Source organism: Tympanuchus pallidicinctus, unplaced genomic scaffold (assembly GCF_026119805.1).
Source record: "Tympanuchus pallidicinctus isolate F22 unplaced genomic scaffold, pur_lepc_1.0 scaffold5, whole genome shotgun sequence".
Classification (NCBI taxonomy): domain Eukaryota; kingdom Metazoa; phylum Chordata; class Aves; order Galliformes; family Phasianidae; genus Tympanuchus; species Tympanuchus pallidicinctus.
The window spans coordinates 72,864,890-72,936,978 of NW_026294769.1; the positions used below are offsets into that span (position 1 = coordinate 72,864,890).

The following is a 72,089-nucleotide window of genomic DNA, read 5'->3' on the forward strand; positions in this document are numbered from 1 at the left end:
ATAGAAGACAATCTTGACATACACATGATACCCACACACGATGATGATTATGACAACATTTTTTTCACCTCTAGAAATACATGTCCTTAATCAGGCTTGTGTAAGTATAGCATCAAGGCAAGCACTATCATGCCAAGAACCATGTATCAATAGAAAAAGAAGTGGGATGATGACAACATGATTTCAAGACTTATTTTCACTGCAGTCTACGTATGATATGAACACAGAGGAAGCAGTTAGTCTGCATTTAAATAGTTAATTACAGATATTAATGTCTACTCAGCTGCATTAGAAAAATAAATGTAATGGCTTTTCCTGCCAGGAGGGTGCTTCACATAATGGATTGCTTTGCTGATGTGACTAAATACCTTTCTGATATTGATCCAGACAGAGGAGGAGAGAAAACCTAAGAAAACTCTTGAAGGTAATATAAAGCAGCCAGGGAGACAGATCAGGGTTGTGGCAGCAAGAACAGAATTTATGCATTCAGAATTGATGCAAAAAGCACATCTGAAATTGCCAAGTCTTTCCAGGAAGAGCCGACAGGCAGACAGAAGAACTGTTTCTTCATCTTGTATGTGTCCTCAGCTCCACGTGTCCTGGAACAGATAGTTGATTCCTCACATGCTGTGACCAAGGGAAGGTCTCCTCTTTTATTCAGATCTTTGGAGTATATTTTAGTAATCCCTCACCTGGAAATGCTTGCTGTTAGGGGGTGCTAACCCTCTGGAACATGTCTGCAGAAAAGGAAACTCCAGTCTGGATACAGCCACCCTTGCTCATTATATCCCCACCTGCATCCCAGGTAAGTTTGCTCTTGGGCCTGTTGACATGTTGACATGTGGTGGACTTCATTCAGTTATGCTGGCTTCTGCAGTGCAGTAGATTTTCAGGTTTTTGCATCTCCAAAATATGTGAGTGCATTTTTATACTCTAAAACTCTTTGGTCTTATTAACTTGGTCTTCATTTATTCCAAGGAAGCTTATGGCTACTTGATAAGAAGTCTACCCTGTGGTCATGTAAGGCTGTTGTAGACTTCAACAATCTTTATTATTTCAGCACATATTTAATATCCCTAAAAACTCCGTGGCCAGTGAATAAAATAATTACAAGAGAGCTGGAGTGGGAAACACTTAGATCCAGTTCTGGGAACACTGCTTTTTTGTTTGTTTGTTTGTTTTGTTGGTTTTTTGTTGTTTGTTTGTTTGTTTTGATTATTGTGTTTTTTGTTGTGTTTTGTTTTGTTTTGTTTTGCTTATTAGTTTGTTTTTGGGACACAAATTGTCTTGTATTGACATGTTTTCTGGTCCTGACTGTGCCACTGCTTAAGGATGTACTCTGGTGGCAGTCAGTTTACATCTTCCTGCTGCAATCTCGCTCCCTCCACCATCTTCTTACAATTTAGATTGCAAATCCGTCAATATGGAAACGTTCTGTGAAATAGGAACTTTGCTCAGCATTGGATATTCTGAAAACAAGCTTGCTGCTCAACTCCTTATAATTTCATTCTGGTGTAGTGTTCTACAGGTATGGAGCTTCATGTTTCTTGCTATGCCCTTAGAACAAATCTTTCACTGAATGGTGGAAATAAGGAGGCACTGGTTTCAATGACCTACTTGGAAAAAAGAAGGTGGGAGCTCCTGTTTGCATTTGTTTATGCCCACCATTAGGCTACAAGCTCTGAATTTTTTGTGAGTTTATAACATCTCTTTCCTGTGTAGACTGCAGATATAGACTTCGGGATATGATTTAGTGGGTATTATTGGTGGTAAGTGGATGACTGGACTAGATGATCTTGGAGGTCTTTTCCAACCTTAATGATTCTATGATTCTATGGTTACCAAGCATTTGATTCATCATGAATTCAGATTGAAGAGACTTATTTTCATTAAACTTTAAAGGCTTTCATATCTTCAAGTTTTCTGCCTATATAATGAAGCAGATTGATACTGTCAAAGCAAGGGAAAAACAGATCAGCAGAGAACACACAGCATGAAAGCATTAGCTTTGCTTCCTTGTGAAGTCATAAAAATACCTGCCAATCCTGCTCAGAGACATTGAATTCTTGGCCTATGCCCATCCCATTCCTCTTATCTTTTGTACTTTTCTGGATTTAAAACAATATGGCTTAATAATCATGTACTGAAGAGGTCTGGAAAAGTCCAGTACCCTGGGCACAAGGAGTTAACATGTTTAATAATCCACTCAGGTTGATAACTTCAGTATTTCAGATGTATGGTAGAAGGTGCCTACTTCCCAGTTGGAGAATACATTAGCTGTTACCATGGCTTGAGATCAAACAGACTTAAAACAATGCAAATGCAGTGTACAGAAAGTAATACTTTCCTATTTAGATTGTTTCACTCCCAATACATAAAGGTCTTGGATGCTGTGGGAATATTTGCTGAGATTCTTTTGAGGACCAATTTGCAAGTCAGTGGGGATGCTGGTGATGAACTCCTGTATCTTTTTCCTTTCTGACACCTAGAGCACAGGTCTGTCTAGTATAATGTAATTTTAGTGTCAAGAATTTGCAATGAATCAAGAGGTTGGAATAGATTCTTAATTACTAAAATGTAAAGACTGAGTTATCTGACCATAATATTATGAAAAAACAAAGACTAAGATAGAGATACACAAAGAAAGATGTGGAGAATAAATAGATGAACATGCACAAATGTATATTTTTATATAGATCAGAGCACAACATTTTAGGACAGCAGGAATGTGATTGTGGAGTGTGAGGACTCTGTTACATTTAAAGTCATTATGATAATGTATCTTTTATTCACATAAAGATTCAGTAATCTGATCATCTTCTATTGAAAACATTGATTTTTAGCTGGATTTATACTTTACTGTACAGAGGATTTAGGGAAAATGTTGGCTAAAATTAATATGAAAATAAAATATCAAATATCCCTGTTTATTGTAGGTGCTAATTGATATTTGATTCACCACCTGACTTAGTTTTTTGGTTTTGTTTTTTTTTTTTTTTTTTTTTTGTAATACTACAACCAACACGTCTCCAGTAGGAATAAGCAGGGTAGAATTCTTTGGAGATAGCTGAGCTGTGAATGTCAGGTGAGGCTGGCTTTGATGTTCTACTTTTTTACCTGAGTTCACTACCATGTTCCACTGAATAAAATTTAAATATTTTTCTACTGAATTCAAGTAAGGTATGGAGGTTTCTGAGCTTAGTTGTACATCCTGTCCCAAAGCAGTGAGGGTGGATGGTTGTTGCATGTTGACTCACCAGCCACTCAAGACATATGTAAGGACAGTGTTTCTTTCAAGTGTGATCATGATGGCAGGATAGGATTATAGGGAAAAAGATCAAGAAAAAATTGTATATACATGAATAACTTATATATGTTTCTTCTGTGATTTATTATTTCTGTATTTCACATAGCTAAAAACAGATGTCAGTGGTCATCCACAGTGGCCTCAGTTTGTACCACCTGTGGAGCAGCTAAGAAGGAGCAATTAACTTGTATAATTCCTCAGATATACTTAGAAAAATGCCTTCATGGGATCCAAATGACCCTCTTATCACCATCATTAATAATGTTTATAGTATTGTTCTATATTCATCTTTTTATGTTTGAGACCCAATTATTCTGTGCAATATTTCATCGCACAAAGCAGAGAGAAACTTTAATCCAGGCACCTCTTGAAATCAGTGGCTCTTTTCACATATTGCGTACTCAGGGGCACTTCTTCTTACTTCCCTTTACAACTCTGTTACCAACCTCTTTTGCAAATGTAATTGTTGAGTGACTACTCAAGGGGATTAAATCTTGTGTATACCTTAAATCCTCTTCTGGCATACTGCACAGAGACCTACAGTCCACAGAGATGATTTTGGAATGACAGAAATATTTTTATCTTATGAAGAATAGCTTTGTATTTCCATTGATCAAAAAACGTTTATGGGCAGAGTTATTAAAATAAATTTAAAAGTCTGTATTCCAAGCCTACTATTCAGTTTTTTGAAGTCTGAATTATCTTCCCATGAAATTTAGATAGAGAATCTAAGTCTCTTTTGTTCCCATTCAAACACTGGAACATCGGAGATATTATTTCCATTCATGCTCCCAAGTGAATAATCCACTCTAAAGCAACGTGTTTGCTCTAAACCTGAAATCAAAGAAAGGAACTGTCTTTTTATAAGACAACTCCAGCTGTGTAATGTAGCAGCCAAATATCATTAGATGTGCTCTGTTTGCCCATCCCATTAATTACAGATGACAGAGAAGAACGTTATGTCCTTAGCTAATGGTTAGGACCTAATATTGGACTGAGATTTACACCCCAGTGGCACTCTGCTTGAGAGCTTTTGCAGTACAACTTTTCTCAGCCTTAAGTGGAATGCATCACTACAGAGATACCTTACTTGGCTATACAAGTAGACAGTATGATTGTACAGATAGGACAGAGCTGAACTAACTAAACAGAGGATTCTGTTATAATTTGAGGCACTTAGGTGTATCCATTTCGGCCTTTGACTTTACACGTTGGATATCCTTGGCTATTCAACACATGGGCCACAGGACCTGTGGGAAACCTATACCACTGTGGACTGAAAGGTAGAAGTGGGAATGATTCCCTTAAAACATTTATAGTGACACCACTAGATACTTTTGTAGGCCACTGAACTTTATCCATGAAGACTGTGTAGGTCACTGTTTCTGTATCTGGATCCAAAGCTAAAATTCTCCAGTGTGTGACAGCTGACTTTTGCTCAGTTTTATAAAAAAATATTTCTCCAGCTTGTGATTTGAACATCTTGGTAGGAGAAATGTGTATCCTTGTTTTCTGGCACACACAGATAGTCAGATAAATCCCAGGCATAATGTCACCAGCATAAATTTTTGTTTTTTGGCTTTTTTTCCCCCAGTTTTTAGGATACTAGGGCAATAAGGTGAACGAGACTGAACATGTTCAACCTATACTATAACAATATCATAGACACATGGAATCATTAAGGTTGGAAAAGACCATCTAGTCTCAACACCAATCCATCACCAATCCATGTGCACTAACCTTGCCCCTCAGAGCCACATCTACCTTTTTTTGAACATCTCCAGGGATGGTGACACCACCACCTCCCTGGGCATCATGTTCTAATGCATTACCACTCTTTCTGAGAAGAAATTTTCCCTAATATCCATTATGTTGTGGCCCTTTGATACTTGACAAGAGTACAGGTCAACAGGTGATTCTTCAACTGAAGCTGAAGAGCGTTGAGAGAAACAGATGCTCACTTAGAGAGCAACAGATTATGAAGCTATAGGATTTGCCTACAAAAATTTTTTGGAATACAAGTGAAATCCTAATGTATCAGTAGTTCATGTACTGAGATGATTAGCATGGCATAAAATTTGAACTTCAACAGAACAAAACATAACTTTGCATGAATCACAGAAATTTGCAATCGCTTACAAGGAAAACACATCTCAAGCTGCATTACAAAAATATCATTTGCAATAAGAAGTACCTGATGATTCTGGCTACTGGTTATTCTAGATGCACTGCTGTATACCAATCTACCTTATTTGTCTAAACTGAATAAATATTATTCTCTGAATCTCCTGACATTTTTATTGTGTACTCAGTGTTGTGCTAACAAATACTTATTTTATTCATTTTTACCCCCCAACATAGAAATATCAGTATATGGCAATTAGCTTCTTAGATGAGGGGTGCATATGTATTTTTTCTCTTTTTCTGCTGTAGAAAGATTTTTCTTGTTTTCCTTGCATGAAGGTTGCAGTTATAACTTAGCTCTTTTATGCCAGTTCTGGCACTTCTAATGTGTGTCCCCTGGATTTATGCGGATCTAAATGAACAACTGCACTGAAGCATCTCATAAGTGCTCATATTTTCATTTCAGATTTACTACTAGTAATTACATGCTGTGCATATAGCAGAGGATCTAAAATCAATTGTGCACTTTACATTTTACTGGGTCCTTATTAATTTCAATATCTATCTCAATTTAATTGGTAATCCATGCATAAATAAATGTAGCTTTTTTCAAGATGCACTGACAATCCATTAATGACATTTATGAATACTTTTTAAATGACTGGTGATGCTGTGATCTGAAAGAAATAAGGAAATATGGAATGATTGATGAGGCACTCCATCTTCTCCTTGGAGAACTGACCTGTTACCTAAATTTGTTACTTCCACTTTTTTGCATTACAAGACCCAGAGCAAAACATTCTTGAAATGTACAAATGATGTCACAACTTATAAAACAGTGCTATCATAGTAAGAGCACAGCCTTCTTTGACAGCTAATCCTCTCCTTTATTTTTCCCTTACCATGGTTGAAGACTTTTATTTGTGAGGTTGATGCAACCCCAGGTTGATGATTGCTCAAGGTCCTGCGTCATGAGTATGATGTTTTTTACTGCATGACCAGATTGTCTCCATGGCAGTGGCTGAGGGATGTCTGGGGAATATCAGACAGACAATCATATGCATTGTGCTTGATTTGTAAGGTGTTCAAAGCTTGGACTGACTTTCCTCTGAATCTGTGCAAAGCTTAATATGATGCTAATATCAGCTGTTAGCAGTAGATAGGAACAATTCTCATTTCATTGCTTCACTGCTGTTTTGGAAAATTATGGATTTGTCTAAGCAAAGGTTTGGTTTATTTGATTCTAAAAGCACAAAGTCTCTCTAAAAGACATTTAGTCTTTTATGCCTCAATTAAAATAGAAACATGACTTCTCAGGCAGCAAGCACTGAAAGTTGTGGGTATCTGTTGACTTCAATGATTCCTTCAAGAGGTGTTTGCATGCCATTTTGGGCACTATTTTTCCAGAGAACTCCTCAACTGGGGCCATGGACAGGATATGACTCTTCTTGTGAAGGACATTTCCAAATTCCTTCTCCTTTGCTCAGCTTCAGGCTACTCCAACATGCATGAAATACAAGCAGCGTCCAGACATAAGGTGTATGGTGTATGGGAGAGTTGTGGATCATGAGAACCACACAGTGCTTGCCATGCCTAAGACCAATTGCTTCTTCCCTTCAATAGTGTAGATGCACATTTTTCAAATGAGAAAGAGTGTAAGGATGCACATTCATGTAATAGAGACACATATGGGTGAGGGTAAAGAGGTTCTCTGCAGAAAGCCGTACTGCTTTTCTGTAGTACTCAAAGAACATCTCATAACCTGTCCAAAACACTGCACATTTCTTATGCAGTCAACACCAAAGCCTGGACCAGCTTGCCTTTCTTAACTTCAGTAGTGCCTTGTGACTGATTCAATAAAATGAAAGAAACTGAGTTTGGAATATGGTATTTCCATTGCATTTATCTAGATCAAGAAGTCACCTTGCATTTCATGATTTAATATTCTTCCTACAGGACTGATTTCATCTGAATAGGGCACAATCATAGAATCATAGAATCATTTGAGTTGGAAGAGACCCTTAAAAGTCATGTAGGCCATCTCTCCTGCAGTGGACAGGGACACATACAGCTCAGTGAGGTTGCTCAGAACCTGGTCCAAACAGTGTATTAGTTTCCTAAGCACCTTAGAGGACCTAGGAGCAAGGGATTTGGCTCATGTAATTTAATGTCCATACAATGTAAAGTTGCATGCTTTCTTGGACCAGTAAGGGACTCTATTATTAATTTAGCCTATTTTAGACATCCACTTGTGATGAAAGCATTTCTCATTATGCCCCTTCATGTGCTGGACAAGCAGAAAGATCACTATATTTTTTTCTTCCCATGTTAGTAATTAATAGATAAATTGAATAAGTTAATAGTACTGGTATTTTTAGTTAAGCCATCACAAATGGCTTTAACTCTTCCCTCTTTGCTCTCTTTACCTTCACACAAATTGAATTACATGAACTTTACTTTTTTTTCCAAAATGATCATTGCTCAAGTTTTCAAACACTGTCACACGGACTAAGGAATAGAACCTGACTGGGGTGGATGGAAATTCAAGCTTTCAGGTGCTAGAGTGGTTATTTTCAGCCAATAGTTTATAATTCAGAATTCTTTCCTCTTGTGTGCTTACATTTCCAATTTTTCAGGCATTAGAACTCACTTGCCTTAGGAACTGCAGAAAACTTGCCACATGCATTTTGAGACTGCTCTCTACAGAAAATTGAGAAACGGCTGGCAATGCAGGCAAGTTCATCTGAGGAATTATTAACTCACATTTCAATTAGTCACTCATTAACAAGCTGTCCTTTCCTCTCAGCACAATTAACAGAAATCATTAGTTTCTATCAGCTGTGACCATATTTCCCAGCATATGTGGAAGATACACAGTTAAAAGGAAACTCAGCAATATGGAAATCAGTTTTGTGACTGATTAAGTGAAGATATTTTTTCCTGGAACATGTGAAAAAGACAACATCTCATCACCAAATATTGTATTTCTACTGATGGCAAGTAAAAAATTGGGAGAAACACGCATCCCATGTAGGTCTCAACCCATGTCTGCAAATTTCTCCTTCACTTTTTTTTATCCAATCCCTCTTCTGAGTCCTTACAATGTCAAGAGTAGGAAATTTTCATGCAGGTGGCTGAAAGGAAGAAACTCAAAGCATTTCAAACAGCAGGGATGAACCAAATGCTTTCTCTTCGTAATAGGCATGGGAAAAGCCCATGTGGACAGTTGCATTCCAAAAGTTATCACTGCCTGCTTTACAGGGAGTGAGCTGCAATTTTGACAATGTCAGCTTGAAAATTTTTGTGTTGAAAGTCCAAGAATCCAACTTGGAGCTTATTATAGGCAATGAATGCGTGGTATTTTAGGCATTGCAATATCTTTAGATTTAACCTGAAGGGTTTTGGGTTTTTTTTGTTTGTTTGTTTTTGAGAGGAGAAATAAACTCTCAAATCTATATGAGATTTTAGACAACATGTTAACTTTGCTTCCACATGGCTGTCTATGTGGGTCCCGAGCCTTGAACTGAGGCATCTCAATATACCATCACAGAAAACATAATCGAGAATGGTTTCTTGATTCAAGAATGAGAACTCCACCACTTCCCTGGGCAGCTTTTTCCAGTGCCTCAATACCTTCACTGAAGTTTTTCCCAACAGTACACGAATCAATATATACACATATTTTTTTGCTCAGTCTTCAAAAGTGAATGACACCATTTTAATGTTGCCACTGCTGCCAACTGGAGCTGTCACTGATACGAAACTGCCTCCCAGTCATGGCAGGCAGAGTGACATCCTATCTGAAAACAGAGCAAAATTAGATCTTTTCTTGAATATAATGTGTTTCAACTCTGTAAAGCATGTTTCTCTCTCTATCTTGGAATATCCTCCTGGTAGATATGAAAACAGACAGTAGCTTCTTTCCCCTTTGGAGGTGTGATGAATGGCACATCAGTAAATCTAGGCCAAAGATTAGCACTCAAGGGTCAGAAAGCAGAATACATGATATCTTCTCCCCAGTGGTCACCAGAAGTACAACAGACACAAAATTAATCAAAGTCATGGAGTGAGGGACTTTGAATAAAGTCTCATTACTCTGGGAGGTTGCACTGGGGTGCTTTCCATTTTGCAAGCTTCTGGAGCTGTGCAACTACATGATAACAATGCCAGTGCTGGTAAATGTTATGAGGGTAATTTAGCAGTCTTGAAGTTGAAGTTGTACAATTTCTGTTGGTGGATGCATTTTTACCATTTAGGACTTGCCATTAGATTTTAGAGAATCATAAAATATCCTGAGTTGGAAGGGACACACAAGGATCAAGTCCAACTAGAGAAGTTTTGACCCTTCCTACTTCCCTCCTGGGGCATAGCCTCAGGCCTTGGCAAAAAGATTCAGTTTTGCTTGCTCTGCTGATTGACTTTGAGCTGTTTCTGATGATTACTGTGAGTAGAAGATTTTGGAGAGAAATTAAGCTTGGCTATGGTACCAGCTAGCCAAATATTCATCAAAGTGAAGTGGCAAGTAGTGATTAAAGCTTACAGGAGTAGGATAGAGAAGGAAAAGTTGCTTGGCAGTTTCTGTAGCAGGTCAACGCTGCAGGACTAAACAAATCTTTTAGAATATGCTGACTTACTTTACAGACTCTTTTAGTTGCTCTCATCTCTGTCATTTCAAAGAGATTCATGGATTTGTCCTCACAACCTTACAGTGAATGTTGTGGTGTACTTTGCTATCTCTATTTAGCAGATGCATCAAGAGAGGCATTTTGTGATGGACAGATTTACCCAAGGTCACAAAATCCATTGATGCCAAGATAGAACCTAATCTTTCTTCATCCCTTTGAAATCTTTTCCTTACAACAACTTCTGTAGCATCAGTTCTCAAGGCTGTAAGGCTTAATGTATTTAAGCCCTGAACTGAAATGCACTGAAATGAAGAAAAGAATTGTGGATAATAGCTGACGTCTCTCAATGAAACTTGCATGTCTGAAGACAAAGAGTTAATGCAAAATTCAGGTGCTCATATTTTTTTTTTCAAGTAAAGTTAATTGTTTAACAAATATTCATAAAACTATGTTCTCATCATAGACATAGGTTTCCAAATTTAGAATTCAAGATTACTTTCTGGGACAGACTGTAGGAATATTATGAGAAAAATCTTTCCATTTGTAAAGCGGAGGCTGACACATATGTGAGCAGGATGACATGACCTGGTGGGCAGGGAGATCTCTTCCATTTGGAATGTTTCCTGTTTCTGTGCATACTTCTGTGCATTTCAGTGATTTGCAGGATAATCAAAAGCAGTACTGGCATCACAGTTTCTTCTACATTCTTAAAACAGATATGATACTGTGAGTGTTGTAAAAGGTGAATATACACTACTGCCTAATTTTTCATAAGACATATAAAATTTCAGGACAAAAAAAAAAAGCACTTACATCCAAGAAAGAAATATCAAGTAGTTTAGTTATTTCTTTCCTTAAAATATCTTTTATGAACAATGATAATTAGTACTTAAAATTATTATTCAGTATGAAGGAGAGAAAGGGAGATATCCTGCTCTTTGTTCTGTTGGGTGATATGGAAACCCAGGTCAGCAAGACTGAGTTCTGTTTTATACATCTTTTGACTCAACCATTTTAGGCATCATTTTCCCCTGTGTGAAATCAGAAAGAAAAATAGAACTGTTCCTCCTTAATATATTTTGTCTATAATCTCTTCTGAGCAATTGCTTATTCTTGCTATAGATGCAGATGGTAAATAGGAAAAAGGTGGATTTTATTCTCTAAACAAAGACATTTGCAACCAACAAATTTACCTTAGTCTGTTATATAATTTTTTTGATTATACAATTAAAATGTAAATCTGTGGGAGGAAAAGTCTGTGGTGGGTGAATCAGCTTGTAGCTGACCTTTGTGGACATATACCACAGCCCACCCCAGACTTAGAGAACCATAGGATCAAGGATTTGAATTGCAAGAGACTGTCAAAGGTCACCTAGTCCAGCTCCCCTGCAGTGGACAGGGATGCCTACAGCTACATCAGGCTGCTCAGGGACTCATACAGCCTGCCCTTGAATGTCTCCAGGGATAGAGTATCCACCACTACCCTGGGCAATCTATGCCAGTGCCTCACCACTCTTATTGTAAAAAACTCCTTCCTTCTATCCAATAAGAATCAGCTTTCTTCCAGTACCAGCTGTAAATGTAGAGTGGTTATGCTCTGGACTGATTTTCAATGAATTAAAAGTTTAGCCACTCCTCTAACAATCAGGAGCTACAGAGCAAGAGCATGTCATAACTGCCCAGAAAATCCAGACCAATTGCATTTTGTGACCGTAACACTTTTTCATCACGCACAAAAAAGTATTTGTGCACAGAATTTCAGTTCTTATGGGCCAGTATCTTCCAGAGTTGCAACAATTTTTGCAATGAGAGATGCTGAGTACAGTGGCTTCCTGGTGAGATGCCATTTGTCTCTTGCCTTGCAGTGACTTATGCAGAGGTTTGCACTCATCAGTCCTGTTTTATTTCACATCTGTCTCAGGATGGAGGAAGGAAGAATCCCTCTGACAGTTGATTTTGGATTGCTTCCATAGCTGAAACTGACATCCACTTTCTGGGTTGATTTATACAGTAGCTTGGTGGCAGCTTGTTTATAATGCAATGTAGGCTCAAATGATTTTGCTTGCATCTTAAAGTGAGCATTCATCCATCAACATACTAATTCAATTTCCTGGCCCCTACAAGTGCATTTAGAAGGCATCTTTTCTTTTAAGTTTCTCTGCCCTGTTCACACACATTAGTTAGAATATGATGCCAGATTTTCAGTTGGCATCTTTGAAGGAGTTTGTTGCAGTCGCATAGACAAGGACCTCGGTTTCTGAGTTATTCTTGTATTACTTATCACTTGCCAGGGAAATCACACAAATCATGCTTTCAAAAATGTTTTAGAGCATCAAGGGCCTCGTCTTGGTACTGATTACTCAGAAGTGCTCCTGATGAGAGTCAGGTAACTACCCAGAAACACAGACTGATAGAGGAAGGAGCTGGCTGTCAGCAGTATGAAAATTTCTGCAAAACTCACTGACAGTTAAGATGAAATATTTGTGTCCACACTACATCTGTATGCATCTTCCCAAGCTTTTCTTTCATTCTTTCTTATTTCAAAGAAAGATAACAACTGAATCAATACATCTGTGCATCAAGACTGTAGGGATATTTAGACTTCAGCTAATTCAGTGTGTAGATGTTTTGCAGAGATTACTGCTGAATGGAGTTCTCATTTGCCATTGCTTAAGTGTCAGCCTTACAAATTCAGAACTTTCAAGTAATCTACAAGCGTTTTCAAACTGAATCATTTCTAGGAGGGCATTGTCATATCAGAGCATCATTCTAGCACTGAATGACTTGAGTCTGAAGAAAATGAGCAGAAGAGATGGAAAACAAAATGTAAATTCTCACAGTGAGAGAGTTCTGTTTATCTTCTTGTAAGTGGCTGCCATCTACCAAGAGCTGCTGGTTGGCACAAAGCATTATGTGAGAACTGCATTTTTCATTCAAAGTTCTCATAGCATTTTGGTGATGCACTTGACTCGTGAAAGTTCATTTCAACCCAGATGGAATTAAAAGATTCGATCAAAATAGTAATAAAAATTAAATGTTTTCACTTGCCAGCAGCCAGACCTGCACATGGCTTCAAGAATGACAAGAATTGTTGAGATGGAAGTGACTCTTAAATATCATCTAGTCCAAACCCTCTGCAATGAATGCCTGGCCTTGAATGTCTCCAGGGACAGGCCATCCACCACCACTCTGGGCAACCTGTGCCAGTGCTTCACCACTCTTACTGTAAAAATCTTCCTTATATCCAATCTGAACTTTCTCTATCCCTATCACAACAGAACCAGCTAAAGAGTCTGTCCCCTTCTTTCTTCCTCCTTTAGATACTGAAAAGCTGCCCTCAGGTCTCCCCGAAGCATTCTCTTCTCCAGGCTGAACAGCCTCAGCTCTCACAACCTGTCCTCATAGGGGAGATTTTCCATCACTTGTATCATTTTTGAGGCCCTTCTCTGGCAGCTTTACGATGGATCCATATCTCTCCCATATGTACTGTCTCAGATGATCAACTAGAAGTTGCCCATTAAGTCTTACAAAATGTAGTTTAAGCAATTATTGTTGACTAGATAAATATTACTAGCCAGTGTAAAGACTGGATGTCTTTACTGAAATAAACTTAATTCTGGTGGAGTTTATAGACCCATTAATATTTTTCTCACTTCAATATTTTTAACTCTCACTGTATTAGCCCCTTGAATATTTCTTTATTCTCCAAGGAAGATAATCCCTGGCTACAAGCTCCCAAAGATTTTTTATGGTGAGCAAGCGATAAGATTAGATGCAATGGCCTGAAGTCAGTAGAGATTTAGATTAGACATTAGGAAAATTTTCTTCTCAGAAAGAGGGTAAGATACTGGAACAGGCTGCCAGGGAGATGGTGGAATCACCATCCCTGGAGGTGTTCAAGAAATGTAGAAATGGGGCACTGAGGGACATAGTTAAGTGGGTATGGTGGTGATGGGATGGGATTGGACTTGATCTTAGAGGTCTTTTCCAACCTTAAGGATTCTATGATTGTATAAACATGAGACTGGAAAAAAGACAGAAAAAAAAAAAAGGAGAAATGCTTCACCACCAATGCATCAAGACAGTCAGGAAAAGAAAAAAATTAAGAATACAGATTTAGATGTTTAGAGTTTGAAGTCATGACCATGTATAGAATCACAGAAAGCCCTCTAACTGCTTTGAAATAGCATTCTCAGAATTGTAGTGAAAGTTAAATCTCTCCTCTTTTCTCCCTTGTGGATGTCTGAAAGGACCATTTCAGCAGCAGATACCTTATCGGGCTCCATAACTGCTCCTGTCTCTGGTCTCTCTGCAGACATAGCTGAGAGAAAGCTGTGCTCAGCTCTGTCCTACAACAGAAAGGATAATTGTCATTGTGGATGATACCTACAATGAGACATGTACAATTATCCCTACCTTCATATCTATTCTTGTCCACAAATAACTTGTGTTAACTTTGCTTGAAAAATCATTTGTAACTATTCTTCCCCTGGCTGAGGATGTATAATTGTTAATCAATCTTCATTTTTATATGGTGATTTGTATTTGCTTTCTAGCTAATAATTTAAATGGATATTGTGTTGTTTTGTAATTATTAATAATGATATTGTTATTTGAGCATGATTTTTGTGATTAGAGGTAAATGCAATTTCCTAATGGAAAATTATTAAGCTAAAAATACCAGCTTCATCAATTCTATAATTTATGGGGGCATCTTTGCAATGAATTCAGAAAGTGATGCTTCAAATTAAAATAAAGGATTTCAAGATGCATAAACCTCCTCATATTGTCATAAAGTCACGATAAATAATTAAGTGAGCTGTTTTAAGGATGCATTACTACTCATTCTTTGGATCACTGATGTAAAGAGTCATTTTCATTACTGTACAAGATATGTTTCTTCAAGAGAATACCTGTAAGTAAATAGCAAAAAAAATGGCTCCAAACAGCTCTTGCACCACCTTCTCTCCATTTATTTACCATACCATGGACCACTTCTAAAGTTCTCTGCATCATGCAGTGACATCTGGTGTCAGGACCACATACTGCAAATAAACATATAATTAAAATCTTTGCCTAGGACATCAGACAAAGATGAGAAAAATATTCCAACTTGTACTCAGCTATGCCATGAAAATAACCAACTACAAATGGTTCAGTGCTTTAAATTAATGTTAACTCCTATTATTCAAGGCTTTGCAGAGAGTATCTCCTAACCATTGTGGAGACTACTTTACTATCTACGACTAATGAAACTCTCAGGGTTTCCTTTGTCACCCATTACTGGGGCCAAATTTCAGAAGCCTTGGAAATCCCACTCAAGGGCATGAAGTTAAATGGCATTTTTAAGATCTCTTCTGTGCTGTAGCAGAAAATGTCTGAAGAGTGAAAGAGAGATGGAAGATACATTTCTCTATATGATTTAAATGTTTAGAAGCTATCAAAGAAAAACTGGCTCTTCTTAGTATTATTGAATAGTTCTAGTGCAGTATAAAATAAAGGTTCTGACTTCTTTGGGACTTATTGTGGAAACATCTATGCAAACACACTATGAGCCATCAAACGAGTTTGGAATAGAAATGATAAAAATTACTGGAAAGACAAAGTAAATCAACAGCTGAACATGGTACATAGAATTAATAACATATAATCAAATTATGGCAAGTATATAGGTAGATATGCAAATTTGTTTTATCAAAAAATGTCTTCACTTATGGGAAAGAAGTGAAGTTTATATGATGAAAACTGGCTATCAGATATGAGAAGTTCTTTGCTAGACCAGATTTACAAAGTGTTTTGTAACTCTCAGACTTTGAATTCAAGCCCAGAAATCTGTATGATCATTTTAATATTGTATTTCTTCTCCTCTCCTTCTGTTTCCACATGTGCTTAATATAAAAAAAAAAAAAAGACAAGCAGCAAGTTTAATATTTCTTCCACTGCCATTATAAAGAGTTTTGATTAAATGTGTCAATTAGTCATTTGCTTCATCAACAAGCACTTGTCACCAGAGACATTCACTGAACTAGACCAAACACAATGAGGACACTAACTGTCTGGAGAGTCTTTCAGCCTTGCAGCTGCTTGAAGTTTTTTCAACTCCTGAGCAGGAATCTTAGAGAACATATTAGAGAAACTGATTAATTAAAAAAATAATTCCCAGATACAGTTATAGATACTCATGCTTGCTGTGTTAATTCTTGTTCAGTCAATAAATCACTGAAATAATGTGATTGTTTTCCTCAGTATGTGTAGAGGTGAATTACTCCTATTGTAACTTTATTGAGGCACGTTTCTGCAAAAATGCAGCATCCTTTATTGAAATAGGAGAAGATGTAATGGGGAGAAGGGGAGGTCAGGTTGGATATTAAGAAAAATTTCTTAGAAAGAAATTCTGCCCAGAGAGGTGGTGGATTCACTGTACCTGGAGATATTCAAGAAACACAGTGATGTGGCACTGAGGGACATGGTTTAGTGGGTATGCTGGTGATGGGCTGATGGCTGGACTAGATCATCTTAGTGGTCTTTCTGACCTTAATCCTTCTGTGATTCCATGAAATCCCAGTAACTGCAGTTCCCAGATACTGGGCTTGCCTAAATGAAATTCTGAATCCCATTTGGACTTGTGAGTGGGGGCAATCGTTGTCCAAGGTTGTAGATTTATATTACTAATAAGCTGCATACTATATTTAACAAATCATGCAATACAACTACTGACAAAATTACTTTCTCAAAAGAGAAGGTGGTCTGGCTTTATTCACTTCCTTTACATTCAGTGTGGCCAGAATTTGTTTGAATACTCAGAACACGTAAGGAGTTATTTATGTGGCACTTTAGACAACTAAATAACTGTCATGTACAATTTACCACCTCCAAAGCCTCCTAGAAAAAAAATGGGAAAATATCATAAATGTCAACTATTTTGCAGAAAAGTAAAGGCTTCTAAGGTAATGCAAGGACCCTAAAGCAATTTACTAATTAGACAGGAGAGAGCAAACATCTACTTTTTCTTGCTAGAATATAAATTCTCCAAAAATACGAAATTTTGCAATGACTGGAATTATTAATGAATGGCTAGATTTCATCTAGATTGGTATAGAAAATAAACGTACAAGGAGCAAAATAGAAAATGCATGTCATTTCTGTGATTCCTTAAAAAACTTCTTTTTTTACCTTTTTTTCATGTTATTTTCATTTAACAATCGTTTATTTTCTTCTAGGAAGAATGAAGAATCATAGAAGAGCTGAAGTTGGAAGGCACCTCAAAGATCCTCCAGTTCCAGCCACCATACCAAGGGCAGAGTTGCCACCCACTAAATCAGGATGCTCAGGGCCCTAACCAACCTGGCCTGGAAGGTTGAAAGGCTGGTCGGTTTTAACTTTGTAAGGCTGGAAATGGTCACATAAGTAGTCTGAAAACAAAATGCTGCATCCCAATTTTGATCAAAAATAATATATTTTTTTAATTAGAGCAGAAAAGCTCATCATCTCATTTAGATTTCATGAAAATGTTTTACAACAAAATGAAGTTTTTCTTATCCCTCAGAATCAGTTCAACCTTGAAATCAGATTTGATTATTTTTCTGCTTTTAGCAACTCTTGTTCTATCAAAGAATCACTGAACAACAGGTTTAATGTTTGCTGCTCACAACTGAAATGACAATGGTTAGTTGTTGTTTTTTTTTAAATAATATTTATCATTTCGCTGTTTCCTAATATTTGTACTGGAAAAAAGTAAACATCTAATCCTTACTTCTTATTTTTTTCCATGTCATTTCTGATTTTGGGGACCTCTGCTTTGTGACCTATGTGTATGCATGGTCTATACCTTGAAAACTGAAGAATTTTAGTCTACTTCACCTGAAGAACTCTTCCTTTCTAAATGCCCTGACTTACCTATTTCTGTATACATACATGCAAGTTGACTGAATGTGAAATTAACATAGAAAGGGAAAACTTTCATTCTGAGTCTGTAGGTTTGCACACATAGTGGCATAGTGGCCATATAATACACAGTTCATCCCATTGGTATTCTTAATGCACTGAAAAAAATCCTTTTAACTATTATCACAAATTGTCAGCAACTGCAGCCTCCTACAGGAACAGCACAAGGTACATTGAAAATACATTAATTACTGAGATATTTAACTGATAATGTTCTTGACAGTTTCTTTTTCTTTTTCTTTTTCTTTTTCTTTTTCTTTTTCTTTTTCTTTTTCTTTTTCTTTTTCTTTTTCTTTTTCTTTTTCTTTTTCTTTTCTTTTTCTTTTTCTTTTTCTTTTTCTTTTTCTTTTTCTTTTTCTTTTTCTTTTTCTTTTTCTTTTTCTTTTTTTTTTGATATGTGAATTACCAGATTTGTGTGGCTGTGGCAGGAAGCTGTACTGATTCTCTCCAGCCTGCTTAATCTACAGTGATTGTGGAGACGAGGTTTTTAATGAGTTTGTTTCTGCACTCTTTTTGTCTCTTCTCCAACATGATAGAGAACTAATCCCATACATCGATGGATGCTGGAACAATGGAGAGAAAGTTGTCCATTTTGACAGACTTTTTCTCAACCACTATTTTTCTGACCCATACTTCAAGCCCATCAACTGCCGACTTCTCAGCACAAAGAATCCAGAAGCAGTGCCATGAGTCCACACACTCAAGCCATGCATAAGAATTTGCAAGAAGAGAGAAAATGTCTACGGATGAATGGTGGATTTATTTGGTCAGCGGTAATAACATTTCAGCATCCAAGCAGAATAGAGATCGATGACAAAGAAAAAACATGTAAAAAACATATAAGAAAGTCTTGCTGATTCTATGGGTTTACCATTGGAGTGTTTTCCTAGTTATAAAATATAGAAGACAGTTATACTTGTAATTTTCTCCTTTCTTGGACTTCAGGATAGCATTAAAACATTTCTGTTGTCCTCATATGATCTTGTTTTCCAGAAGTGTTAATAAAAATAGGTTCAGTGCGGCTCTGGTTTTATATACCCCTTGCCTGCAGATTCCACTGGGAATGGGATAAGGCAATGTTTTTTATAGGCTGCATAGTAGGAGAATAGTGGATGTGGAGCCTCATAGGTGTGGGGAACAGATTCTCAAATTGCACTTTTCTGTACAGAGCTTCAGAAAAATTAAAAAAAAGTCTTTCCAAACTGGAGGAAATTCAGTCAATAATTTTGTTGAGGTTAGGTAACATTTTCAAAAACAGAGAATAATTTTATTTCCATGTTAAGGACAGAAATCTTTGTAGTACTGAAACAAACAACTTTTTTTTTTTTTTCCCCCTGTAGAAATTGACTGAAGAGAAAGAAAAGCTTGAATGAGAAAGAGGGGAAAAAAAAGAAAAGAAAAGAAAAGAAAAGAAAAGAAAAGAAAAGAAAAGAAAAGAAAAGAAAAGAAAAGAAAAGAAAAGAAAAGAAAAGAAAAGAAAAGAAAAGAAAAGAAAAGAAAAGAAAAGAAAAGAAAAGAAAAGAAAAGAAAAGAAAAGAAAAGAAAAGAAAAGAAAAGAAAAGAAAAAGATTGAATGACCTAAAACAGAAAGTTTAGCTGTGGATGAAACAAAAGTTAAAGAAAGACTTGCAAACCTGTCCAGTAGTATTTATTCTCCATGGTAGTCACTGTGGTCTCCTGCTCCAGCTCTCTTTCTACCATGTGTCCATCGCCATATGTTCTTGGCCAGGAACCATGACACAGTTTCCATTGAAGCATGGTAGTGTGAGGGCCCAGATTAGGATGAAGAGGATAGTCTGTTATTCATTAAGACCCAATGTGTGATTTTGAGATACAAAACTCTGGCTCCAGCCCAGCACCAACCTTTCTGCCCAATGTGAGTAAGCGAGCAACTAAAGAATTCAATTTCCCATATCAACATATGATCTGACATTTGGCATCCCACCCACTGGGACTTCAGGAAGCTAAGAGGCATTTTCCATTCTTCATTCTCAATAAAGATATTCCAAAATCCTAGAAAAAACATTACAAAATCAGGGGAAATAGACCATGAAATGCCTAGTTTTAGATATGGAAGTCTGGAACAAGAGTTATAGGTAATACTGAAGACAAGTTGCATGTAACATTTTGGAAGATCAGCCAAATGCATCAGCAGGGAAGCACTTGGAGTGATAATAATTCTGTTTTCCTCCTGTCAATGTGGCTTTGCAAAAATCAACAGAAAGGAGTGTGGACCTGCAAAGGGCGTGTCTCTCCATCTGTAGTCTATAATAAGGGATTGTAGTACATTGGACAAACAGTATGAGCCATATCCAAAAAAGAGAGAGATGCCACAGATCCTTGTTGCTCTCAGGGGCTTTAATTTATTACCTAATTAAACACTTGCTGCCAAATTGTCCATCCTGTCATTTTTAATTCCTGATTTAATATTCCAGATGATAGAACACTTAAGGAGGCTACCTTCTACAAGTGAGGCCTAAATGAATAAAGATGTTAATGTGCATTTCCTAATCAGAGTCAATAGTCTATCAGGAACAATTATTCTGAGGCAGGTCTGTTCTTCTGGCACCATGCGATGTGTGTGAATCTGCCAAGGTCTGTTGACATCTCGTTCCATTGCTGTATAGGCAGAAGGCAAGGATAGCTACTTAAAACTGAGCAAAACCTTTGGGAAAACATCCAGGCAGCAGGGCCAAAACAAACATGTTTCTATTTATCCTAGAACTAGATTTGTTTCATTCAACAAGGCATATTGGGAATGACTGCCAAGGGGTCCTGAGGAATGAGAGACCTTAGGACATAATGTCTTGGACTCCCAAATGATCTCACTGTCTTGGATGTACTTAAATTAAAGTCAGTCCTTTCAGATGGGAACATAGAGCCCCATCTCTGGTAAAGCAGGGCCAAGTATTGAGCTTTGCAGAATTCCAATTCTTTGGGTTTTAAAGAAAGACACAAAATAGTTAGAAATTCAGATGGGCTCTCATGATCTGAGTTGAAGTTTTGATCTAACAAAAATTAGATTTTTTTGGCTGGATTTACTTTTTGTGGACATTTTCCATTCATTCCATAGGAACATTAGTTAAACAGGATCTGATCTGCAACAAGTTGCCTGGAGAGGTGCAGCATCACCCCTGGAGACATTCAAGGTCAGGTTGGACAGAGCTCTGAGCACAGTGATCTAGCTGTAGTTGCCCCTGTTCATTACAGGGGAGTTGAATTAAATGATCTTTAAAGGCCCTTCCAACTCAAACCACTCTATGTTTCTATGATTCTGTGATATGAACCAGTTTTCTCCTGGTTGTATGAAAGTCAGTATTGCTTCTCCCTGAGCCTAAATGGCATTGTACCTTCCTCCCTAGGCATGCCTTCAGTACATCTTATAGGCTGAAAGGAGTGAGGAAGGAGTGTGAAGAAAACGCTGGGAGATCATCAGACAAAAGATCTTGAGCAGTTCAAGATCTACTCTCTCTAAAGGTTGTTGCCTCTTGTACTTCCACAGTGCATCCCCATGAAAAGTCTATCTCAGTTCTCTCTACAGTTGCACTTCAAAGAGTTGAAGACAGCTACTGATTCCCTGTGCTTCACTTATATCCAGACTGGAGAAGTCTAGCTACTCAGGCTTCAACTTGCAAGTCTTGTGCTGTAGCACTTAGACATCATAGTGGGCCTCTCTGATCCCTCTCTGGTTTATCAGTTTCTTTTTATATTGCATAAAGAGCCCAAATCTGGACCAGCTGTAGTGCAATTCCACATGTGTGTACAGAAGGGATAAATCTCCTTCCCAGTGTCTAGCTACACACACACTAATGTCACCTATTATGTGGTAGGCCCAGGGTTGTGCTATATCTAATTATCTGGATTAAAATCAATTTCAGTACCTCTCTACTCTTCTACTATTTAATTATCCTTGGTGTAAGTATATACATCTTTTTCATAATATCTGATAAAAACGTCTTTTTTCAATTTATGACTAATTTTTCTCACTTTCCTAGCATATACTACAGTGAAGAACTTTCTGTGTCTTCTTGGTGACCTCCCCATGTCATGGTTGTTGACAGGCTGCTATTTGGTTCCTTTGAAGCCTTCATTTTCCCAGGCAGAACAAATCCAATTTTCTCTGCTCACAGGTCAAGTGATCACCTTGCCCTTCAAGGGCCTGGAGACATTCTATGAGTCTCTGCTCTGTAAACCTCTCAGGAAATATAGTGAAGCTGATCCTCTTATAGTTCCCTGCATCCTCATTCCTGCCTGTTTTGAAGATGGATGTTTTTATTGTTTTCTCCAGGCACATGCAGAGTTGTGAAAACCTCCTCTTAGTTTCTCCCATCTGAGCAGAGAGGAATATGGCATGGTTATGGCTTTAGACCCAGTTCTTTTTGGATCCAGTAGATCACAACAGCAGGAAAAGTTTGCCATGTTTATGATGTCAACTCCACATTTAGGGGCAGCAGTACTGCAGATAACTACCCACTTATTTTCCAGTCCTGTCTCTCTCTCCTTATTTATTCCTCTCTCCTTCTTTAGCCTTTGTAATTTTATCCCTATAATCTGTGAAATGATATTTTCTGCCTTTGGTTTTTTTTTTTTTTCTTTTTTTTTTTTTTTTTCTTTTTTTTGTTTTTTCTTTTTTTTTGTTTTTTTTTGAAAACATGAAGGCTGGGAATATATGCTGCTCTAATTTTCAACCTCGGATAAATCAAGTAATATCATATGACAGAACTTATATCCTTATTATAAACAATGCCTATTCCTAGTGTCTTCTAGCAATTGCTGCCTGTAAATTTTTTTTTGTAAAAATCTAAGTAATAGCATATACATTTGTGTCTGCACGTGATTATGTGTATGTGCATATAAGTACGTGTTTTTATCATTTTTTTCCTGTAATTTCATTTCTCTAATGATATTTCAAGAATATATTTTCCCGTAGTTATATTATCTTTGTGCCTTATACAACCAAAAAAGCTCTGTTTGTCTTTTTTTCCTGTTTAAAGCTCAGCAACAACAAAGCAAAAAAAAAAAAAAAAAAGCCATTGCCACCCTTCTTTTCCTTACTAATGGCATGCAAGTGCTTTTCAAATAAAGATTTCTTTGGTTGAAAGCTTTGAATATCCCTTTAAAGTGGCAGAACTGTTGCCCTTTTGCTGGAGTAGAGCTCTCCAGCATGTCCTTCTGGTCCAAATTTTTAGCTAAGCATAAGCAGATTCCTGCTTTATCGTGAGCTTATCACTGAATGGGTCTTAAGTCTACCTCATGAGCAGTGGCAAATGGGCTCATTTGAGATGTTGCAGAGAATCTCCCACCTCTCACAGCTCAGAGGCCTCCTGCAGGTACTTCACCGTCTACATCAGCTCTATTCCATTGTTCAGGTGCTTTAAGGTGTCTCAAATGACAATGAGTACATAAAATAGCTTGAATTGGAAGGGACCTCAAGGATCATCAAATTCGAACTCCCCTGCCACAAGCAGGGTAGGTATTGTATCTTTGCCTGAAGCAGACCCTATTCTTTCCAGTTCTATAATGTTTAAACATTAATACACTCGCAGACCCTATATTTAAACACCTCTTTTATGTGTATACATCTCAATATGAATCCCACTTTGAAATTTAGCAAAAACAGAATATGATTACCTCAGTTCCTATGGTATCCCTTTTACATGGTCCTATAAGGTGAGAAGGTGAGACCTCATCCAGCTGGCTATCAAGAGAAACCCACCATACAGTTGAATTTAATGGGGAAATACAAAGGAGAAGATTAAAGAAAACATACCAAGGCGTGGAGCTGTAAAAACCAGAAGAAAGGGTTGTGGAGCTATAAAAACCTGAAGAAAGAGATTCTGTGATTTTGCAGGAATCTCTCCCTTTGAACCAAGTCATCATTCATTGGAGATTCAGAGGCTCGGTAAAGTTGCATGAAGATAGCAACGTCTACTTTCATCCCATGAATCTGAACCAACCTGCTTGCGAACATTTTTTTCAACACTTCTGTGAAGTCTCAGTGTTTCCTTCTCACTTCCATATTATTATTGTTCACAGATGCAACGGACACACTGATCCATCCCCACAGTGCATGTATGGATGCAAGACTTTTGTGCTAGTTCTGAGTTGTACATCCACTTAGCATCCTGCTGAAATTCTAGGCTGACTCTAAAGCTGTTGTTGACCAGCTGGTTAGCATCATCTTTCTACATGCTGTGACCACACTGAACCTGGTTACAAAGTAAGAACATTAGAGCAGCCCCATTTGTATCTGAATAGTTCTGCATAATGCCATGTGCACATACACAAAGATTTGCATGGGATGAAATTTATGTTATGTGTCTACCATGTGTACATCTACATCTGACTGAGTTGCCCAGGCTCCTGTTATAATCAGTTATTATTAATTAATGTTCTGAGTTAGGCTCAACACAGTTTACAAAAAAAAAAAGGTGTCAGTGTGAGGACGGGATGCGTTGTCACCCACTCAGATGAGTCCATCACTTTGCTATCTGACTTCCTCAGATGAGGATTCTAACATTGCAGATCACTGCACTTAATCAGCTCAGTCATGCTTTTCACGACAAAATGCAATTGGGAACTGCTTTAGAAGGCAAGGAAGATATCAACTGACCCAGCACATCCACATTCATTTTCCTGATGCCAAATTAAATCCTCATTCGAGAGGTTTTTTACTTTTTTATACTTCTTATTGCCAACTTGTGCTGGAAGTCCAAGAAGCTTTGTGCCTGCTGAGAAGTCCCTGGAGGAAGCCAAAATCCTTTAAGCACTGAAAAAAACAAAACAAAACAAAACACCTTTCTTCAATTTTGCCAGCTCTGTATGGGATACTGGCTTTATTTCTTCATCTTCCACATGGTAAAGGAATGCCTAAATTGCCACTAGACAGTGAGGTTTCTTGTCATCTATAGTTCAGAGATACGAAATGTACAGAAAATAGATTCACTTAGGTAGTACCAGTATTGAGAACTGCATATTTTTCCATATTTTTATCCAAATGATTATCCAAGAATGGATAAAAAATACATTATATTGCTAAGTTCCTCTCACCACTGAAATGATGCTCTGCAGACTTTAAAGCAACAGGACAGTATGGATTTTAGAAAATAACCAGTGTATGTGAGAATTAAAAAAAACAGTTGCATTATGATTTGTGAGGTGTTCAAAAAGAAACAGAGCTTGGAGAAAGCCTCCAATAAAGAGTCATAGGATCATAAAGATTGGAAAAGAACTCTAAGATCATCCATTCCAACCATCAACCCACCACCACCATGCCCACTAAACCACACACTTCAGTGTTGTGTCTCAGTGTTTCTTGAACACCTCAAGGAATGGTGACCCCATCACTTCCCTAATGCAGTGCAAAGAAAGACAAAAAATCTTTTATGTCTTCTGAAATACAACTGCATAACAGTGGGAAGATTAGAGTTACTAGTTTAATATACATTTGTTTAAATTGTTCAGAAGAAATTTTTTTTTCTGCTAACATTATTTTCACTCAGAGGTGTTAATGGTAATTCACGTAAGTTTTGAGTATTACAATATTATGCTGTGGAAAAGATAATCAGAAATATTAGTGGAATCCAGAAACAGTAATATAAGGAAGGAAAACCTGAGAACACATCCAAATGACACTGGTGAATGAAAGGAAATGCATGGAATTTTGCAGAAAGTGTATAATATGATGTTTTACTGGACTACCTGGCAAATTAACTCTTTTCTTCCTTTCCCTTTTCCTATTCCTTTTCTTCCTTTCCCTTTTCCTTTCCCTTTTCCTTTCCCTTTTCCTTTCCCTTTTCCTTTTTCTCCTTCTCCTTTTTCTCCTTCTCCTTCTCTTTCTTTTCTTGTTTGTTTATTTCATAGGGAATATCAGAGTGCAGGAAACATCAGACTCAAGGCAAAACTAGTTTTGTACTTCACCCTGTATCTCACATTAGCAAGAACTGGACATTTCAGAGGAAAATATAAGATGCAAGAATCATAGATGCACACTTTGTCCTAGTATATCTCGTTATGCTTTGGCATAGGCCAAAGGATAAAAGAGGAAAGGGAAAATAATCCATTAAGATGTGGTTGAGTAAATCGTTTCATGTGCACTTAAATACTGATGCCTTGAATAAGCAGGAGGAGAATAACTGAAGGCTATGAATGTACAGTGGGTTTGGTTCTGGATTTCTTAACTTCAATAAAATCTCATTGAGATCTCCTTTCACACCACTGTTCTTTGTGGACGAGCCTTGAGAAGTTTTACAGGAAGGACCTGGCTCAGGAAAAATTCTTCCTTAATCAGCTGTGGGAAAAAAGAAAAAAAACAACAAACAGTTTTGTGGCGAAGTTACACCACACCTAGTGGATGACTGTGAAATGCCAACTTTATGTGAAACATAATTATGTGCCACATGTGAGAAAGCACCATCAGCAACATTGATGAAGTGCAAGCAGTCATTTGAATTTAGTCTGTCACTTCTTGATGAACATGACAGCTCTATGATTATTAAGATAATGGCTGAAATCCATTGTACCATGAAAATGCCACCTCATTACACTCCACCAACTTCAATTTTGTGCCTTGTTTTCAAAGGCACTGTGTATCAGGGTGCATCTCTGCTGTGAAGAGCTGTGCCATTACCTCCTGGGTAACAAGGAGAAGAAAATGAATAGAGGCTGACATATGAAGTGCCATTATAGGAAAATGGCTGATTATTAGCTTGTGCTTGCTAGTGGATTTACAGAGCTTAGATCTGTACAAAAAACTCAGAAACCCAGTGAGTGGCTCAAATTTCAGATGCAAGTTGGAAGCCCATCAGTACCCACATAATTGTTATTGGAGTTCCCATGGGTCTCCAGGCTTGGACTTCCTTTGCAATGACTTGGTTGATCTGGAAGCAGCTAGCTGGCTTTGATTTCTATGACTCTGGTTCAGTTCTTAACTTTGTAAAATAAACATTTTTTTTGTTGAAAAGAAATTCTCTGTTTCGGTCATATGCTTTTTGGGAAAAAGTATTTCTCAGTGCATATCTGTACAGCACCTAGCATAGCAGGCATTGATCTTGGATGGCATTTTGGTTTAATACAGTAATTAATGAAACAGTAGCGATATTTCCTTTGTGCTAAACTGCGTGAGCAGATTTCCATGGCAACAGCCTGTGCACAAGCTTCTTGCCTATAGCAAGTGTGAAGTTATTTGAATCATTTTGATTATTTTAAAGAAAGAGGCCTGTTGTAACTTAAATTAACTCAGATTTACTGCAAGACAAAAGTACTTGCAGAGACAGTTCCCTCAGGTCTGTTGATGCACAGAAACTTTATGTCCTGTAATATCTCACTGATGTCTTTAAACCCTCCATGCTACCTCAGAAATATATATAGAGTATATATAGAATCACTGAATCATAGAAAGGCTTAGGTTAGATGGGACCTTAAAGATCATCAAACTCTAACCCCCTGCCTTGGACAGGGATGCCAACTGCTAGATGAAGCTGCACAGTGGCCTTTGAACACCTCCAGGGATGAAGCGACCACAGTTTCTACAGGCAGGCTGTGCACATGCCTCACTGTAGATTTTATCTACATTTTCTCCTCCTGTCTCTAGCCATTTTCTGTCAACGGAAACCACTTCCATTTTACCCTAGGATAGCAGTCTGCACCAGATCTTCATCTCAGTCTGCACCAGATCTTTGTCTTTATAGTCCTGAAAGGGAACATGTTCTTGTCTGACTTCAGCTGCTGTAATGAACGAGCAGAAATTCCCTTGGCTGACTAAAGGCCAAACAAACAGCAGGAGAAACTCCCCTTTGCTTCATCATCCCTTTCCTGCCCCATGAACCAGGGTCTCCACTGGAGACAGAATCCTGATAACCCCAGTTTAGTGGGGCAAAACCTGGCACTGAAGTTGTAGGCTCAAAGCCTATTGGTCTATGAAGACTCAGCAAAATATTGAACTGGAGAGGTCACAGAGGGTTGATCAGTTACAAATGATGATTTGCAAGGTTCAATACATTCAGCAGCCAAAAACCATAGAATCAGAATCATAGAATCACATATAAAAGTATTTTCAAACCTGATAAACAAAGAATACAAGAGATTTTTAATAACATAATAAAATATTGAACCTATTATTTTGACTGTGTGAAGGGAGGATAAAACTAGCCAAAGAATTTGGTAGTTACAGTTGAAATTATCAGACCAATTATCCAAAGGGTACTCTATCCTCTGACCTGGAAGTCTGAAATGGGGAACAGAACGAATATCCCATGATTCGGGTGGAAACAGATAGAGACCTGCTACTCCATCTGGACTGCCACAAACCCATGGGGCCAGGTGGAATTCACCTGGGGATGCTGAAGGATCTGGAAGAGGTGACAGCCAAGTCACTTTCTACCATCTATCAGCATTCCTGGTCAACTGGAGAGTTCTTTGGGAATAGGTAGCGAAACACTTCCAGAGAAGGTTTGGGTCGGGGAAAAATATTCTGAATTCAATATTTTTATAACTTATTTATTGTGTCAGTGAGGACAGTCATAGCCATACAGAGGCAAAGGACCATACAGACTCTGGACAAAAAAGAAAAGTATAGAAAGCAGAACTTTCAGCTGTTTTCTTTCTGATGCATGAAAGGATCTCAAAAGATCATGAGACAGACCGTACCAGTAACGACTTGAAATTCCTTCCAGAGGGAAATTCAAAAATACATCATAGTGATTTTATCTTTAAAGGGCTTCAGTGTCTATTTTTTAAATTAAAAATGTGAAAATGTGTTCTTCCACTAATTTTTTTTTTATTGTGTTTACCCACTGTCCTGGAAGTGCTTGGTTATTTATACATGGCCTGCATGGACTTGATTTTTAGGGCAAATCTATACTGCTGGATTGTCAAATATATTGAACTGATTGGGAGCTCCACAGTATTTATGATCAGGACCTGGTCTGAATTTGAGTATCACACCTGGGTTATCCATTATTATCATCTAGCATCTGAAATGAAAACATGGATTTAATATTGTGGCAATTTGGTGAAAGGAAGCTCTCAGCCTCTCCATAAAGACATCTTTACCTAAGTAATGAATTTAAAACCAGAGTTAGTAGAGATCAGAATAAGACTTATGACAATATCAGGTGATTTGTAATCTGTGAATTGTGGAGATCTTACACTACCTGTATTGCACTATTTTAGTTCAGATAACTTCTGGAGATGAAGTGGTGGATCAGGAGTGGAGATCTAAGCTATAATAAAGGGCTCATTTTTCACCCACCCTCTGTCTGGAGATGTGGCGTGCCAAATTTAGGACACAGGGAGGTTCACATATCAGCATTCCTGGAGAAAAGGGGAAGTTATGTTATTAAAAATCTCCTGTATTCTTTGTTTATCAGGTTTGAAAATACTTTTATATGTGAGACTTCAAACCACTCTTTGTGCTAAACACACATAGGGAAATCTCATGGTGCCAGACACATTATTTCAGTAAAATAAATATTGCTGCCTTTAATATTTAAAGATATTTTTGAAACAGCCACAGAGGATGAAAAAAATACGAGCCAGCAAAAACGTTTCTTGACTCAGAGACTTACAGAGGCATATTTCAATTCTTCTGCTTTAATTTCTCAAGGCCTTAAGGAATTCCAAGATCTCTGAAATGGCATGCTGGGAAGAAAAACAGAGTTGTTACCCCCAGGGCTACTTTGGCTCTTTATTATTCACCAGCACGGGATTTTTTCTTAGTACAGGCTGAGAAGCTGCATTGTGTACTCCTTAATGCTGTTGGACTAGCAAATATGTCACATCTGCTATATTGCAAATAACAATATCAGATCTTGGGGCTGATCAGGCCACATGGGATTTCCTTAATCCCATCTATACCACCTGAATAGAGTTCACCATTTTTTGAAGCTAATAGGAACTTTGCTGTTGGCTTAATTGGGATGAGAACTGTAGTGAAAAATGTGAAATTTGTCCTTCATCAACTGATTTTAGAAGTTCCTTTTCAACTCAGTGCCAGAGCTTTGTGATTGATTCTGACCAACCTGTCCCTCTGTGATGCTCAGGACACAGCCAGGTTACCATGTAGTAGACTGGACACTTGTACTCCAAACACCCACCCCTCGAGGTGGGTTCCCTGGGACTGTTAAACAGTATTAGATCCTTTCTGTGCACAATGTTCACAGTACAGCCAGGGAATTTAAGGCTGAATCACAGCACCCAGAGTTCTAATGCCTTTACTTCATCAGTGTGTTCTCCAAGTATATTTCATTGTAATGATAATTATTTCTATTCCCCAGATCTGGTACAACAAAGAACCACTTTGTAACACGCTCTTCCATTAAACTGGGAAACTTCCACTCTCTTCAACAGAGGAAAGGTTTTCTAAAAAGCTCTTTTGAGGACCGTCTCTCTATTTAATTGCACTCTCACAGTTTTACACTAGAAGCAGGCAAATTAAGTAGTGCAGGACTATCTTTATGGCTATCTTGATGGACCAATAACCAATCTCTTATGGGAATTTCTCAGCGAGTTTCATCACATGGGGCCTACAGCACCAACACACACTGAAGGTAAAGTTTTGCAATCTTTCTTCACTGTATGTCAAGAAGTCTGAACTCTTTTTCTCTGGTCTAAAAGAGTATTCGATGAAAAATGAACAGATGAATATTTGTTGTTGTTTCTGTGACAAATAATACGTCACTATGCTTAATTGGTATGCAAATCATATCAGTTTTCAAAGACCATTATTTGAAAAGACATTTTATCAAAAATATGCTGCCAAGTTCAATGCCTATCAAGGAATGTTTCATAAAGATGAGATGGCAGAACTTAAAAAAGTCTGTAATCTCAACAAGCTCAAACAGACTCAGTCATAACAACTAGTTTGGTAGCAAACCTGATTCCAACTGGTTTACTGGTGGCAAGTTTATTAAGCAAGGTATAGATAGCATGGCTCATATAATTTGTCCAGATAAAAAAAATCATTTTTTTCTAAAATCAGTTTGTCTCACCAGACTACAGCCAGGCAAACTGAAGAAATAAAAAAAACCTATTCAAAGAAATTTAGAGAGTAAAGCTGCTTGTTTCAAATTTTATGCGTTTGAGATAGACGAAGGCACTGATGCTACAGATAAGGCTCAACTTGCCATTTTTTTTAAAGGTATGTATAGCAAATACAATGTCTGAAGAAATGGCTTATTTGGTGCCATTAAAAGACACAATTAATCTCTTTATTTGTATGAAGCAGTAAAAATTACATTAATGTGATTTTCTTTAATCTTCGTCAGCATATCTGGTATAGCTAGCCATGGTGCATTGGTGGCAGCTGGTGAAAAAGAGGGACTTATAAAATTAATAGAAGACAATTTAATTGCTGCCAACAACTCATGTTTAATGAAATAACGCTGCATTGTACATCAAGACTATTTATGTGCTAAAGCTTTAAAAATAGATAATGCTGTGCAATTCATCATTTAAGCTGTGAATTTCATGAAGTTCAAGGGATTGAATCATAAACAATTCCAGGAATTCCTTAGAAGTATGGGTACTGATTACAGGAACATTGTTTACTTTTCTAGAATAAGGTGCCTAAGTCAGAGTAAAGAGATTTTATGATTCGCAAAATGAGATCAAGTCATTTATGGAATCAAAAGGAAAATTTGTTTCAGAACATGAAGATTAAAAATGGCTCACAGATTTAACATTTTTGATGGATTTGACTGCTCATTTAAATGAGTTAAGCATATGTCTTCAAGGTGAAAATCTATCTGTGCTATGTTTCAAACCATAACAGTGTTTGAAATGAAATTTAAATTATGGCAAGTTCAAGGTATGGTGTATATGAGGGCTACTCCAAAAGTAATTCCTCCTATTTTATTATGTTGTCCCACAACATCAGAGGAAAATGGTAGTGGTATGACATTAGAAACTGAACCTTCTCATCAATATTCCATTAAATTTTGTTATTGTGTGACAGATGGCAGCAGACAGGCAGTCTGACAGAACAGTGTCTGATGCAGAAGTGCATACGAAGCAGAGGTATGGAATTCCTCCGTGCACCCTGTGACATTCAGACAGTCCTTCCTTCTTTATAAGAAGGTCCAACAGCACATTACTCCTCATTAATTCCACCTCTTTCACCAGAAATTGATCTTCCATGCACTGCAAAAACCTCTTTGACTGTATGTCTGGCACCGTTGTTTTCCCAGCAAATTGAATCATAGAATCATGGAATCACAGAGTCATAAAATGGCTTGGGTTGGAAGAGACCACAAGGATCATCACACTCCAGTTCTCCTGCCACAGGAAGGGCCACCAACCTCCAGATCTGGTACTAGAGCTGGTTGCCCAGTGCCCCACCCAACCTGATCTTGAACACCTCCAGGGATGGAACATCCACAGCCTCTCTGAGCAATATCAGAATGATTGAAATCCCCCCTGAGAAATGATGCTTGTGATCTTGATGCTATTTCCAGCTGTCTGTGAAAGGCCTCATCAGTTGCTACCTCCCGATGAGGTGGCTGGTAGCAAACATTCATAATGATGTCACCCATATTATCCTGCCCTTTAATTCTCACCCACTCCTTCATCACTCATCTCCAGGTGGTGCTCATACATTCCAATTCTCTCTAAAACAAAGAGCAACTCCACTGCTTTCCCTTGCTGGCCTGCCTTTCCTGAAATGTACATACCCATCCACGACAGCATTCCAGTCAAGCAGGGTGCTGACACAGTTTCTTCTTAGAAGCCTTGGTCATGGTTGTTGTGGGTGCATATAGCTGTAGAAGCTTCATGTCTACTGTTGGTACTGAAGCTGGAGCATAAGAACTGAAGCAAAGTCTCTACTCGAAGGGAAACTATTGTTTAGAATGAAGTTGTTTATAAGGATTGCTGTTACTGTCTCTGCCATGTACAATAATACGATGTTGAGGGGTCCTAGCATTGCTGATGATGTGACAGTAGACCCGGGATGTTAGGAGACAGAGACTTCCAGGCTGTATCTATTGTGCAGCCAAGCACTGCCATGCAGGGTGCATGCTGAAACATTTCTCCAAGCTTGTTGCTTTGCTGCTTATACAACTGTGTTTCTCTATACCCCCTGTCCTTTGATCCTGTTACCATAAATTGATGCCAGAGAGGGGCTCAGCTGGTTATTAGGAACCTACTTTCCAGCTTTGTTTCTCCAGTCATTGCCTTTCCTGCTAAGCATTCTCGTCATGAAATGATGCAAATGAAATTCCTCAGCCTTCTCCTCACTGGCCTCTTGGTGGTAGTCTTAACACAGCATACTCACTGGCCGTGCTAGCAGACTTTAACCAAAGGCATCAATCCTACCACAGTAAGAGAACTAACGTTTTAAAGTAGATACTAAATATATACAAATTTTATTTACAAAAGCAAGACATTTAAAGGATTTGCCAGAGATACAGAAGCTCTGCATCGCTGATCCATGCTGACCTACTTCAGAGCTTCACCTTTTAAGCAAAGCTCGGTGCAGAGATCTGTCAGATATCCCTAAAGCACAGGTATTTGAATCCAGTGTGTACAAAAAGGCCGCAAAAGCAAAATGTGCAGTGAGGTTATCATTTACATACAGAAAGTTTTCTAGTGCTCAAGAAAAAAAAGATTTTTGGCACAGGGATTTGCTCAAGTGTGTTTACTGACAGGTGGAATTCAATGTCCCCTTTCTAATAAAAGAAGACAGGATACCTAAATGGCCAGTGATAGCATAAAAATGAAGAAGGAGATGCCATGTACAGTCATAGAATCATAGAACTGTAGAACAGTTTGAGTTGGAAGGGACTTTAAAGATCATCTAGTCCAGCTGCCCTGCAATGAACAGAGACATCTATAGCTTGATCAAGCTGCTCAGACCCATACAGCCTGACCTTGAGTGTCTCCAGGGATGACACGTCCACCACCTCTTCAGGCAACTTGTGCCAGTGCCTCACCATCCTTATTGTAAGAAATCTCTTCTTTATATCCAATCGAAATCTCCCCTCTTTTAGTCTGAGCTATTCATGACGAGATTTGTTAGCACTTTCCTGCAATAATCAATGTCATATGTCAAAGTAGAGTTAAAACATATGCAGATACTTACAAAAGTGTTGGTTTATAGAAGCATAGTAGATCAGGATGATAATAAGGACAGTTAGTCAAAGGCAAAACTTGGGATCTAATGACTGTTTGAAAGATTTATTCATACTATGGATCTGCTCTCAGTTCTCTATGGTGGGTGCCTTAGCCACTCAAATTACATAGAACTTCTGTTCTTCTGTTAATTGAATGAAGACTTTTCTAAAGAAAATAATTAATAATACATGGCCAATGTGTATGTAAAGATATTTTTTAAATACTTACTAGATAATGAAGATATCAATTGTGGATTTGTTTAGGCAGGCAGGCAAGAGATGGTCATTAGGCAGAAGGGGTTTCACTAGCAATCTCCTTCATGAACTACTTCTTAAATTACCAGGAGCAGACTTCAGGTCATGGTAAGAAACCTGAACAACATTCTTGCTGATAGAAGACAAAATGAATCTAAAACTCATAGGCTGAAGAACGGCACTGCTCCTTTCAAATCAGCCTGAGCAGGTATGGAGCTGGATGACCTGAAAGCAGGGTTATTTTGGCAATCGATATGTTCCCAGTGTAGCAGATCTTTTGGCAGACACATCTCTCCCATATTCCAGCAGGTTCCTTATTGCAGATAACACCAGATGAGGGTCAACAGCTTTTGTACCAGCAACATGCATCCTGAGCTGTCAGATTCATCTAGATTTAGTAAAGATGCAACTCAGGTTTCCCATTTTAAGGTCTTGCGAAATCATCTCACAGAAGGTAGCTTTTCACATTTACCCTATGAAAAGTAATAAAAAGAAAGACAAGGTGGAGATAATAGAGAAAGGAAGAAATTCAGACAAGACAGAGATACTCAAATGAGACAGACTTCACAGTTACAGAATAAAAAACAAACCGCATTACTAATATGTAACGGACTTATCTGCATCCTCTTTTCTTGTCCTACTAACCCTGTCAGCAATGGTTTAAAGGAAGATTAGTGGTTCTCATATCCTTTCCTCTTCTCTGAGACCACTAAAATAGAAAGCTTCCAACACCTGCTGCAAGCATATTAATAATCAGATGAAAAATTGATGCCTACACAGCTTCAGAACTAAGTCTACCCATCAGCCATTGTCAATTAATAAGAAAGAAGAATGCCTGAAAGAGGGAAACGGGCCTAAATATCTGTCCCAGGAGACTGCTTTAGGGAGCAGAATTTCTTGTAGGGTTTTGGGGATCTGTAGTGAAGCGCAAATTGTTTCTCACTGGAAGAGCTATGAAATGCACAATGGGGCACAAAATCCCATTCTGCCTGTCACGCTGCAGGACACTTTGGCCAAATGTTATTCTAAGTCTCTTCCTCAGTTTCCATCACTGTAAATGTCTTGGGTAGAACCTCGTACTCTGTAAATGGCTGGTAGGACAGAAAGAAAGTGCACACTTTGACTGAGGTTTTGCCTCCATTACTTATTATAATCTGAAAAATCAGTTTTTTTGCTGGTCACCTTTAACATCTCATCCCTTCTGAGCTAAGACTTTAAACCTACAGCATTTTTCCTTAGCACCTGCCAACAAAGGGGATGGACTGAAGCTCTGTCCCCCAATTCTGTGCTGCTGTTGCCTCCTTGAACACAGCACTGCTCCAAACACCATCTCCTGTTGTTGGCTCTTCCATCTTCCCTTGGAGATGAGAAGAACCATGATGAAAGCACAGTTAAAGCCGTCAGTTTTAGCGCATTGTATCCCAAGAACCTTTTCTTATCTGCTGCTTGCAGTCTGTTTCTGCTGCCTTGGCACACCTCAGGCTGCCCTCATATGAACAATGTGAGCAAGACCTATTGGAGCCAAGGAATTATTTTTACTCCATCTTACTCTGGGGAAAAGCTCTTATTATCTGGTGATTGTCCCTGCCCTTCTCCTATGTTTATGCAGCATGGAAACAGCTCTGAGCAGAGCTTGAAATCAAAGCCTCCATGCTGCCCCTCAACCATATTAGCTTTTCCTTTGCAAGGAGAGAGAACAGCAATTCCCTATGGCCTCACCAGGGGCAGAGAAATGCCTCATGTAGAACTGGATGATGAACAATGTGGGAGCAGCATGACACCTGGCAACTCTGTGAGCACCCAATTGAGCCATTGTAGAAATGAAAAGTTGATCATACTTTTTCCTTTTCTTCTGCTGGAACCTTGGAGTTCCAGCAAACTGGTGTTATTACGTACTCTGGATGATTTATGGTGGCAGAAATGAAGCAAACTGCCCCTTTAGGGTTACAATTGCTAGGCTTGCTTAACTACCTGCTATCCCTCACTTAGTGGCAGCAGCAATACAAACAAATCCCTGCAATTATAATAGATGGGGCAGCTCACCTTCTTCACGGGTTGCAATGGAGAACTGGTAGCAGGTTCTGAGCTGCCCTGTTATCTCTTCTGTTTCTCTTCTGTGCCATAGAAACTCTTTCTGTTCTACAAAAACAAAACAAAACAAAACAAAAAAAGGGAAAAGTAAAGAGAAAGAGAGAAAGAAAAAGGAGAAAGAAAGAAGAAAAAGTGAAAGAAAACAGAAAAAAGAACAAGAAAAAGGAGAGAGAGATAGTATCGCACATACTTGACATGGTTGCTTTGGAAATGCTTTCAGAGTATGAGATGCGGCTGTGTATTATTTCAAGCCTCACTGTGGTTAGGGATTTTGTTTGTTTGTTTGCTTGCTCTGTATCAGTCTTTGGCTGCAAAAGCAGAAATTTCACACGAAAACCCATTCTGAGAAAAGTATAATCTCCCATTTAACTCCTCTTGGCTGCAAACAGTAGTCTTGGAATTGTATATCTGCACTGGACTCTCTTCAAGTATTGGCCATTTAGATAAATGAAAAGCTAGCTGAAGCCAGTACAGCCTTGCCAGCAAGGTAGGGCACACAAACAGTGCAACACTTTTATTTTATTACTACCCTTCCTCATTTTTCATGTTTTCTTTAGATTTCTGATTTGAGGATTTGTCTGGACTCTCTGATATACATTAGAGTTTGAATTCACAATCCACCTTTTCTTACAATGCAATAATTATTAAGGGTTTTGTTTGTTTGTTTGTTTGTTTTGCTTTATCTACTTGCTTATTTTCATGAAACTTGCAATACAATCCATTTGAATCCTCCATCCCTCTTTTAAACTTGGTTTAGATTTATCATTAGGAAAAAAAAAAAAAAAAAAAAAAAGACAAAGATATGCACTATAAGTGGAGGAATTATGTTTGTATCCTAAGGGGAATAAATGATTTCTTTATTTAGTTTTAGGAAGGGAAAAAAGGGAAGATGTCCCTTCTAGAAAAAGGAAATTTGATCCAGAGCACAGTAGTCTAGGAAAGTAAAGCCAAAGCCTTGTCCTAATTCACAAAGCCATGCTTCCTTAAATAGCTGCTATGCTGTGTGAGTGGCAGGAATGTGTGTTGTGTGCTGGAAGTGGCAGCCAAGGAAAACAGAACAGGATGACTTAAAATGAAGTTGACTTACCTACTTCTGTGGCCTTGTGAGTATCTCTTCAGGGGCACTCATAACTTCTTGAAGATCTGTATTACTAGGTTTTCTATCCAAATTTATCCAGTAAGGACATGAATCTGTTCCTAGAAATGCTCCAGGAAGGATGCTGAAGCACATGCATTATGCTTGCTGTTTCATATTCTTATAGCTAAGATGATATACCAGGCATTACCTGATTACTGAACTACAGAACCATAGAATCATTTCAGCTGGGAGGGACCCTTAAAGGCCATTTAGACCAACTCCCCTGCAATGGGTAGGGACACTTACAGCTACGTTATGTGCTCAGAGCCCTGTCCTGAATGTCTCCAGGGACAGGGCACCCACCACCTCTCAGCAATCTATCATACTCTGTGTTCAGTCTGTGTCCAAATCTGTGTAATTTAGTCATAAAAACATCTGCTAATCTCATGATCAGAGCCCTTCCTTGTTGAAATCTGTTTTACTTGGTCTTGTTTTCTAAATAAAATACTTAATAATAACTGCTGTTTAAATATAATGACTGCAGACAAAGGGATTAGTCAGATTCAACTGTGACCCTTTCCATCGTTAATCTTCCTGTACTACTTACTATGGAGCAGATTGATAAGAAAGGTGTAATTTAGTTACGAATTTGTACTACATTTAACTTCTAATAATAAAATGCCTTTTTGTGAGCAGCTTGATAAAATTAATAAAGATGTGGTTCTGGACATCTAAAGATTTTGCAGTACTTGATGTTCTGAAATTTGCACGAAAGCCTTCTGGGAGCAGATCAGTGTAAATGAAATTCCTGGCCATGGATGGCTATCTCGGAGCAGAGGGGTAAGTGTGCAAGTGGGATTCTACAGTGTTATTTTCTATATTCACAAAAGAAGGCAATGTTGGCTCCTTAGAGCGTCCACATATGTGCAGGTGGGAGAGAGTTATGAAAAGAATTAAGGCTGATAAAGACCAAATGAATCATTCTGTGTTCAACAAGAAGATTTGGGAAAAGAGAATTGAACTTTGCAAGACCTTCTTTCTGAAGTTATCTTAGATTTGCACAAATGGATTTTTATATGTAGTTATCCACATTTTAACAATGTAAAATTCCTTTCCCAAACTCTACCAAATCTAACAAAAAAGACGTCTAGGAGAAAACTCTTTTAATACCTATCTGGGATGAAATTGACTGAACACTGCATCATTCTATACTTGTACAATACTTAAAGAAAAATTTTTCTTTTATTTAGGATTCAATTTGTGAAAGAATCATAAGGTGTCAAAAAGGGATATAATTATATATCAAGACATTTTACAAGCATACTTTAGGAAAAACATCAATAGAAATATTATCATTTTCTATTAAACCATACTGATTGGATGCAAGAAAGCATGTATGCATACAATACTAGCAATGAATCAGTTTGTATTGAAAAGTACTGTATTGAAAGTGTTTATAAAGATTATTATCCAAATATTATCTATCTCAAGATTTCTTGAATTTGCTTGTACACACTTGTACACCATTTTATATGTGCATGAGTATTCCTGAAAGAAATTCAGCAGCTTCTAAAACAGGTGTTTCTGGACTTGCCTATGAGCTGCCCACTGGAAAAGCAAAAGAGAAACTTTCTCATCTTTAACAAAAAAAGTAAAATTAAATAAAGTATTCAGCATTACTCCTGATTAGTGATCAACAAAGTAATGTCAGGGAGGATAAATCTTAATTTGTGTTTGGTCTACAGCACTCACTGTGTATATACATATACCTTCTACCATCTAATTATAACCCATTAAATCAATTAAATCGCCTTCTCCGGTATTTGCGAGTCAGGAAAGAAACCAAATGATCTACAAGGGAACCACTGAGCATATCAATCAGCCTTTGCCTGGGAGACTTCACAGGAGGGAGGGAGGCCCCTCTCCTATTTGAGACCTGCATAGTGGCTTCCTTTTCACATTAATTCCTCCACTGCTGTGTCTCCAGAGGAAGACACTAGGATTGCAGAATCATAGAAATGCTTGAGCTGAGCCTTAAAGGCCATTTAGTCCAACTCTTCTGCAATGAACAAGGAGGAACATGTACTGCTAGACCAGAATGTTCTGTTCCCCTATCCAGTCTGACCTCCAGTGTCTCCGAAGACAGGGAATCCACCACCTCTATGGGCAACATGTTCCAGTGCTTCAATGACAGAGCCTTCCAAACCCTTCAGAATGAAAATATCTAAAGAAAGACTGTGCCTAAGCTTCATGCTTTTCAGAGCTTGGCTTCTCAGCTTGTCCACTCGGCTCCAATATCAGCACATTCGGCAAATCTGTGTTGAGTAACACCAGCCCAAGACCTGGAGACAAAAACAACATCCTTTTCCTGACTGGCATTTCAAGACCAATGGTGCTGAATGTTGTTCAATTTTAGCATGTTTTATCAAGAGTGAGGAAGAGTTGACCTTCCTCCTCTCATTCACGTTTTGGTGCTGTTAACTCCTTTTGCTCTGCAAACAGCCTCTGGTTTCCAAACATACTCACTACTAGATATGTCTGAATGGTTCCTTGTACACCCTGTGACACTTTATCCATCTTGACTTTGATTGCGGTCAGGACTCTTTCTCCTAGGTAGAGGTCTCCTGGATGAGACGGAAAAGCATTTTACTTCTCAGTACTGTCATTGTCAGCTGCTGCTGGATCATGGAACAGTGAAGAGGATCTGAGTTTTTTGATCTCTTATGTGTCAACACCTCTGTGTAGTTACAGGATGCTGTAGATCACCTAGGATAGGAATTTCACTGCAAAGCCATGAAGAAAAAAATAGAATAAACTCATTCAAGGATTGCTAGATTTTACTATGGAATAACCTTCCTTCCAGAGATATCTGGAAAGGTAATATGCCTAAAGAGGTAAAGGTTTTCAGCTGTGCCAGAGGATGTTCAGGTTGGGAATTAGGAAAAATGTTTTCTCCAAAAGAGTGGTAATGCATTGGAACAGGCTGCTCATGGAGGTGGTGGACTCATTGTCCCTGGAGGTATTAAAGAAATGTGTAGATGTGGCACTGAAGGACTTGGTTTAGTAGGCGCAGTGGGAATGAGTTGATGGTTAGATTAGATGATCTTAGAGGTGTTTCCCAACCTTAATTATTCTATGATTATATGGTTCTGTTAATTTTTCTCACTGACTATGGTGGGAGCTGAGGATAACTTTTCAGGGAAGTGCAGGGTTAGATATGTGCCAAGAATATTTTTTAAAGACTAATATCCCTTAATTGGGGAGTCTGGTACTTGGGGTGATGCTTAGATGCTGTCTTCTAAAGATACCACCGGTCCCTGATTTTCACAAAAATCACTGATTTTTGGATAATCCTATGTGGAGTCAGGAGCTGGACTCAATGCTCCTTATGGATTCCTTCCAACTTGGGATATTCTATGATTATATAGCTTCCTCCTTCAAGGCTTAGTACTCTTAGTACTTAGTACTCTTTAGTTATATTTTCTTTGGAACTAAAAAATGTCCCCTAGTAAAATGTAAGTTTTAGAAGTCTTCTATTCCAGTCTGGCATGGCCACTGTAATGCTCAGTCATGGTGCAGAGCCAGCCACATGGAGGGGGGAAAAAATAAAAAGGAAAACCTTGCTCTTGGCAACACTGCAAAACCTACAAGGACAGGATTAGATCTGTGCTAAATAATTCAGGCCTGGTTCCAGCTGTCTGTCATACGTGCTTCTTTAGCACAGTGGCTGTTCTTAGCTATTCTTGAAATACCGCTTTGAGGAAGGATTCTGGTTGTGATTAAGATTTATACTGTAAGCTAAGAACAGAACTTCCATGACTTTTTTTTTTTGCTGCTTGCATTCAAAGCATTACCAGTCTGCTCATACCATTATAGCCTTTTGCTTGTTTTTGGAAGGATTTCTTCATTCACTGATGAATCTCTCTTTTTATAATAGATATTAGTGATGTTAGTGATGTCTGATTTCTGGGCTTCCTAATTTTGTTTTCCAGAATACTGGATTGCCACGCAAAATGGCTACAGTAAGTTGTCCACATGACCTGCATATAGACAAACTACCTTTCGGGGCAAGCAAGGAAAGATCATGTAATTTAAAGGAAAATATGAAATTGTATAAAATCAAACAGGTTCAACAGTCTCCTGCTAGATATTCACATGCAGTTTGCACCAGTGAATTGTCCATCACTGAGAACTGGTAGGAAGTGACATGTGAGAGTGCCATTCATGGACTATTTTCTTTTTATAGCCTAAATCAATAAGTTGATTGAGCTGAGCTAGATTGATTCTTTTGAGTTTTATTTACAATTATCTTTTCATGCTTAATACAGTAGTGCTCTACAGCTGAACATACTACAGCAATTCTTTATGAGGCCATATATATCTTCAGCTCAACCTGCTGAATTCAAAGTGTCTGTAGTACCAAAAATGTTCCTTAGCCTTTTGCTAAGGGGGGGGCCTTGGCAAGGATTTGTGAGATGCCACAAAGAGTTTCTAGGCAACGATGAAGAGAAATACATGTTTCCTCATCTGTTGATAGTTGTGCACAAGTGCAGGCAGTACAAGGGTCATTTTTGGAAGGGACTTACATTTGATTGTTGGGTGAATGTAAGAAAAATATGCTAAGACCAAACTTGGTCTTTTGTGAACATCTTTCTCAGCAGATATAGCCTTCTTTTTATGAATTGCCTTAATCATAGAATTAAAGAATCATAGAATTATTATAAAATTATAGAATCATAGAATCATAAGGGTTGGGAAGGACCATTGAGATCATCTAGTCCAACTGTCAAAGCACAATCTCTTGTCACCATGGGAGAAGATATCCAGGACTTTTCTGGGAAGAGGTTGTTAATCCTTCCATGGCAAATCTCTCTCTTACTAAAATGATCCTAGTACAACCTTTATTAATTACAATGCTAGACTAGCAATATGAAAAAAAGTAGATAAGTAGATTACCATTTCTGTTCAGTGTGTATAAATATGGTTATAAGCATACAACTCAGCTCCACAGATTTATGCTTCACACAGTGGGACACTTGTCCATGCTTCCTAGATACATGAAGAAGATGATAAGGTAAGTTATTTATATACATACTTTCATATACCTGCTATCCAGAAGCCTCAGGCTTCACTTTAAATTTAAACCAGTTTATTCACACGTATTATAAAAATAATGAATTAACAGGATATCACATATCAGACCAAGAAAGCTTCTATTCCACAGAGATTGAAATTCTACTGTAATGAATGTTTCTAATTAGACTAAAGTTGATATGAAGCATCTTGCCAAATATAACTAGTATGAAAAAAACAGCCAAGAAGAGGTTCAAGAAACCTACATGCTGCTTATTTCTATTGCCATTTTAAATCTCATGTGTCTCAGAGAAGGTGAAATGATTCTTAATTTCCATAGAGTGGATATAGAGGTGAGTCTAAAATTCAGATAAATCAAAAAGATTTCAGCACGCAGTCCGTTCAAACAAACACAGATATGAGCCACATTGGTTAATGACTCTTGATTAGGGTAAGGTCAATTTCAATGACCATTCAGACCTTTGAATTTCTTTCTGCAAAGGGGAACTGGAAGATTATCAACCTTAGTCATGCTCTTGATGAACACAGTGAAAAAAAAAATTGTAAAGCAGCACTTTTTTTTTATTTTCTAGAAAATTAAGTATGTTTCCCAGTAGCGTATCGATTGTATTAAATTTTCTGGATATTAGTAACATATTGCAATAACGTAAATATGTTTCACTTCGATTTCATCATAGTAAATACTATGCAATAACAGCAAGTAGTAAGTCAGTATCAGGTATGCTGGAAAATGGTGTGCTGGAAAATAAGAATGCCTTTATTTTGTGATCAGTTTCACAATTTGTTTTCATTTTCAATCTGAACAGAATGGCAACTTTTGCTGTTAGAATTTTTCATTACAAGAGACTGATTGATTCTTCAGTTGTTAGAACATTTACCTCTTATTAGGAAGACAGAAGTTCAAATTCCTGCTTTGAATCAAATAAGGCAAGTGTGTGTCGCTTTCTGGTGTATCCTCTATTTTTTAAAATGTTATTGATTTTTTTTTCCCTGCGTTGACATTCATCTCTATTTAAATTCCATCCTATGTGTGAGAAACCTTTATTATGAAAGGTTTAACAGTACGTTGTCATATACAGCCTCATATTTCAGTATTGGCATTTTCTGATTGGGAGAATCTGTTCTGATGGATTGGTATGATAATGTAGACCTCCAGGTCTGTTTCATCAAAATTTAGGAAGAAAAAAAAAAAAAAAGTAAAACATTTTCAACTTTATCCTTATTTTCTTTTTTCCAATACCCACAAAATTACTGCCTTCAGTAAAAATTAATAGAAATATGAGAATTATCTAGGAGGATACCTAGACAACATGGAAACACACATTTTTACTTTGCTCCAGTTCTTAAAAGAAAACAGAGATTTTTATATGAGAACTTGATTCTGGGAACTAAAAGTTTATGAAAATAATAAGCCAAATCCAAATTAAACAGCACCAATAATAGAAGTCTCTCTACTGAATTGGAATAGTTCCTAAAGCTGTATGAATCTTTTCTTATCTACAATGAGTTCCCCAAGTTCTCAAAATGCCCCCAAAGAGGAAATGCTCACTGTCTTCCCTGTTACATTTTATGCAAATTGTCTGAGGATGTACAATTGGAAAGGCTATTTGCAAAATCAATCTCTAAAGCATTGGGGTTTTTTTTTTTCCTTCTTTCCTTCTTTCTGCTTACACAAGTAAGATAGTCTTGTCAATATAGAGAAAGGAAATAAAATGCAAAATTTTTTTTTAGAAAGTTGCATTCAAGTCTTGACTTAGGTTTCTACAACTTGGGCATTTAGTTTGACATGTACTGAAGTCAGATTTTTCTTTGATTGAGAAAGCTCTGAATTAGTTACCTCATTCATGTACAATTCCTTAGAAATGGAGTAGAGTCCCCACCTCAGATCAACTTCCATTTCCTGACAGTTCTCCAAGAAATTCTGGAGGAAACAGTTTGCATTCTAATCTGCCAGCTATCTGATACTTTCAACACCTTGAATAAATTGCCAATTGCTGACTTGTTTATTTTTGTAAATCTGTTGATGCATGCACAATAAATGGAACGGACCATGGGGTCTTATCTGGAGATGGGAAAACAATTGGGTAAATAGAAAATTATGCTTTGCAAGTTTAATAGATCTGGCTCTGTAAATGGATTTTCAAGAGACTGTACTACTTCTTCACAGTTGATTGTCCAACAGTTTCCCTATGATTTTACTTAAAAATGAAGAAGTAATAAAAAACTCTGTACTCTGCGGGTGTGCATAGCTGGCTCTGCCCTTTTCAAAGAGGAGAAAATAAACATTTTCACCCCTGGTTCCTACACTTAGATAAAATCCCCTCCACTTTCCTGCAATTTTCCTATGTGTGGAATCTGCCTCACCTCAGACGGGGTGAAGCAGCTTTTATTTGTCCTTTTCCATTATTGAGGAAATAAACTGTATTCTTTGTATTGTAAGAAGAAGGGAAATTTTGGATGGGCAAGTGCCTACAATGTGTAAACACTTTTAGAAAACAGAAAAAAAAAAAGAAAAAAAGAAAGAAAAAAGAAAAAAACAGTATCACAAAGAAAATCTCAAACAGAACCAAATAATAAGGGAAAATAGCTGAGTGCTGTAGAAGGTTCTGCTTGAAGACCCTTTACAGTCACCACAGCAGAGGGAGCTGAGGTCTCTCCTTCTTGCACTTTTACTGCTTCTCATTGTGCCTCACTGTGCCCATGCAACAGACTTTTTAAAATTTTTTTTAACTTTTGTGATTACAGCAATTCACTTGTCAAAGAATTTAATTTGCTACAGAACTATATAAAAAATCAGAGGAAAGACAGTGACAGTGCATGGATCCCCTTCTCTCTCCTCCTGTTATCTACATGCATTGGAGATCTTCCCTTTTACCATAATATGCACTGCAAGTGTTTGCAACTTCATGATCTTTCTGGCTCTGCACAGACCTGCCTTCTCCAAGAGATCTGATTTTGATAGTTTCCCCTTTTGGAAACCCTTCTTTTCCTGGACGTCTTGATGTCTGAGTGGAGAGAGTCCCTGCTTTACAGCATCTTTCAACAATAAATATGCTGACCCCACTGAAAAAAGAACATATCCTTGTGAAAAGCAACATGAAGAATTGAAGTCAGGGGTCATGTTTGATATGGTCAATAAATCCATCCCTGGCTGACTTTCTTTATTAATTTTCAGGCACTTTTAGTGAAAGACTTATAATCCCTGTAATAAATGTTTCTTGGTTTTCTATGTTCTCAGACCTTAGTTTATGAAGAAGCAGTAGTGAATACAACTGAATTTACCACTGAATTTAATATTTATTTCTTCTTCTGGTAGTATCTCTGTAGGTGGTCATAATGAGAAGGCTGTAACAATGATTCACTGAGATTTGTCATTCCAGCTTTTTGTCACTGATAGCTGTAAATCTCAGACTAATTCCCCCACCAGTAATTTTGTACGAGTGCTATACTATCTCTTTTTCTTTAAACTCTAATACTTATTCTACTTTTTAAAATGCATTTTATCACTATTTATCTTTTCCAAAGTAAATCCATAGCTGAAGTCCTTCCTTGTTCTCTTCTTATCCCCAGTGTCTGGGTTCAGTGTTGAATTTCTTATTTTTTTTCTGATCCCACATTTGATCTGTTTCTTCTATTGTGCTACATCCTTCAGGAGCTCCTGATTCCATTAAAGGTGTCCTTGTTCCCTTTGGCTTCAGAACTCAACACTGTGTACGCTGTTACTGGTGAAAAATGGGAACTCATATCTATTCAGCTACTTCACTGCTATGTGCATGTAGACAAATTGTAAGATAAAATTAAACTGAAACTGTTTAAGCTTTCCCTGTACTCTAGAGAAAATTTTTCATTTTCATTCTTTCACATATCCTGTACCAGATATTCCGACTGTCCTCCTTGACCCTTCTTCTAAAAGTTTCCCTGTGCAGACCCATGAAGTGATGTGTGCCATGCACAGAATCATCATGTATCATGTGTTTAGCATAAGGTGCCATAATTCTCACTTTATATGTTTGCTAATTGCATGAGTACAGATGGCTAAGTATATAAAAAAAGGGACCTTGTTAGTGTTTCCCAAAGGAAACTGCGGAATGAATTCAATATGCATAAACCAGCACAGAATCAACATGAGAGACATTCTTAAATCATTTGTTCATTTTATGGAATACGAAAAGATGTAAATGTTTCATTTTTTAATTCCTTTGAATGGAGCTTCCAGTGTCATCGAGTTTGCATATTTTTTTTCCCCAAATGTCATAGAATCATGGAATCATTGAGGTTGGAAAAGATCTAATCCAACCATCCACTCCCCATCAATACTGCCCACTAAACCATGTCTGTAAGATGTCACTTGCAGATGGAGAAGATCAGGCAGATCCAAATTCTAATGAAAACATGAGCCTGGTTGTGAGTGCACTCACACTCATCACCAACAACAGTCCTCTCCTTGGCTCATAATAAATATCTGGATTACAAAACAATCTGGGAATACATAGCGGAGGACACCACAGCAATCCAGTTGTTTGTACGATTGCCTGATTTCAGAGAAGGGGAGGAATATTTAAAAGGGATTGTGTGAATAGTTGTTCAGTATCAGTACTGCTAATGTTTGGGGTCTGTTTTTTTTTTTGCTTTTTTTTTTTTTTTTCTCCATTATAACATTGTTTTCTGGCTTCATTTTCTGCTCCACCTGAAGAAATTACCTGAAGCTGCCTCTTACCATAGGCTGCATTCTCCTCTTTTCATTTAGAAGAGCTGTTTGAGTTAGTGATTACAAATACTCTTCTTTCAATGTGAAAAGTATTAGGAAAGATCTATTAGTTGGGTATTTCTATGCTGTTTAGCTTTTTTTTTTTTGGACTGAAAACTGTAGATAAACAGTCAAGTGCACCACCTGAACGAGTGTCCCAGGACTTGGGACATAGAATCCTATTGCCCTCATGTAACCACTAAGCCAACAAGAAATAGTGAAATTCATTGAGGTATAGATGGCTTGTCATTTAATCTAAACTCTTCCAGTGGGGTCACAATTGAATGCATTCCAAACTTGTACTGAACATCATTGCTGAATTCCTTTCTTTCCCATTTGGTACTGTAGCTAACTACAACAAAAAACAGCAAAGCTCGGATGGTGATAATCCAGGATGGAAACCAGGACAAAGTGGAGGCAACAAATGGTATATTTTTCATATAAAATCTATGCAGTTCTTAGAGCATCAGCAGTAAGAAATTTGGATGAGATTAAATTTCTGTAGCTGTAGTAACTGTTCTGAAAATGGTCCTCAGAGATCCCTAGCTGGAAAGCACTGGGCCTATTCATTCTATTTTAAATCGATGGGTAGAAATTATTCTGAGTGTAGAAAGAGTGTAAAAATAAAATATTTATAATTTATTCACCTCCTTTTCAAGTGCTTTTGGACATGGTCTGTGATACTACCTTAGACTTTGTAGATTTAAATGAGGATGGTTTGATGCTGGCACAATCACCTTGAAAGACTCTTCAAAATTATTTGCCTCTGTCTTAGAAATCTATCGGAAATGCCAAGAATTAAACTGTAGGATTAGGAAGCCTGCCATTTCTGAGATTTGTGGTCCTAGCAATTGACTTAATGCCTTGGTGGAGAACAAGCTGTGCATGGATACACACATGTGATTTCTCTAATTGTTTGTAAAGGAAAGGATTTCCTCAGTCTTTGCAAAAGCGAGATTAAATATCAAAATGGACCTGAGCCATGCTCAGGAGCACCAGTCACTGGTTACTGAGTGCCTTTAATGCTTGTGGTTCTTTACAAAGAGACTTGCTAAATCTCATACTGCTTTCACATTATATTTAGTGCAAATTTTGGGAACTAATTTCTAGAGGCAATGGAACAGAAAGGTATGGAGTAAAGGGCATAGTAGGCTTCATTTTCAGACACCTTTAATGGAATTCACAGACAGATGCTAGGTATTTAACTGTCTTGCTGACACAGTATTCCATGGCAATATGACTGATGGTTGGACTTGATCTTTGAGGTCTTTTTCAACATTAATGATTCTGTGATTCTGTGAATACTGAAGACTTCTTTTCAGTGTGGCTAGGAAAATACTGGCTAAGTTGAGTTTGGTTCACATATATGAAGTTGGAATTGCCAATAGCATAGCCATGTCATTACAAAGGATGGGAGGAAATACCCTGAACACATCTACTCCCTTTCTGTCTTCTTCATCTCGTGCTCCCTATGACACTAACAGACAAGATTTAGTGGACATGGTGGTGATGGGTTGATGGTTGGATTAAATGATTTTAGTGTTCTTTTCCAACCGTAATGCTTCTGTGATTCTATAGATATGTCATACAAGTCATTGTTATATTAAATTTAGCCAGAGATTGTTGGGAATTAACATTTTTGCCTGAAATTTCTCAGAGAAATTCTTGTGTAGGGCCAACAAATGACAGCGTGTTCATTGAGATTTCAGCAATCTACTGAAAGAATGGGAGGTAGTTGTTTGAAGAATTACTTTGCTCTGTCAAAAAGCTGTATTAAGACTATATCTAAAGCTATGGGATGCACATAACAATGTACCATTCCTCTCTGCCTAGGATTGGTCTACATAAAGAGTCAGAAAAAGCTGGGCAACAAGACAATGCCATGAATATGGGTTTGCCTGCTTAACTTGGCAGGCATTTCAGATGTAGACATCAGCCCATCTCTCATAACAAGGATGGCATGCTTCTCTCTATGAGACTGTCTTACAGGGACATGCCTTTGGCTGGACTGATTTTGCCTTCTGAATTTTATCCAACATAAGAATTTCAACAGATTAAAGTTAGCGTTGCTATACTGCAGTGCTAGTTTACACAGTGGTGTATCCATCCATACATGTTGTCAGGGAGATATTTCTATCCTCAAGGTTATTGTGAGATGGGAATCACTGATTATAAAATTCTTTGAAAGAATGAGGTGGAATAGACAATGCCTGATAATATATTATTTATTATACCTTATATTTATTCTGCTTTGACCTCATACTTTGTGCTTTTTCCAGTGCAAGGAAAAGCTGAAGAACCAGATGAAGAGTGAGCCTGGGGGAGGTGGGGTGAAAAAAATCAGATCACACTGAAGTAAAAGTGGACTTTAATACATGATTTCAGTAAAAACCACAGTAGGAAGTTTTGCTCTGTGATGTATGTGTCCACTGTAGCCAGATCTCCCTGTACATAACTTTAGGTACACCAATCAATTTCCATTAATTTAATCTCTAACAGAAAATTGAACAACAGTAACAACAACAAAAAGAGTCTAAATGAAACAAACTACAAAAGAGGACAGAACAAATGCCTTCTGAACTGAGTGCCACTGAAAGTTTTCCTTTCTTGTCTACACTGTGATATTTTTCTCCATGTTTTCTGCTCCGATTAAAAACACTTTCATCTTGTGATGTTAGCAGTGCGTGGGCCTGTAGAAAAGCATGCACACAAATGAAGACTAAAGCTGCATCTCTGCTCAGCAGCATTGGCAGTTTACCATCAATCTTGTCTTTGTATAACACAGAGAGAGAAACAAGAAAGGATGCACTGTCTCAGCCATTCAGGGCATACCATAGAATCACAGAATGATCTAGGTTGAAAAGAGCCATAATGATCATCTAGTTCCAACCCCCCTGCTATGTGCAGGGTTGCCAACCACTAGACCGGGCTGCCCAGAACCACATCCAGTCTTTCCTTGAAAGAAAGGCAAAGAGATGAAAAAGAAGACAAGTAGAATTTCAGTCCAAAATATGGGAAATAAATATGCTCAAGAAGCTGCAGCTTCACTGCTGAGTTTCCTGATGTCATGTGAAAGTGTCTAAACTGTACCGTATGGCGTGCACTGAAACACTGCAGTATTGCCTGTAGTTTGCCTTATGCATCAGCTCATACATGAGGCAAATGGGAATTGAAGAACAAAACTTTTGCCCTTTTATCTTGTGGGACACTCACCCCATCCCTGGGAATCAGTGAATACACTACAAAAAGGATCAGACTTGTCTGGAAGGCACTCCTAAATGTCTGCTGTTAGAGTGCTCAGCCATAAAGCAGAAACTCAGCTTCTAACGTCTTTCCAGCCTCCCAAGAGAGCACTTGCTCAATGTTGTAATTTAATTGTTTCCCTCTTAGACACAGCTGATTTAAGAAGAGACTAGATTGGCTGGACTAAAATTCTCGAGTTGCCTAGAGCTTCTTTCATGTATGCAGACTTCTTTTCTGTATGCAGACTAACATTCATGATTGCTAAAGGCATAGCTATACATTCAGAAACAGGGAGCTCGACCTGACCTACAAGGCAGGAAGAGGCACAAGAAAACACCTACATGGCACAGTGGATGAACTGCTCATTCACTGTTCCCAGGGCTGCTGAGCTAACAGGAAAAGAGTGCTAATGAGTGCACAGACATGGCGCTTGTGACTGGCAACTGATATTATTTACCAACCCAAAGCTGTGGTAATGAAGACACAGCTCTGGAAGTGACTCATATATGTAATTTGCAGAGATTTAAAGACTTAAAGAAGTTAATATTTTTTTGTTTGGTTGCTTACAAAAGAAAAAAAAAAAGAAAAAAAAGAAATATTTTTATTTAAGTGTATGAAATATTTTAGCAAAGAGAAAGCACTGGGTACAAAAGGGCACTTTAACTTAGTAGGGAAACACATTGCAAGAAGGAGCAGAAGGCTGTGACAGCCAGACTAGCACTAATAGCCAGCATGTTTTAACAGTGGAGGCTATTAGTCACTGCAACAAACAAGGAAGGGAAGCTGCATGTTCCCTATCTCTCAGTAATGTCAAATCTCCTGAACATTTTGCTGGAAAACATGCATTTGTCACGCAGAAGTGTGAACCAGCTAGAGTCAGAGAAAAGAAGTCAGAGCTAAAAAAGATTAAGAGAAGAACAATTTGTACTTCCAGTGGAAAGAATAAGCTGTTCTGCAAAGAAAGACAACAAAGTTGGGGAACTCAATGATCTTAAAGGTCTCTTGCAAAGTAAGCTGAAAGGTCTCTTCCAATAAATCCTATGCATTTATAGTATTATTCTATTTAAATAGAGCATCAATGAACTTCTGGAGTTTTGCTGCCAGTGGAGTTGTGAAGGCTGAACATACCAAAATGTCATGGCCAAAATCATGTATGGGGTTATCTGGGAATAAAGTGAAGAAGCAATAGTGAACTTTGGCTTTGGACTAAAAGAAATAATGTCAACACTAGGGAAGACCCTGCCCATTCAAACTGGTATTATTTGCTGGACTGTATGATCTCTAAAGGTCCCTTTCAACTCAAATGATTCTACAGTTCTATGATTCCATGATGGTGAATTCAGAGAGCTAGTCAGAAGAAGTCAGAAGAAGTGCGGAAAGACAGCCCAGAGCTATGCAAGGGATCATCCTTTTGCTTCAGGTGTCACAACACCTTGCTAACATCACATGCTGAGAAGAAGTTTTTTGCCTTCGTTTCAATCAGGGCAGCCTCCTAACTCCTTGTTTTGATAGATTATAAAAGCTATCTCTACTTGTGAGTACTTAAGGATTCCTTCTGATTTGAGTCTCTGCAGAACTAAGGAATTGAGAGCTTTGCAGTATGCTTGTGTCAGACATGGAGGCATTCAAACTTTCTTTTTCTTTAACTTTTAAAGAAAAAAGCAAAATACCTCTAGAAAAAAAATCATCATAGAAACCAAGGGAGACATATTCATTCATTCAACATATTATATCACAAATACATACATACTCATATCTTCAACATAGAAAAATTATTCCTACAGGTCTTTTCCTCTGTATTTCCTGTGGAATTCTAAGCACAATTTTCTATCAAATTTCTCATAAGCAACCAAAACCATTTCCATTTAGCATCAAAGTGCATCAAGTCTAATGCTCACGGATGTTGTACCAGCACATTGTTTGCTTTCTTCTGCCACAGAGCCATCATGTCACATTTTTCTTCACATTAAATCACTGAGATGAAAAAAGAGTGTTCTTGTGGATTAACACAGGACTTAGCCCTAGGAAATGTTGGTTCTATTCCCATCCTGGTCACATATGCAGCAAACACATCATAAGCCTTTTGATCTATCTGGAATCAAATTTGCTGGCAAAATGGCAAAGAAACCTGCAGGTCTCATTTCTCTATTTGCATTAAGAAGCAATCATGGTATTCTAATCCCTTGGGGAATCTGAAGATAAGTCATTCACCCCAATACTCAGATTACCCTTATGCTTAGTGAGTGTTACATAAGAATCAGGAGAGAAAGACTAATCATACATGAGATAAACAAGTAGCAAATGGATTATAAGAGAGTAATTCCATGTAGAGCATAGTCTAATAAAATTAACATTTGAGTGGTTAGAGATAGAGAGCCTTTGGGGATGAGAGTACTGGAAATGAGGAAATATTGTAGAGATTTCTTGGAGTCGAGAAATAAACCAAAGTGAACTCAATTTTTTTGTTCTTTCTCCATTTTCCTACATACAAGATTTAATAAGTGATTGAATAATAAATGATAGAGGCAGAAAGAAAATTGGTCTACCTCTATGCCAGGCCCCATTAAATATTGGCCATAACAGCATATAAAGCCACAGAGAGTACAGAAAGGTAAAGTAAATGCAAAGCACTGAATGAGAGAAATGACATTTTACCATATGCACCATCACAAGAAGTAGTTTCCTGCCTCCAGAGGTGATGAGAGCAATGATGTTTTGATTTCAGATATTTCTGTCTATACAAGAAGACTTGTGAAGGGAAGGAGAGGTTTCCTGAAGTTGAGAATCAACCACAGTGAAACTGAGGGCAACTTTGTAATGAAGGGATGTGGAGAAGATCTGTGGATGTCAGAAGGAAAAGCTCTCACAAGATTGTGCTGTCAGCAGTATAGCTCTTACTGTTTTTATTTTTATTTTTATTTTCAGTACAATTCACTTGGAGAAAAGCAAGATTCCCAGAATTGTCAAAGTTGGCCATTAAATTGGTTGTGCAAGGACATTTCATGAAGGCCACACATAATTTGTCTCCTCAATTCTCTATAAGCCAAGATGCTGTCCTGAAATGCAGAATTCTCTTCTATCAAAAGTGGGGGATATCATAAAATGGTTCTGTTCCATATTAAAAGTAAAACACCATTTGAGATCCTGGAGGAAAAGGAGAATTCATAAGAAAATGCCAGTTCCTGCCTCTCTATCTTAAAGATAGAGAAGGACAGGTTCTCATTTCAGCCAGTACCATACTGTTAAACCACTAATCAATCTGTGTGTCTCTCTACAATTCCTTTCCAGAAGATAAATCTGTGAAACAAATAAACTTTCCTATTACCATATTTCATTAAAATATAACTTTCTGGAAGAAAAAAAAATCAACTTCAAGAAATCATGTTTCCATCCATCAGAGCAGAATTGACTAGTGATGGAGGTAGAACCTAGAGCAGAGAAGGGAATGTGTCCTGTGCAAAACTGCTATATCCTGCTCTGCTTTTGTATAGTTGGTTGAACTCTTTATCTTGCAGCAGTTATGACTTTAATTCTGTGGAAGACGTTATGAGAACTGGGCTGGCTTCAGGACTCGTGGCATTTCCCCAGCTAAAAGTAGACATCTTCTGGGTTGCTTACTAATGCACTTGCTCGCTCTTTATCGAGTAGAGGTAGAGTCCCAGTATGCCTTGTTCATACAAAGACTCCTTTGCTGTAGGCATTCTTGGTAGTTAGAAGAATAGCTCACTGAGGGATGGGCATCTGCAAATCATCTGTGCCTTTAAGAAGCTCCCTTACTGACTGTGTAACTAAATATCCTAACAGAATACTGCAAGTTCATGCTCCCTCCTGAGACATCTCTGCTTCTGCACAGAAGGAAGAAAATGTGTGAGTTGATGAAAATGTACTAATATATTAATAATGCAGAGAAAGGTAAAACTATTCCTGCTCTACCGTAACAAACTCAAGGAGTCTGGAAGATTAGGATCTGATTTTGTGTATACACCCAGTGATGCATTTATTTTGATCAAAACATTATTGTCACAATGTCCCCTAATAATGTGTTTTCCTGTTAATGAGATCACCTGGGCCAGTGGTTGGAGAGATGACAACTGTGCATTCCTTTTGAGGCTGTTCAGATGTCCCCTGCCTCGTTTGCTGCCTCCAGTCACAAAGTCAAAGTAAATATCCATCAGCCCAGCAACACTTCTATGACTTTCCCCTGAGAATCACACTTTATTTCCATTGGTGAATGAAATCAAATAAGAGAAAAGACAAGCTGGGAAGAGAAGGGAGTAAGAATTCTCCCTCAGCTTTTTCTTTGTGTCACGAGGAACAAAGGAATCATAGAATCATGGAAATATTAAGGTTGGAAAAGGCCATTAACATGCCTTCACCAATTGTCAACCCATCACCATCATGCCCACTAAGCCATGTCCCTCAGTACCACATCTACGTGTTTCTTGAGTGCCTTTGGGATCAACGACTCCACCACCTCCCTGGGCAAGTAGAGTCTTTGACTCAGAGATGCTGGTCACTATTTTGTTTTTTCAAGGGATTATAGGAAGAAAAAAAAGTAATTTCCCACCACTTTACTCCTGTATAGATTACAGGCTGACTGCAGGTGAGAACAATTTAGTCTATAATTTAGAATTTCTCCAAATTATGTCAGCAGCCATTCAAAAACTCAACAGCAACAGCTAAAGAGACGGATGCAGAAAACCAGTGCAACTCTGATTATGATGTTTGCAGCAAGAAAATTACCAAGAGAAGGATGAAGTTAGTGAAAGATTTGACTCTTCAAGCAAAACCCTTGGAAATGCATTCTGCTCTTTAAATGTTCATATTGTTATGCATCAGAACAGCTCCTAGAAGAGTATTAAGCAATATGGTTAAGCATGAATAATACCTGTAATGTTAGTGATCTTCTTCTCCTCCCCCCTCTCCCCTCCCCCTCCCAAGAAATTTTGTATGGGCAGCACAGAATTTCCTCTGAGTTTGATTGATTCAGTGACTTTAAGCTTGTGCCATTAGTGACACTGAGCTTTACAGTGTAGAAATTTCACTAACCCTGAGATAACCCTGCTCAAATATTGCTCAATAAATCTGAAAACCAACAGGGAGGCTGAGGGAGGGGGATGCAGGATAAGTGTTTAATCTCGACAATTTGTTTTCTGGCCCCACGCTTTTTTCTTCTTCTTTGTGTCCAAGGAGGTGTCTACAAATCAAGCTTTGATGATATGTTCATTGGCAATGTGAAGGGAAGAGGGTGAAATTCTGTTGGCTTCTGGAGAAAAAAGTCCTTCAGGGAGGATGAGTCAGCCCTCCAAATGTGCTGTCTGCATATCAAAGCTATCATGGCTTTTGTAGAGAGGTACTCCATCTACAATTGTTGTAGACAGGAGACAGCTAGGAAATTTTGCAACAGGATCAGTTTTCCTAAATTACAAGAGAGACAAAAGAATCCTGAAAATCTCAGTGAGCTTTATTCATAGCCAGAAAAACCTTGTGTGTGAATGAGGGAAGATGTTTAGAGAGGTTATTCTGAATGGTAACTTCCAGTAACACTGTGGATTGTCTCCTTGGATCCCAGTGCAATGGCATTCCACAGAGAAATCCAGAGCAGCAGCTAGGAAAGGAAGCAGTACAATTTCACTTCACTTTTTCTCGTTTTTTATGTTTTCCCTATTTGTTTTCCAGTTTTGCAATCATGTTCCTAGAGCTTTGTTCAGCAGATAAATCTTCTATCTTCTTTCTATTTGTCTGCTGTCAGAAGCAATCTCAAAGGAATCTGACCAGCTCAAATTCCCTCATTTCCTCAGTAGATAAAATAAGAAAACAAACAAACAAACAAATAAAAAAGACAACAACAAAACGAACCTTCAAAAGATGTCTACTTCAGACCTTTCTGGTAGGACATGTTTGAGGGCTGAGAAATTTTGTGGAGAAATGGTTATCGCTGACTATAGACCAATGGCTGTTACAGGCAAGACAACTCTCATTTCCAAGCAGATACATAAACAATCAAAAAAAATTGCCCAGTGTGAAGCATTCTAGTGTGGAAATATTTTTCACCTCAGGAATAGGAAAATCAGAAAATTATTTGTTTGTCTTTCTTGAGCAGAAACAGTATGATGATGCCACAGCCCTGACACCCAGAGTAGCAATATACAGGGATCAATACTGCCTTTTATTTGAAAAATGATTCCACTTCCAAGCTTCCAATATTGGCTGTCAGACGTAACAACGAAGATGTGACCCTGTACCTTATGTTCTCAGAGGCACTGGGAATGAAATAGAGAAATAGGGAAAGGATTACTCCCTGCATCTACAATGCGTTGAGAAAATCATGTCAATGACTTTATCAGTGTGTACGTTCGATAAAAGAACATGCATCTACACATGTGGGAATATAGGAAAGTGTGCAACAACAAGGCTGGACAATTTCATCTGAGTCTTTCATAGTCCCTGAAAGCAGTTTTTTGAAATGACAAGTTATTCTAATTCTCTAGGTAAGGAAGGGAGTCACTGAGATTTCAGGACTGTGGAATGAGAGAAGGGATTTATTTCTCCTTTCATATCCCTTCCTGCACTCACTGCACAGCTTGTGTCTGCCCTTATGGAGTTGAGGATTGTCCCTGAGGACTTTAAGTGATGACTGAGACTGAGTGGATAGCTTGACAGATGCTGGTGGCATGGAGCAATTGTAGTACATAGCCCTGCATGATCTCTTCAGTCAGCCACTCATTTTCCAGGACTGAAGGACCCGTTATGAACTCCATGAATTAAGTGATGCTGCTCTGGTTCACCTCAACAAAGGAAAGGAAGGAGGAGGATGAGAGTCTGTTGACTGGGGAGCCATTTTTTTTGCAAGAGAAGAGAAATTAGGAGATGTTCAGTAATTCAAATAAATGCAGGGCTAATCCTTGAAAACTGGCACAAAGTGAGACATGTATCTAGAGCTCCTGAGATTGAAGTTGTGTTGATAGCTGGTGGCAATTCATTTCACCAAATGTGGTTGAGCACAATGGAGATGGCTCAGTCTGAGCAAACCACACCAAGCAAAAAGCAGGTCACTTCAATAGACTCCACAGAGGTTAGGGAGTGATCTGTCTCATCTAAAATTAGTGGTGTGTCATCCTGTCTACCTTGTCTGTACACTTCTAAAATGCAACAGCTAAAGATATGGAAAACTAATCCTGTCCTTCATCACTCTGCTTTGTCTTGCTATGGTCTTGTATATATTTTCATAATAATATTCCCATGATATTCAGAGTTGTATATCTTCATTTGAAAGCAGCCATTCTGTGACTCAACAACATATTACAATGCAAACAACTAACACCTCAGGCAGCAATTTCTCTTTATGGATTTCACATTCATTTTCTATGGTGACATTGTTGTCAATGTTATTATTACTATCTCATATTTATCTCTGGAAAGACCCCCCAGAGATCCTGAAGAAGCAACTACAGTGATAGAAAAAAACACTAGCCCCACAAGTAAATGAAGCCTCCACAGAGCTCTTGGAAGTCCACAGAACCATTTTACAGCTGTACAAAAAGAAAAATAAGAGGGTGTTGTGTTGCTGCTGATTTGTTGTTGTTTTGTTTTGTTTTGTTTTGTTTTCTGGAAAAGAATAGCTGAACGATAGCAATGAAACATCAAGAGGCACTGAGGTCTGATATCCTGATCATTCTCATGATCTAATTTCTCAGCCATACCAACAAAACAGGTAACTAACAGAGTTTTGAGATTTTGTACTGAGTGCGTTGTTTCCTATAATCACTAAAATATAATTAATTAATAATTAATTTAACATACTCTCCCCCTTGGAAAATAATCTTTGTTCATATTTAATATTGCGTGTAGAAGCAGCTTTCTGGTGTGTACAAACAAAACCCTGCCTTGGAGAACAACTCTTATGAGAAGTGGCTGAAAACAGGGATGGTTCAGTCTGCAGAAGAGGAGGCTCAGTGGAGAACTCCCTTGAAACGAGGTTGTGGCGAAGTTGCGCTCAGTGTCTTCTTCCAGGTAACAGCAATAGCAAGAGAGGTAATGGCCTCAAGATACACCATGGAAGGCTTAGGTTAGATATTAGGAAAAATTTCTTTTCATAAATAGTGATAAAGCATTGGAACTGGCTGCCTAGGGGTGTGGTACCTGAAGGTATTCAAGAGATGTGTAGATGTGTCACTGAGGAACATGGTTTAGTGTGTGTGGTGGGGATGGCCTGATGGTTGGACTCCCATTATGGTCTGCACATGACAACATCATGGCCTTCAAGGTCTTTTCCAACTTTAATGTTTCTATGTTATTGTTTACTCTATGATTCCACGACTCTATGACTAGGTGATTCTATGATTTTATGTCTCTCCTTCTGCAAATAGCTTCATAAGTCCTGAGCTCCTTAAAAGTGCTTGGACCAGAAGGATTTCTCAGAGGAATGAGAACCCCTGACGAGTTGCCCTGTATTGCTGGAAATTTCCAATCTAGAGCCAGAAAGTCTTCAGATAAATATAAGCCCACAACTGTCACACCACATACGAGAACACATGTATAAAAGTGAAAGATTGCACAGATTATTCAGAAATTTGCTTGCAGATATTGACATGGTAACTGGCATTCCAGACAAGCATTTATCAGAAAAAGAGGGCTAATGTTTGCCAGAACGTTTTAGTTTTTGCATGTTGTTCTTTTTTTCCTCTTTTCAGTCGTTTTCCAGCAGGATCAAAATGTCTGGAAAAAAAAAAAGTGTCTCTCAAACTTTGTTTTGCTGTCGATCTTCAACTGTATTACCTGTGTTGAGTACCAAATGTATTATTCCTTTATATTCGTCTCAAATATCTTTTCTGTCATATCCTAATCCACTTCTTACCCAATTACTTCAGATTTTTGTCAATATCTCATTATGACGCAGCTTTCCCTGTGCAACTAAAACCATCTCTGCTCTAGTTCTGTTTCATGCAGAGTGAGGGTTACTCAAGAAAAGGAATGTTTCAGTTCACTGACTGACCTGCAAGGAGGTAAACAATTTTAGTTCAAGTTGACCAGAAGTTATCAATAATTCATCCCTATGTGAATTTCTGTTTATCCTTGTAGTGAGAGCAGGGATGAAAATACAGGATAATTTCCCTGCATTAGACAAGGAATTTTAGACCCTCTGTCCCATTTTTAACAAATTTCATGGCCTCTCACTTTTTGTTTTTGAAGGGAAGTTTCATAGACTCTCACCTTCTGTTTTGAAGGAGACTATTTTCCTTCTGGTTATATGAAATGAGCCCTGCACATGATTATTTCATCCAGCATTTCAGATTAATTTAACACCAAATCACAAATAATTAGACTTCAGCAACCCACTTAATTCTTTCCCAAACAGGTTGATTTAGATAACTACAGATATCAAACTGGTATCTGATCTCATCCAGAAGAGTGACAAAGTTAATTTCCAAAATGCCACCTGAACTGAACTAGTGTTGATTAACCTAATCAGGTTTGTTGGTTTTTTTTTGTTTGTTTTTGTTTTTGTTTTTTTTAATTAGAAAGAATGTTGTTTTAATTAAAATGAATTTCAGTGCTGGAAAAATGAAAATGGACTAATTATAATAAAATAGAAACACAAGGTATTCATATTTCCAATCCATGTAGTTAATTTCCAGAGAACTATTAGGCATATTTGGCTTAAGCTCACTCCTTTATTTGTATTTACTTTGACTTTCCAATGTTAAAGGTTTCATAGTGGATGCAACAGCATCTCAGTAACTCAGAGTCTTGAAGGACAAGTTTGTGAATAAAGAAATGACTCTACTTTTTCCACTTTTTCCCTCAAGTTTTGAAACTGAAGAAACTTAAGTTTATAGTATATCATCCATGTAGAGAAATGCTTGGTGCCATCCAGCCATACAGTCAATCCCCTTCTTCCCTGTTAATCCCCTTTAGATATTGAAAGGCTGCTCTCAGGTCATCTTGGAGCCTTCTCTTCTCCAGACTGAACAGCCCCAGCTCTTTGAGCCTGTCCTCATAGGAGAGGTGTTCCATCCCTTGAATCATATACGTGGCCTTTCTCAAGACACACTCCAACAGGTCCACATCTCTCCTATACTGAGAACATCTGGATGCAGTACTCCAGGTGGGGCTTCACCAGCACAGTGTAGAGAGGCAGGATCACCTCCATTGCCCTGCTGGCCATGCTTCTCTAGATGCAGCCCAGAATGTGGTTAACTTTCTGGGCTCCAAGGGCACATTGCTGGCTCATGTTCAGCTTCCCATCCACCAGCACCCCCAGGTCTTTCTTGGCAGGGTAGTGCTCAGTCCTTACCAGCTTGTATTTGTAATGGGGATTGCCTCTACCCAGGAGCAAGATTTTACATTTGGATTTGTTGAACCTCATGAGGTTCACCTGGGCCCACTGCTCAAAACTGTCTGGATTCCTCTGGATGTCATCCAGTCTGAGGTACATTCACTTGCAAACATTTTAGCAACCTTGACCTTCAACTTAGAACAATGAAACACCATAACTACTTCTGAAAGGATGTATGAAGTTGCTAAGGGTTGCCCTCAAACCTATCACTGAAACTTTGTCCATTTTGTTATTGTTCTAAGGCATTTTCAATAAGAATGACTCTGCAGAAGAGGAAGAAATATTTCAACCTTTTCCTCTACGTACAGAATTTGGTCTTTTCCTTCCTTAGACTGGTAAATAAGAGAGAAAATCTCTAAGCTGAATTACTGTGAGTCAGATCACAACATAAATACAGCTGGAGAGTATACAAACAACTCTGCTCATTCCAGTGGTGCAATTTCCCATTACTTCTAATTAAAGCTTCCTCTTAAGAAATCCTACTATCTGAAGAGCTCCAAGCTTGTGTTCTTATTACTACAAAGGGAACAGTAGCGTGGATGAGGGCTGCCCTGTTCCTACTGAATACATTCAATCAGGCATTTCTATTCCACTGGCAGCTTGATCCAGGATCTTGCCTTGTTCATGTGCACAGTGCTTTCTCAGTTCGTTGTGTGCAGGGTGATTTCCCATATAAGTCAAGATTTGCAGCATTTCATTTCCAAAAAGAATTGAAGGTAGGGAATAAAGTGTGGAGAAGAGAGAGAGATTCCAGCTGTTTGTGCTGATACATCTTTGCTTCATAGCAGGAAATAATCAAACACCTGTCTTAGTTCCTGGTGTTGTACAAAGAAGAGCTCCTCATGAATGACAAATTTCTTCCTCCAGTTCCATTTATCACAATACTGGTCTGTTTATCAGTTTTCAGTTTTCGGCAGCTCACTATAAGAAAGACATTGAGGCCTTGGATCTTGTCCAGAGAAAGGAAACAAAACAGTGAAAGATCTGGAGTGCATCTTCAGAGGAGTGGATGAGGGAGCTATGAATGTTTAGTCTGAGGAAAAAAATTAGATCTAGAAGAGATCTAATCACTTTCTACAACTTCCTGAAAAGAGGTTGTAGCATGGTAGAAATGTGCCTCTTCTCTCAGGTAACAGTGATAGGAGGAGAGGTGTGTCAGGGAGGGTCAGTTTGGACATTAGGAAAAAATTATTCTCAGAAAGAGTGGTGAGGTTTTGGAATATGCTGTCCAGGGAGGTGGTAGATACACCATCCCTTGGAGGTGTTCAAGAAACAAGCAGATGAAGTGCAGAGAGACATGGTTTTGTGGGCATGCTGGTGATGAACTGATGGTTGGACTAGATGATCTTAGTGGTCTTTCCAACCTTTTATGATTCTATGATTCAATGATTCTGTGATACAAGTGTAATAAAGCCGAACATTTTTTTTACTTATTCTCTCTCCCTTTTACACAGACATATCAGACCTATATATGTCATACACTCTACACAATTGCCCCTTTTCCAGTCTACTGGTACCTGCTTTTTTCCCTACCACCTCTGAAAGCATCAGGTATGAGTCTGAGACTCCTGAAAGCAACTACAAATCTTGATGTCTTCTTTGTGATGCATTTCTGAGGACTGGGATTGCACATGTTCACTGCTGCCAAACTCTGCACCAGCTTATTTTCCTCTCTCTATTTGAGTAGGTACCTACCCAAACAAAAGCTGGGCAAAATTACAGTTCTTTCTTTGAGAACAAAAGCAATAATAAGATATATATTTTTTTTGCTTACAAATTTTGCAAACATCCCACTGACTGCAGCGAGAATATTCAGAAATATAAGTGTGAGGTGCCACTTCTCTCTTGCTAGTGCAAAAGCAGATCAAACCTCTGCAAATCAGGAACAAAAAGAGACAGATTTTACAGAGGACTCCATAGCAGGAACTGCAGGAGGGCTTAGCCTGCTGTGCATATCAAAGTTTCTCCTGTATGCCTTGTCTCGTTGCAGCTTTAAGAAATTCCTGAGGAAGGGAGCTGCCTTAATAGCAAGTTGTACCACTTTTAAAGCTGCATTTGTATCGCTCACACAGCAAGAGCTCTTGTCACATGGAAGCCATCGAATCAAAACACTGACATGGCAAGAGAATAAGGAGAGATAATGAAATGAGAAATTAAGAGCATGGAAAGTAAATGCTCTAGAAAAGCTGACACTTCATAACACTTCAAGTGAACACTTGCCTGTATTTCAAAGTGGACCGATAAGAAATTATTTGCTTTTCTTATGTAACAGAAATAGATAAAGAATTCTGTTTGGATAGGAGAAGATTCCACTCGGCTGCAATTTACGTATGAATGCTCAATATTTAAGGAAATTGCTTCTTTTACTTTGTCATCTGGCATAAATGTATGCTAAAGAGGGATTCATTAGAAAAAAACCATGCAGTGCTTGAGCTTGTCTCACATAATCCTGATCTCTCCAGGCAGGTGTTTTGCATCTTATTAGGAGATGGCACATTGAACTGCAGGAGGCTTCCCACATGGATTGTGTTGTTCTCCCCTGAAAACACAGCACAAGGATCTCAACCCTCCCCCTTGAAACAAGTTTCCATTTACTGTACGTGCATTCATTGTGGAGATAGTCATCCTACCTAACAGGCCTGGAGTTGTCCAGAGATTAATGACTTTAAAGAGTCTTGTGAAGGGCTTGGAGAATATGGCCTATGAGGAGTGACTGAAGGAACTGGGGCTGTTCAGTCTGGGGAAAAGGAGGCTGAGGGGAGACCTTGTTGCTCTCGGCCAATATCTGAAAGGTGCTTACAGCGAGAGCGGGGCTGCTCTGTTCTCACTGGTGACAGGTGACGGGATGAGGGAAATGGTCTCAGGTTGCGCCGTGGTTTAGGTTGGATATCAGGAAAAACTTCTTTTAAGAAAGAGTTGTTCAGCACTGGAATAGGCTCCCCAGGGATGTGGTTGAGTCACCATCCCTGGGTGTGTTTAAAAACCATTTGGATGTGGTGCTCAGGGACATGATTTAGCAAATGTTTGTTATAGTTAGGGTAGTTTGGTTAGGTTGTGGTTGGACTTGATGATATTTAAGGTCTTTTCCAACCTGAGCAATTCTATGAATCTATGATTCTATGACTTCTAGTTTGCGTCATTGTGAATAAGGTGGGAACCATGGAGATCCTCTCACACCCTCTAACATCCATGGATGGCTTTGCAGGCTGTTGCAGAGGTCCTTGTGTGCTTGAGGAAAGCTAAGAGCTTTGCAGGACAGAGCTGTGCTACAGATAAGAGGCAATAATTTCTTCTGCCTTTCTGGCATGAAGACATTGTGTAGATGATCTGATGAGAGATCTGAAGATATATAGATCAGAAGAGATAGCTATATTTACTTATGGCAACTTAAGACAGAACTTATATGTAAAGATTTAAGAGAATGACTCAAAATAACTCCTCTTGCCTGAAATGCTACCTGGGAATGTTTTGGAGGACTTTTATTTTTATTTTTTTTTCACATTTTCCTGGAAAATGTACTCAGTCTCCAATGCATCTTTTCCTAGAAAATATATTCAGTCCCTCAGTTTCTGGTATGTACTATATCCACATATGTTGACACCTTTGCTGTCCTGAGATGCTTGATTTTTTCATCTTGTTTGAAACTGTTCAAACTAAATCAGAGAAGCTTAATTAAGATAAGACTAAATTGAATGTCCATACGTCCCTGAGAGGGACCCTTCTGTGTTCCTAGAATCTCCTGGAAAAACCCAGTTCACTTAACACATTGACCTTAATATTTTTCTTCTTACCAGCCACAGTTAAGAGGAGGATTTGCTCCCTTTTTAGTACAGTACTTCGGTGGTAAGGATGCTCCTGGAGTAAATGTGATAAGTTAGCACTAGACTTCCTCTAGCTGAATAATAGAATCATTAATTTTGGAAAAGAACTCCACAATTTTCTAACCATCCACCTACCTCCAATGTTGCCCACTAAACCATATCCCAAAATATTTCATCTACCCTTTCCTTAAACACCTACAGGGATGATGATTACACTGCCCCCCTGGGCAGCCTGTTCTAGTGCATTACTACTCTTTATGAGAAGAAATGTATCCTAATTCCAACCTGAAAGTTCATTAGTGCAACTTGAAGTCATTGCCTCTCGTCCTGTAGCTGAAAATTTAGAGTGCAAATTTTCATTTCCATGGATTAAGATACAGGCTAATCTGATGGAGGTGTTCTGTTGGTTAACACAAAGAAAACAGAACCCCAGTACCTGTAAACATATCAGGTGAATAACTTTCTATTTACATCTACTGAAATCTCTTTTTGATGTACTATACCTGTAGAAAAAGAGGTAATGTCCTTAAGTTGTGCCAGGAGAGGTTCAGGTTGAGTATTAGGAAAAATTTATTCTCAGAAGGGGTGGCAATGTTCTGGAACAGGCTGCCCAAGGAAGAGGTAGAGTTCCTGATATACCACTGAGGGACATGGTTTAGTGGGCATGGTGGGGATGAGTCAATGGTTGGACTACACAACCTCAGTGATTCTATAATGCTAGGGTATCTGGAGACATAAGCAGATATCACCCTGAGCAAAAGGCTCTGGCTGACCCTTATCTGAGAAGGAAGTTGAACTAGATTATATCTAGAAGTACCTGCCTGCGTCAGTGGCCTCAGCTCTCCCCTGGAAAATGAGAGGTTCCTGGATAAATGTTGGGAGTAATATTCAAATTTAGTTTCCAAGAGCCAATATAATATTACAAAGTCATTTTGTCTTTCCCTGATAATGCTTGGATACTCAGCCATATCAGATCTATGTGCACAGGTGGTACAGTATAAACATGCAGTTAGTATAGCTGAATGGTAACTGATGTGCATCTGAGATCAGTACTTCCATCTCAGACCTTGCTATGGCAGATGGACTTACTGACTTTCTGTCTTTGTTATCTCATGGATTTCACTGTACAATGTAATTTTATCTCTCAATATCTTGTTTGTAAATAGGTGATAATTCTTCCACAGCTTCCAAATGAGCTATTAAAATAAGCAGAGAGATTTCTTGCAGAATATTTGGATTATCTTCTAGTCTACAGGTCATATATCTTCCCATTCTTGATTGGATAGAACAACTAGCTCCTTTCAACTCTCTATATGAATATTCCCCCAAAACATGCTTCTTGTGAGAGGTGGTAGAGATAGGTGAGGCTCAGAAATAAAGGGAGTAACAGATTATCCTCCAGGACTAGCAATAATAGAGACTACATGGTGCCTAGGTTATTTCATTCAAGAAACTAAGAACTATTCCCTCCATGTTGTTTTCATGCACTTGCTTTTATAAATGAAGCTTGTCATTCTTGCTTGCTTGGGGATTTGACCAGCTGCACTCTTTGATAGCTGAGAGAATTTCCATCAAAACACTGTTTAAAAGCTCCAGTCATTCAAACAACTTCAGGCTTTAGTACTGGGATTTCAAAATATATACATATATATATAATTATATATATGTTATATTTATTTGACTACCTTCTCTATGTAGCATACAGCACCTTGTCAGAGAAAGTATAAAATCCTCTCATCTCCCAGTCTTAGCCACAAGTCACCTAGAAAAGACAAAGCTTTCATCTGTCTGCTTGCCTTGAGGATTAGATATAAAGGATCCTGACACCTTGGGAGGTATATTCTTTTTTCTTGGTTTTTTTTTTGTTTTTTTTTTTGTTTTTTTTTTTTTGTTTTTTAAATTATTTTCAGATTTTTATTATTATTGTTTCATTCTTGCTTTCCTACAATGGAAGCTGGAGAGAACTACAAGGGATAAAACGTCCCATCTATTCTAAAGCTTAATGTTCTTCTTTAATGGTTTAATATGTTCTGAATTGGTTAACAGGGAGAAGTGGCTGGAGGCTGAATGAATGTCTTGCATGTTGTTGTATATCCTTTATTACTGTACACTGTAATCTGTGTAAGGAGTTGTTCTCCAAACCATCTGAATGTTTGTTTACCATGATGCAGCAGCTGTCTCCATTGTAAAGAAGGAAGCAAGAAGGAGAGTATATTAAATTCATTCATTCCTAGCAGAAAGGAAACAAAGAAAGAAAAGAATCTTTAATCTGCTGTTACCCATGCTTGGAAATAAAAATTCACTGCTTAGAAATACCTGGAAAGTAAGTACACCATTCTGGAAAGTTGGATAAATGTAATGCAAAACAAACTGTCTCTGGCCTTGCTAAATCAGGCCTTCATCAGCCAAAGGATCCCTCAACTGTTTTTCTAGTTGTGATATAGAAATTCCTTTTATGGTTTTACTAATCTCATGAGTTATGTCGGGAAGATTATCTCCAATCTAGCAACTCAAAGACTTTGGGGTATACCACTGATCCCAGTTCATCTTGCTGAACCTGTCACACAGCTTTCCTCTGTTTCAGATAACAACTGGGTGCTTCTGAAGGTCATGAAAACATGAAGTGGAGCAAAGAAGGGCAGGTTTTCAGGTTCAAGGGAGTGTTTGAACAAACTCAACAGAGTATCTCATTCTTCCATGCTGACCCACTCATAATCATCCTCAGTGGTGTTGAACTCTACAGCTCCCTGAAGAGGTCAACATCTTCTCCCAGATAATAGCAATACGATGAGAAATAATGGCCTCAAGTTGCAACACAGGAGGTTCAGGTTGGGTATTAGGAAAAAATTTCTTTTGAGAAAGAATGGTGAGGTATTGAAACAGGCTGCCCAGGGAGGTGATGGAGTCAATGTGATGTGATGTTGTCAAGAAACATAGATGTGACACTGAAAGATGTGGTTTAGTGGCATGGTGGTGATAGGTTGATGGTTGGACTAAATGATCTTAGTGGTCTTTTCCAACTGCTGCATTTTCAGCACTGAAACTTCAATGTCTTCACCAGAAATTCAGAGAACAAAAAGAACCACTTAAAACAAAGGAAATGCTGTATGATTAGTGACGCAGACAATATGAAAAGGAGTTTGATTACAGTCAAAGTGAATGACATCCTAGAAAAGCTCTTTGTTCAGCAAAGTACTATGACTAGATCAAACACTGAAAAAGAAACAGAAATGAGCATTTACCTTGACCATCCAAAAGAAGATTTTTTGATATTTCTCTGCAGTGCTAGCATCTTGTGAATTGAGAGCAAATGAAACTCCTGGACAGGAAAGCAAATTATTACAGTGATTTAATCATGCTGGATGAATCATTTTAGATACTGACTGGGTCATGGGACAAGCTAGAAGGTTAGATGACTTGTCAAGGTTATTTCCAGCTTAATTTTACATTTTTCTATGATTTGTAGCATTGGTCAAGTTCATTATCAGAATCTGAGCTTTCCATTTGAGTTGCCTTGTGGGTCTGACAATATTTTCCTTTTTCTGTGCTGCCAGTCTTCACACTGCATTACACCATCCTCAGTAAATATGAACCAATTTAACTCAGGAAGGAGCAGGAAGCTGCAAGGAGAGAGAAAAAGAGGTGATGAGTTAGAATTAAATGCTTCACATCTGAAGGCGTAGCAATAGATTTAGCTTTTTGACCAAGGAGGAATGCAACCATCACCAGTCTAGAGGGTTGACCTTGGCTGTCTGCCTGGTACCCACCAATATACCTTCAAAATCAGAAGGACAAGGGGAGAAAATAAGTTGAGAAACAGTATGAATGGGATGAAACCAGGGAGATCCCTTACCTGTTAGACATGGACAAAAGAGAGTTGTATCACAGTAGATTAGTTTATTGCCAAATTAAAATTGAGTAATATGGTGAGAAACAAAGACAAAACTAACATCACCTGTCACGGAATCATAGAATCATGAAAGCTGGAAAAGATCACTTAGATCATCTAATCCAATCATCAGCCTCTCACCACCATGCCCATTAAACCTCCCCTCCTCCTTCCTCACTGACCTTGGTGACTTCAGGGCTGTTTGTCTCATATATTCTCGCTCATAGCTCTCACAGATGCTATGCAGCAATTTTTCCCTTTCTTTAAAAAGTTATCACAGAAGTGCCAGCAGCATCACTCCTTGGCTCAGCTTTGGCCAGTGTTGATCCATGCAGAATTAGTTCTGTCTGACATGGGCCAACTACTGGCTTCTTTTTACAGAGGCCAACACCGCAGCCTCTTTGCTGCCACAATCCAGACGTTAGAAATATCATACAACCTGGAAAGAAAAAAATCTTGAAATTATGTAGTTCTTTTATTGAAAATCTCTTTTTAATCCCTGTGTTTGTCTCAGTATTTCATGACCTCTACCACAGTACTCTCTTTTTTACCCTCAGCATCATTTTGCATTTATCATCTGGATGTCATGCTTGGATCTGAATCAGTAAGTGAAAAAGCTGCATTTGACAGTCCTTTCCAGATGTGCCTGTTTGACTCCAGCTGGTGAAGTTGTTTCTGAAGACATACTTCCTCTCATTCATGTTCTTTCACACTGAACTATAATATCAGCTCCCAACTCCCGGTCTTTAGGATAAGTGGCACCTTTTTGAATTTCTGTGGCTTTCAGCTTGAGCTAGACGCCAAGAAGATGAACAGCAGGAAGTTGGGGAGAGAATTGTTTAAGGATATTGAAAATGAGAGATGGTTGAGTGTCAGGGAGTAATTTGTTTCCTCAAGGCGTAATAAACCTGCAGGATAAACTTTCATCTCCAGTGATCACAGCAAGGTGGTGGTGATAGTTAAGAATAGAAAAGCCAGTTTCAGCGTAAGAGAATGTTGCTGGAAAAGCTAAATAAAAAGCAATAGTTGGCATTACAATTCAGGGCAGACAGCAGGCCAGATCTTTGCTGAGCTGAGAAGGCAGCAGGAGCTTTGGCAAGTACAAGTGGAGTTAAAACTCAGTATTTATGTGAGTGAATCACCTCATCTTTCTGTTTTGCAGCCTTCCAGTACTTGAAGGGGGCATATAAAAAGGAAGGGAAATGGCTGCTTACAAGGGTGAATAGAGACAGGACAAGGAGGAATGGTTTTAAACTGAGACAAGGGAGGTTTAGGTTAGATATTAGGAGGAAGTTTTTCACACACAGAGAGGTGATGCACTGGAACAGGTTGCCCAAGGAGGCTGTGGATGCCCCATCCCTGAGGCATTCAAGGCCAGGCTGGATGTGGCTCTGGGCAGCCTGGTCTGGTGGTTGGCAACCCTGCACATAGCAGGGGGGTTGAAACCAGATGATCATTGTGGTCCTTTTCAACCCAAGGCTATTCTACGATTCTATGATTTGCAAAAGGCACTGCTGATTTCTTAAAAGAGGCTTACGCATGCCACACAGACCTCTGTGCACATTCCTAGTGCTTGTACTGGGAAGTTTCAGGGAAAATATCAATTCATCGGCCCTGTAATGTTTCCTCTGAATCTTGTTAGGTTTGATGAACTTTGCTGAATTCAAGACAGGGTTTCCATGGAAACTTCACCAGTTTTTCAACAGTACACTGTGACGTTCACAACTCTGAGGCAAATCAGTTACATGGATTAACCAAGGACTGAGGACTCTTTTACTTCAGGGTCTCCAGCTCAGGCAGATGCCCCCTGTGATGACAGCTCTTGAAACGGAGAAAAAGATCTGGGGCCCTGAGCTGGTGTTTAGGGTGGTATTTTTACTCAGTGTGTGTATCTATAAACAGTGATTTTCTGCTCTTATCCAAGTTTCCACAAGATGCTTTTTCCCAAGATTTGGTGAGGTGCTTTTTATCTGTCAGCATTTGCTTATTCTATCTTCTCTCTCTCTTTTTTTTTTTTTTAAATGCCATTTTTAAAATGCTGTATTTGTTTTATTCATTGACAAGCAGCTTTTAAATTCCTAATTGACTAAGCTGGGTTAGGAGGGTTAGATCTGCATCTTCAAGGAATGTAGCTACTGATTTATGTTTGAAAGAGGAAAGAAAAGAAAATTTGAAGACTGTTTCTTCTATCTGAACAATCATTTCCTGGGAAGAAATGAAGAAATTATCAAATCAAAGGAATAATAATTTTAAAAAAGGACTAGAGAGCATCTCTACAGAACAGTTCCTGGTGCAGTTACGTGCAAATTGTTTAGTCTCTAATGTCACACCATCAAATCCAAAGGGCTGTCCATAACAATACAATTAGGACACTGGGTCTGTATTAGTGTGAAATGAACCAAAGGTCAGTGGTCAAAATTGTCTGTCAGTAGACCCACTGAATGGGATCTTTGCTGCGAAGTTAAGTTGAAAGGGGCAACCTGTAAAGTGACTATGGCCTACAGACAAAAGCTAGCTGAGTCCTGGTGTGATGAAACACAAACAGAGAAATGAAAGGAAGTTCTCTGGTAGAAATTTGCTTTATATCCACCAGGAAACTTTCTCCTCCCAGAAAGATTTTCATTCTGTCCCTGGATCATTGTGAAGATGAATAAAATAGTAGCACATTTTCTCATTGTTTTTTAATGTTCTCTGATATCTATTGCACTATAAATTTACATCTAAGTATATTTAATATAAATTTATTTTTCACATGAAACACCTTGAGATTTTATAGTTTGAATAAGAATTGTGTCTGATTTGTGTTTCTTTCCAATTTACAAAACTCAGTGCTTTTATGCTTATGCAAATTGTTGAGGATGAGATCAGATTGATCTGCTTGGTTCATACAGTCTAAGTTGGATATGTATCTTAGGAACATGGTCATCTAAGAATTTCTCAGAAATCAATGGAAGTAAGGCCCTGGAACAACCTCTCCAGATTATGTGGTCACAGCACTGAGCTTGCCAGATTTCAAGAAGTGTTTGTACAGTGCTCTCAGACATAGGGTCTGATTTCTGGGTGGTCTTGTGTGGAGCCAGGAGTTGTACTTGAACTTTCTTGGGTTCCTTCCAACTTGGGATATTCTATAGTTCTCTGATTCTATAAAAATATTTTCAGTCAACAATATAGACCATCTATCATACTCTAATCACAGAGCATAAGATGATTCTGTCTGTATTAGATGGAGTGAACTCAGGATATATTCTGAAGGAGGAGCAGTGTTTGGTCATACGTTATTTCACTTGGAGAATCTGATAAGACCATACATGCCCCTCCAACTCATAGTGTTACTTTTACTATGTTACTTGCACTGGAAAACAAATGGTGACACCCACATTCTGAACCACAAATCACACGTTTACAAATACAGATAAGCCCAAG

The 72,089-nt window shown here is 38.3% G+C and overlaps 1 long non-coding RNA gene across 1 annotated transcript; it reads left to right on the forward strand.

The window, feature by feature from the left end:
* Positions 1–1,519: 1,519 nt before the first annotated feature.
* Positions 1,520–18,835, forward strand: LOC128091240 (uncharacterized). Its single transcript, XR_008211311.1, has 3 exons — positions 1,520–1,631; positions 17,277–17,721; positions 18,537–18,835. It is a non-coding gene; the product is annotated as an uncharacterized LOC128091240 (long non-coding RNA).
* Positions 18,836–72,089: the final 53,254 nt, after the last annotated feature.